The sequence below is a fragment of the Capra hircus genome, unplaced genomic scaffold (assembly GCF_001704415.2).
Source record: "Capra hircus breed San Clemente unplaced genomic scaffold, ASM170441v1, whole genome shotgun sequence".
NCBI lineage: Eukaryota > Metazoa > Chordata > Mammalia > Artiodactyla > Bovidae > Capra > Capra hircus.
The window spans coordinates 261,178-333,266 of record NW_017189563.1 but is presented as its reverse complement, the minus strand read 5'-3'; the positions used below and the strand labels follow the sequence as shown (position 1 = coordinate 333,266).

Genomic DNA, 72,089 nt, shown 5'->3' with positions numbered 1-72,089 from the left:
CTTTCTTCACAGTCCAACTCTCACATGCATATGATCATTGGAAAAACCATAGCCTTAACTAGGTGGACCTTTGTTGGCAAAGTAATGTCTCTGCTTTTGAATATGTTATCTAGGTTGGTCATAACTTTTCTTCCAAGGAGTAAGCGTCTTTTAATTTAATGGCTGCAATCACGATCTGCAGTGATTTTGGAGCCCCCCCCCCCCCAAAAAAAAAGTCTGACACTGTTTCCACTCTTTCCCCATCCATTTCCCATGAATTGATGGGACAATGCCGTGATCTTACTTTTCTGAATGTTGAGCTTTAAGCAAAATTTTTCACTCTCTGCTTTCACTTTCATCAAGAGGCTTTTTAGTTCATCTTCACTTTCTGCCATAAGGGTGGTATCATCTGAATATCTGAGGTTATTGATATGGTACTAGCACGAAAACAGAACTTTAGACCAATTAGAGGACAGATAGCCAAGAGATAAACCCAGACATCTATGGTCACATAATATATGACAAAGTAGGCAAGGCTATACAATGGTGAGAAAGCAGTCTCTTCAACAACTGGTGCTGGGAAATCTGGACATCTACATGTAAAATAGGAAATTAGAACACTTTGTAACACCATATACCAAAATGAACTCAATATGGAGGAAAGATCTAAGTATAAGGCCAACATTATAAATCTCTTAAGGGAAAACAGTGGAAAAACTCTCTTTGACAAATGACAGAGAGATTTAATTTTTCACACAGATTCTAAAAGGGAGGAAATGAAAGTAAATGTGTCACACTAGATGTTTGTGAGGTGAAAAGATATATGTACACTAAGTATGGTGTACTCTGTACTCTTAAATTTTTCTGTAAACTTGAAGCTGCTCTTAATATGAAGTGTGTTTTTTCAATGGTCAAGTGCGTTGAATCAACATTTGTTCTGAAAGAGATTATGTGCCACCGAGTATATAAAAATATGCACAATAGCATAATGCATTAGAGAAATGCAACTTTAAACCACAGGCATTTCTACATATCGTAAAGGTAGCTATTAATAGAAACAATTTTTAAAAAGGGGGAGAGAAAGAAAATGAAGTGTTAGATAAGGGTGAAAGAATTGCAGCCCTCATCTGTTGCTGATAGGAATGCAAAACTTTTCAGCTACCATTAATTATATATTTTTTAAGTTTGATGGTCCTTCAGTAAGTTAGGTTCATCAGACCTGGAATCTGATACGTTATGAATCCAGTAACTTCAGGCTAATAAAAGAAAACATATGACCGAAAGGTTGCAGTAGTATACGTGTTTTATCTAGGTAGCATTTTGTAGATTTCACACGACGAAATAAATGGAAGTGTTAGTCACTTAACTATGTCTGATTCTTTATCATCCCATGGAGTGCAGTTCATCAAGCTCTCTTCTACTCATGGACTTCTCCAGCAAGAATGCTGGAGTGGGTTGCCCACAGATCTTCTGAGATTCTCCCACAGATCTTTCTGAGAAGAGGGAAATTTCTCACGATGCAAGGTTAATACCCAGAAGTGGAAGAGGGTAAGGGAAGTTCTCAAGACAGGGAAATAGGAAAGAGTGATTATATATCTAAACTAATGTCACTGCTAACAATCAGATAGGGGATATAGGAGTAGAACTCTGGGGGAAAAATAAAAATAAAAACAGCGGCAACCAAGGTGTTATATAGGCCAACCATCTTTTCTGTAATCTATAGCTGGGAGATGTTACATGCAGCTTCCCAGGATATGAAGGCCTTACATATCATAAAAGGTTCTGAGCAGCTAAAAACCCGTTCACTTAGTAAAATTATTAAAACATGCTAGATGTACAAAAGTTTCAGTATGACATTTTTTGAGCAAACAATCCCAGCTTCTATGAAGAACAATCTTTGAAAAGCCCATTCATAGCCGGTCTGCCCATTTAAAGAGATATCAGAAAACTGGATGAAAAAAGAAGGGGATATTTTTTCCCTTCAATCTATTTAAACAATAGTGTAACATCATGGTCTCTTTGGTGCATATGCTTAGCATACCATCGAAGTTAGTGATTATTATTAAAAACATGCTGCAAGACGTATTAACAAGGTCACAGGTCCCTCCTTCAGAAGCCAATGTTCTCTCATATCACTGCACTTTTACAATGTCTAAATAGCCATAAAATACCTTAATCTACCCCTTTATTTGCGAAGTTTTCTTTTTTCCTAATAAAACAGTTCCATCCTAGCCCATGTCACAAAAAATTTTAACGTTTAGAAAATTTATATGCCTTCTCTTGTTACTCTGCCTGTTGCCAGTATATTATGCAGACCTAGACACAGAATCCAGCAAGATGGAGGAAAATTTTACTTCTCCTATGGAGAAGGAAAAACAACAACAACAACAACAACAACAACAACAACTTTGCTTACCTGTCTACTTTAACAACCAGAAAGGGAGAATGAAAAGGCTGAGACAACCTACTCATCCTAGGATACTACAGTTGAGGTCTGGGACAATAGGTAAAGCTGCCAAAGAAAATAATTGTTACCAAAAGCAGTCTTCTGAATTTCTGTCTGGTAGAAATAAAATCACATTTCTTGCTGGTATGGTTTGGTCAATAGAAAATAATGTTCCCTTGTTTCATCATCTTCAAATTTAGATTAACAAGAGAAAATATTTGAATAAATTTTATCTTTAGGTTTCTGTGACTTTGGTCATAGTTTTTCTCTATTCTCTGTCAGGGTAGCTACAGTTTTCCTATCTCTCTCTCTTTTATATTAGTGATCTTAAGAAGGAGAGTCCCAGGGTAAAACAGTAACATGGATTTTGTAAGCCTGTTTTTTGAGGCAGACTTACACACTAATGAGCTTATAGTTTTTGTTTTCTTGTCTTTCTTTCTCCACCAACCCCCATCCCCACCCCTGGCCAGTGTCTATTTGAAAAAATTTTGCTGAGTGAGTCATCAATAAAAAACATAGAGGGTGTCCCAAGGTAGAAGAATAATAGGACAGAAAAATCACTTTCTACCCACATATTCATCAAAAGATCATTTGAAGTAAGCTAAGTAACTTCCACATAACAACTTGTGAATGCTAGTGGAGGATATCAGATAACCAAAAACTCTGCCCAATCTTTTCGAAAGGAGGTAGGACAAAATATAAAAGACAAAGTCTGAGACAAAAGATTTATGGATGGAGATCCATCCAAGGAAGGGACTTGGGAAGGAGGAGAAATATCCATACAGTAGGAAATCCTCTCACATGTGCGTCTGTGGGGAGCTTGGATATCTCAGAGGGAAATATAACCAGGAGGAAAAACAAAGCAAAACAAAACAAAACATAGGATAAGCACCCAGCATCAGCTTCTAGTAGAGAAGTGTCTAAGACTTACAGAGGAAACACAAATAAACAAAGAAGGTGAATCCATGCTGGAAGTAATATGTGCAACAGATTACAACCCTACATCTAATACTGGAGACATTTGAGAGGCCTCTATATGCCTTGAGAACAAGCACTAGATGGACCAAGGGACTTTCTGACAGAGAAATGACACTACATTGCCCACAACAACTCCAGAGAAATCCTAGACAAATTTTTCCTATTATGATTTTTATTTAAAAAATTGCTCTTTTTTATTTTTTTAACTTTCAGTTTTATAGCCTACTATTACCGTCCCCCCCAAAAAAGAAACACTATTTAAAAAAGAAAAAATCAAATTCCATAATTTTTAATTATTGTGATTGATTATCCCTTGCATTTTTTATAGTGTAGTTTCAATAATCTAACCTCATTCTAGGATTTAATCTTTGATTTTTTAAAATTATTATTAAATTTGTACCTCTAAGAACCTGATCTTCAGTATCCATTTTCACTTATGGGTTTGATTGCCAGCTTGATTGCTCTCTCACCTTTTGAAGCTCCCCTTTCTCTTCCAGGTCACTACTATCGTCTTTCTTCCCCTTCTCTTCTCTTCATAAGTCTGTGAATCTCTTTGGGTGTTCCAGGCTGTGGAGAGCAGTTAGGGATAAGATTACTGGCTAGATTGCTTTCTCCACTTTTGACTCCTTCCTTTCTCCTCCTAGTCACCTCTATTTCCCTCCTCCCTCCTCTCTTCTCTATATAACTCTGTGAATCTCTCTGAGGGTTCCTGGCTGTGGAGAATTGTTTCACCAATAAACTAAGGGGTTTGATCTTCTATAAATTATGGATGGAGAAGTCTTGAGGCTACTGTAAGAGAGGGACCAAACGCCAGAGCCAGGAGGCTTAACTCCAAAACTTTAGAACATCTGAGAATTCCTAACTCCAGGGATTATTAACAGACAAGAGCTCACAAAAAAAGTCTTCACACTTATACTAAAATAAACTCCACTCAAGAGCTAACAAGATCCAGAGTAAGAGACATCACAATAATACATTCCAGCAAGACAAGAACACAAACCTGAACATTAAAAGAGGCTGCCCAAAGTCATGCAAAATTCATAGACATCCCCAAACCCACTACTGGACACTTCATTGAATTCCAGAGAGATGAGATCCAGATCCATACACCAGAGCACAGACACAAGTTTCCCAAACATGAAAACTTGACAAGCCATTAGGCCAACACCATCCACAGGGAGCTGACTCCATAGTGGAAAGAAAACTCCAAATTCCAGCCTACAGAAAGGGCACCCCAAACACAGCAATCTAAAGGAAAAGGCAGAGAAATATTCAGCATGTAAAGAAACATGGTAACAGACAACCAAATCAAACAAAAGAAGAAGAGATATGGCGGCTATGTGAAAAAGAATTGAGAAGATACATGAAATTCCTTGCAAGGACCCAGAAGAAATTAATAAGCAATCTATAATGAATAACACAATAACTAAGATCAAAGCATTCTGGAGGGAAGCAACAGTAGAATAACTGATTCAGAAGAGAGGGTAAGAGAAGTGGAAGATAGAATGGTGGAAATAAAAGGAGCAGAAAGGAAAAAAAAAATGATAATAATTTAAACTAAAAATACAATCTCAGAAACCACTGGGACAATGTTAAATGCCCCAACATTTGAATCACAGTTGTAACAAAAGAAGAAAATAAAATGAAAGGGCATAAGAAAATGCTTGAGGATATAATGGTTAATAATGTCCTAAAATGAGGGAGAAAATAGCCATCCAAGAAACCCAAAGAATCTCAAACAGGAAAAATTTAAGACAAAGCACCACAAGACACATATTCTTCAAACTAACAAAGGTCCAACACAAAGAGCAAATATTAAAAGCAGCAAGGGGAAAGCAATGAATAACACACAAAGGGATATCCATAAGAAAACAGCTGACCTTTCAATAGAAACTCTGCAAGTCAGAAAGGAATAGCAGAACATATGCAGGAGTAAGGTAAGAGAAAAATCAACAAGCAAGATTATCCGGCCCAGCAAGGATCTCATTCAGATATGAAGAAGAAATCAAAAACTTGACAGACAAGTGAAAGCTGAGGGAATACACAATCACCAAACCAAGTCTTCAACAAATGCTAAAGGATCTTCTCTAGACATGAAACACAGTAAAGTTTTGTAAAAATGAACCCAAACAACAAAGTAAATGGCAAAGGGATCATACTTATTAATAATTATCTTAAATGTAAATGGGTTAAATATTCAAATCAAAAGACATAGGGAAGACAAATGTGTACAAAAGCGAGACCCCTTTGCAACAGTCCCACCTTAAACCTAGAGACGCATACAAACTGAAAGTGAAGGGCTAGAAAAAAGAGATTTCATGTAAATGGGGGGACAAAAAGAAGTCATGATTAGCAATATATTTATTGATAAAATAGACTTAAGAGACAAAGAAAGATACTACATAACAGTCAAAGAATTAACCTAAGAAGAAAATATAACATTGATATATATGTACCCAATATAAAAGCCCCTCGAAATGTAAGGTGAATGTTAACAAAGATGAAAGGGGAAATTAACAGTAACACAATAATAGTGGATGACTGTAAAATGCCTTCATATCTGTCGATAGATCAAGCAAAGAGAACATTAGCAATGAAAAATAATCACTAAGTGATACACTGGAAAATTTAGACCTAATTGATGTCTATAGGTTATTTCACCCTAAAGCAAAGGAATTCATTTTTTTTTTCTCAAGTACACACAGCAGTCCTCAGGAATAGGCCATAAATCTAACTTGGTTAATTGAAGAAGAAGAAATCATTTTAAGATGTTTTCCAATCGCAATGTGGTAAGGTCAGATGTCAGCTACAGTGGGGGAAAGTACTATTAAAAATACAAACATATGGAGGCTAAGCAACACGCTTCTGAACAACCAAAGATCACAGAAGAAATCAAGAATAAAATAAAAATATGCATAAGAACAAGGGAAAATCAAAACATCAGCTCAAAACCTATGGGATGCATTAAAAGCAAAGCTAAAAGGAGATTCATAGCAATACAAGTCTATCTCAAGAAAAAGGAGAAGCATCAAATAAACAACCTAAGAACATTTAAAGTAACTAGAAAAAAGGAGAACCCCAAAGTTAGTAGACGGAAATAAATCATAAAAATCAGAGCAAAAATAAATGGAAAAGAGATGGTGACTATAGCAAAAATCAACAAAGCTAAAAGCTGGTTCTTTGAGAAGACAAATAAAATACACAAACCATTAGTCAGACTCATCTAGAAAAAAAAAGAGGGAGTCTAAACAAACCAATAAATTTAGAAATGAAATTCACAATGGAAAACACAGAAATAGAAAATATAGGAGGGCGGTCCTAAGATGGCAGAGGAATCGGACGGGAAGACCGCTTTCTCCCTCACAAATTCCTCAAAAGAACATTTCAACGCTGAGCAAACTCCACAAAACAACTTCTGAATGCTGGCAGAGGACATCAGACAACCAGAAAAGCAGACCATTGTCTCCGAAAACAGGTAGGAAAAAATATAAAAGGCAAAAAGAGAGACAAAACAGGTGGGGAGGGAGCTCTGTCCCAGGAAGGGAAGCCTGTCCTGGGAAGGGAATTTTAAACAGAGAGCTTTCCAAACACCAGGAAACACTCTTCCTGCCAAGTCTGTGATGACTCTTGGAAACACAGAGGGCAACATAACAGGAAGGAAAAATAAATAAAATAATTAAAACCAGCAGATTACAAACCCAACATTAACTCCCCCAGCAGAAAATCAGTGCAGACGCCTGCATCCACCACTAGCAAGTGGGGACAGGGCAGGGAAGTGGGGGAGGCGCGGGCTGCAGAGATTTGTAAGAATCTGGCAGGAACGCCCCATGGGTAACAAGAACGATCTAACTTGGGCTAGCAAACCAGACTGTGGGATAGCTACCACGTGAAAAGCTCAAACATAAGACACCACCAGGACTGCACTCAGAACAAAGGACAGAACGGACATAGCCGCTGCAGACCATCCCCCGCTGGAGACAGGCAGCCAGAGCCGTAAGGGCTGGAAATGGGCAATTGCAGCCCTGGAGAGACTCTACCTACCAAACTGCAAACAGGCTTCTTTGCTAAGTCTTCTGGGGGTGCTGGACAGTCACCATTTGCCTCACAAGGGGCACCAGCGATACACCCAGAAAACTGAGCATCAGAGACAGAAAAGGCGACTAGTCGCAGCGACCGTGCTCGCCAAACTCCTGAGCTACTTGGACCTGGGAAAGGCACAAAACGCAGTCCCAACTGAATCTGAGCCTCTGAGGGCTACCTGAGCACTGAACTTAAGCAGCTTAGACCGAGGAGGTGCATGCAGCCTAGGGCTGGCCTCAGCGGTTCCCGGCTGAGCATCTTAGAACTGGAGCGGTTTGTGTGCCGCGAGAAGGAACAGGTCCAGCGGGGCTGAGACACTGTGCACACGACAGTGTCATTTGTTTGCAGCATTCCCTGCCTCCCCACAGTGTGACTGAACTAGTGAGCCTAAAAAACCAGGAAACAGAAAAAGTTAAACAGAGGGAACCGCCTTGGAAGTGACCCCACACTGCCCACATCAGAGAAGGGCCAGATATATCTTTATTATTTTTACAATCATTCCTTTTTTTTCTTTTTATCCCTCTTTTTTTTATCTTTTTCTTATTATTTTCTTGCTTTTTTTTCCTAACTTTTTTTAAAAATTGTTAAGTCTTCTATTTCTCCTCTAACATTAATTTCTATAACCTGCTATAACTTTTCAAAGAAAAAAAAAAAAGACTATTTTTTTAAGGCAAACAACATATATAGTCTTTATGTGGTGTGGTTGGAGTTTTTTAATAATTCTTGTGGCTTTTTTTTTTATGTCTTTTTTCCTTCTGCTTCTTTTCTTTAATATTGTATTTTTGAAAATCTGACCTCTACTCTAGATTATTAATCGTTGCTTTTTGGGTTTTGTTGTCAATTTTGCACATTTAAAAACCCAAACTTCACTACCCAATTTTACCTGAGAGCAAGATTACAGGCTTGACCACTCTCTCCTCCTTTGGACTCTCCTTTTTCTCCACCAGGTGGCCTCTATCTCTTTCCTCCCCCATCTCTTCTCTATCCAACTCTGTGAATCTCTGTGTGTTCCAGATGGTGGAGAACACCTAAGGAACTGGTTACTGGCAGGATTTGTCTCTCTCCTTTTTATTCCTCTCTCTTATCCTCCTGGCCACCTCTGTCTACTTCCTCCCTCTCCCCTTCCCGGTATAACTCCATAAATACCTCTGAGCGGCCTAGACTATGGAGCACACGTAAGGAAGTGACTACTGGCTAACTTGCTCTCTCCTCTTTTCATCTCACCGCATGTCATTCCAGTCACCTCTAACTACCCCCTCCCTCTTCTCTTCTCCATGTAGCTCAGTGAACCTCTCTGAGTGTCCCTCAATGTGAAGAAACTTTTCATCTTTAACCTAGATGTTTTATCATCGGTGCTATATAGATGGAGAAGTCTAGAGTCTACTGTAAAAATAAAACTGAAAACCAGCAGCAGGAGGCTTAAGTCCAAAGCCTGAGAACATCAGAGAGCTCCTGAATTCAGGGAACATTAAGCAATAGGAGCTCATCAAACACCTCCATACCTACACTGAAACCAAGCTCCACTCAAGGGGCAACAAGTTCCAGAGCAAGAAATACCACGCAAATTCTCCAGCAACACAGGAACACACCCCTGAGCATCAATATACAGGAAGCTCAAAGCTACTCTAAAAGCTTTGACGTCTCATAACCCATTACTGGTCACTCCATTGCCCTCCAGAGAGAAGAAACCCAGCTCCACACATCCAGAACTCCAACACAAGCCTCCCTAACCAGGAAACCTTGACAAGCCACTGATACAACCCCACCCACAGTGAGGAAGTGCCATAATAAACAGAACTCCACAAATTACCAGAATATTAAAAGGCCACCCCAAACGCAGCAATATAACCAAGATGAAGAGATAGAGAAATACTCAGCAGGTTAAGGAACAGGAGAAATACCCACCAAACCAAACAAAAGAGGAAGAGATAGGGAATCTACCTGAGAAAGAATTCCGAATGTTGATAGTGAAAATGATCCAAAATCTTGAAAACAAAATGGAATCACAGATAAATAGCCTAGAAACAAGGATTGAGAAGATGCAAGAAAGGTTTAACAAGGACCTAAAAGAAATTTAAAAAGAGTCAATGTATAAATAATTATGCAGTAAATGAGATCAGAAACACTCTGGAGGCAACAAATAGTAGAATAACGGAGGCAGAAGATAGGATTAGTGAAATAGAAGATAGAATGGTAGAAATAAATGATCAGAAAGGAAAAAAAGAAAAACAAATTAAAAGAAATGAGGAAAAATATCGGAGACCTTGAGGACAATATGAAATGCTCCAACATTCAAATTATAGGATACCAGAAGAAGAAGAAAAACAGAAAGACCATGAGAAAATCCTTGAGGAGATAATAGTTGAAAACTTCCCTAAATGGGCAAGGAAATAATCACCAAAGTCCAAGAAACACAGAAAGTTCCAAAAAGGATAAATCCAAGGTGAAACACCTCAAGACACATATTAATCAAATTAACAAAGATCAAGCACAAAGAACAACTATTAAAAGCAGTAAGGGAAAAACAACAAATAACACACAAGGGGATTCCCATAAGGATAACAGCTGATCTTTCAATAGAAACTCCTCAGGCCAGGAGGGAATGGCAAGACATACTTAAAGTGATGAAAGACAATAACCTACAGCCCAGATTACTGTCCCTAGCAAGGATCTCATTCAAATACGAAGAAGAAATCAAAAGCTTTACAGATAAGCAAAAGCTGAGAGAATTCAGCACAACCAAAAAAGCTCTCCAACAAATTCTAAAGGATATTCTCTAGACAGGAAACACAAAAAGGTGTATAAACCCGAACCCAAAACAATAAAGTAAATGGTAACAGGATCATACTTAACAATAATTACCTTAAACGTAAATGGGTTGAAGGCCCCAACCAAAAGACAAAAATTGGCCGAATGGATACAAAAGCAAGACCCCTCTATATGCTGCTTGCAAGAGACCCACCTCAAAACAAGGGACGCATACAGACAGAAAGTGAAGGGCTGGAAAAAGATATTCCATGAAAATAGAGACCAAAAGAAAGCAGGAGTGGCAATACTCATATCTGATAAAATAGACTTTTTAAAGGCTATGAAAAGAGATAAAGAAGGCCACTATATAATGATTAAAGGATCAATCCGAGAAGAAGATATAACAATTATAAATATATATGCACCCAATATAGGAGCACCACAATATATAAGACAAATGCTAACAAGTATGAAAGGGGAAATTAACAATAACACAATAATAGCAGGAGACTTTAATATCCTACTCACACCTATGGACAGATCAACTAAACAGAAAATTAACAAAGAAACACAAACTTTAAATGTTACATTAGACCAGTTAAACCTAATTGATATCTATAGGATATTTCACCCCAAAACAATGAATTTCACCTTTTTCTCAAGTGCTCATGGAACATTCTCCAAGATAGATCACATCCTGGGCCATAAATCTAAACGTGATAAATTCAAAAAAATCGAAATCATTCCAACCATCTTTTCTGACCATAATGCATTAAGATTAGATCTCAATTACAGAAGAAAAACTATTAAAAATCCCAACATATGGAGGTTGAACAACATACTACTGAATAACCTACGAATCATGAAGAAATCAAAAAAGTAATCAAGATATGCATAGAAACTAATGAAAATAAAAACACAACAACCCAAAACGTGTGGAACACTATAAAAGCAGTGCTGAGGAAATTTCATAGCAATATAGGCATACCTCAAGAAACAAGAAAAAATTCAAATAAATAAATAACTCTATACCTAAAGCAACAGGAAAAGGAAGAATTGGAGAACCCCAGAGTTAGTTGAAGGAAAGAAATCTTAAAAATTAGGGCAGAAATAAGTACAAAAGAAACAGAAGAGACCATAGCAAAAATCAACAAAGCCAAAAGCTGGTTCTTTGAAAGGATAAATAAAATTGACAAACCATTAGCCAGACTCATCAAGAAGCAAAGAGAGAAAAATCAAATCAATAAAATTAGAAATGAAAATGGAAAGATCAAAACAGAAAACACAGAAATACAAAGGATCATAAGAGACTACTACAAAGGATCATAAGAGACTACTATCAGCAGTTGTATGCCAATAAAATGGACAACGTGGAAGAAATGGACAAATTCTTAGAAAAGTACAATATTCCAAAACTGAACCGGGAAGAAATAGAAAATCTTAACAGACCCATCACAAGCACGGAAATTGAAACTGTAATCAGAAATCTTCCAGCAAACAAAAGCCCAGGCCCAGGCGGCTTTACAGCTGAATTCTACCAAAATTTTCGAGAAGAGCTAACGCCTATCCTACTCAAACTCTTCCAGAAAATTTCAGAGGAAGGTAAACTTCCAAACTCATTCTATGAGGCCACCATCACCCTAATGCCAAAACCTGACAAAGATGTCACAAAAAAGGAAAACTACAGGCCAATATCACTGATGAACATAGATGCAAAAATCCTCAACAAAATTCTAGCAATCAGAATCGAACAACACATTAAAAAGATCATACACCATGACCAAGTGGGCTTTATCCCAGGGATGCAAGGATTCTTCAATATCCGCAAATCAATCAGTGCAATTCACCACATTAACAAATTCAAAAATAAAAGCCATATGATTATCTCAATAGATGCAGAGAAGGCCTTTGAGAAAATCAACATCCATCCATGATAAAAACTCTCCAGAAAGCAGGAATTGAAGGAACATACCTCAACATAATAAAAGCTATATATGACAAACCCACAGCAAACATTATACTCAATGGTGTAAAATTGAAAGCATTTCCCCTAAAGTCAGGAACAAGACAAGGGTGTCCACTTTCGCCGCTACTATTCAACATAGTTCTGGAAGTTTTGGCCACAGCAGTCAGAGTAGAAAAAGAAATAAAAGGAATCCAAATTGGAAAAGAAGTAAAACTCTCACTGTTTGCAGATGCCATGATCCTCTACATAGAAAAGCCTAAAGACTCCACCAGAAAATTACTAGAGCTTATCAGTGAATATAGTAAAGTTGCAGGATATAAAATCAACACGCAGAAATCCCTTGCATTCTTGTACACTAATAATGAGAAAGCAGAAAGAGAAATTAAGGAAATAATTCCATTCACCATTGCAACGAAAAGAATAAAATACTTAGGAGTATATCTACCTAAAGAAACTAAAGACCAATATATAGAAAACTGTAAAACAGTGATGAAAGAAATCAAAAAGGACACTAATAGATGGAGAAATATACCATTATGGATCAGGAGAATCAATATAGTGAAAATGAGTACACTACCCAAAGCAATTTACAAATTCAATGCAACCCCTATCAAGCTACCAGCCACATTTTTCACAGAACTAGAACAAATAATTTCAAGATTTGTATGGAAATACAAAAAACCTCGAATAGCCAAAGCAATCTTGTGAAAGAAGAATGGAACTGAAGGAATCAACTTGCCTGACTTCAGGCTCTACTACAAAGCCACGTCATCAAGACAGTATGGTAAGTATGGTACTGGCACAAAGACAGACAGATAGATCAATGGAACAAAATAGAAAGCCCAGAGATAAATCCACACACATATGGACACCTTATCTTTGACAAAGGAGGCAAGATTATACAATGGAGTAAAGACAACCTCTTTAACAATTGGTGCTGGGAAAACTGGTCAACTACTTGTAAAAGAATGAAACTAGATCACTTTCTAACACCACACACGAAAACAAACTCGAAATGGATTAAAGATCTAAATGTAAGACCAGAAACTTTTAAACTCCTAGAGGAGAACATAGGTAAAACCCTCTCCATCATAAATCACAGCAGGATCCTCTATGATCCACATCCCAGAATTCTGGAAATAAAAGCAAAAATAAACAAATGGGATCTAATTAAAAGCTTCTGCACAACAAAGGAAAATATAAGCAAGGTGAAAATACAGCCTTCTGAATGGGAGAAAATAATAGCAAATGAAGCAACTGACAAACTAATCTCATAAATATACAAGCAACTTATGCAGCTCAATTCCAGAAAAATAAATGATCCTATCAAAAAATGGGCCAAAGAACTAAATAGACATTTCTCCAAAGAAGACATACGTATGGCTAACAAACACATGAAAAGATGCTTAACATCACTCATTATTAGAGAAATGCAAATCAAAACCACAATGAGGTACCGCTTCACACCAGTCATAATGTCTGCGATCCAAAAGTCTGCAAGCAATAAATGCTGGAGAGGGTGTGGAGAAAAGGGAACCCTCCTACACTGTTGGTGGGAATGCAAACTAGTACAACCACTATGGAAAACAGTGTGGAGATTCCTTAAAGAATTGCAAAAAAAACTGCCACATGATCCAGCAATCCCACTACTGGGCATACACACTGAGGAAACCAGAATTGAAAGAGACACATGTACCCCAATGTTCATCGCAGCACTGTTTATAATAGCCAGGACATGAAAACAACCTAGATGTCCATCAGCAGATGAATGGATAAGAAAGCTTTGATACATATACACAATTATTACTCAGCCATCAAAAAGGATACATTTAAATCAGTTCTGTTGAGGTGGATGAAACTGGAGCCGATTATACCAAGTGAAGTAAGCCAGGAAAAAAACCACCAATACAGTATACTAACACATATATATGGAATTTAGAAAGATGGCAATGATAACCCTGTATGCAAAACAGCAAAAAAGACACAGATGTGTAGAGCAGACTTTTGGACTCAGAGGGAGAGGGAGAGGGTGGGATGATTTGGGAGAATGGCATTGAAACATGTATACTATCATGTAAGAATTGAATCACCAGTCTATGTCCGATGCAGGATTCAGCATGCTTGGGGCTGGTGCTTGGGGATGACCCAGAGGAATGTTGTGGGGAGGGAGGTGGGAGGGGGATTCATGTTTAGGTTTGCATGTACACCCGTGGTGGATTCATGTCAATTTGTGGCAAAACCAATACAGTATTGTTAAGTAAAATAAAGTTTAAAAAAAATTAAAAAAAAAATATATAGTTTGAAGCTGAAACTCCAGTACTTTGGCCACCTCATGTGAAGAGATGATTCATTGCAAAAGACCGATGCTGGGTGAGTTGGGGGGCAGGAGAATGGGACAACAAAGGATGAGATGACTAGATGGCATCACCAACTTGATGGATGTGAGTTTGACTGAACTCTGGGAGTTGGTGATTGCAGGGAGGCCAGGAGTGCTGCAATTCATGGGGTCGCAAAGAGCTGGAAATGACTGAGTGACTGAACCCTGAACTGGTGAGCAATTATATGCCAATGTAATCGACAATTTGGAGGAAATGGACAAATTCTTAGAAAAGTATAACCTTCCAACAATAAACCAGGAAGAAATATAAAATATTAAAAGATGAATCACAAGTACAAAAATCAAAGCTGTAATAAAAAATCTTTCAACAAACAAAAGCCCAGGACTAGATCCTTCACAGGTGAATTCTACCAAAAATTTAGAGAAGAACTAAAATCTTCCAGAAAAATTACAGAGGAAGGCACACTCCTAAACTCATTTTATGAGGCTATCATCACCCGAATACCAAAACCAGACAAAGTTACCAGACACACAAAATAAGCCAATATCACTGATGAACATGGGTGTAAAAATCCTCATGAAAGTTCTAGCAAACAGAATCCAACAACATATTATAAAGATCATACATCATACCAAGTTGCCTTTAACCCAAGGATGCAAGGATTCTTCAGAATTCACAAATCAAGCAATGTGATGTACAATGTTAAAAAACTGAAAGATAAAACTCACATAATTAACTCAGCAAATGTAAAGAAAGTTTTTGAAAATATTCAACACCTATTTATGATAATAATTAATTATCATAAATATTTAATTAGGCATAGAAAGCAGGCATAGAAATAACACAACTCAACACATTAAAAGCCATAAACGACAATACCATCACAAACATTATTGTCAATGGTGAAAAACTAAAGCATTTCCTATAAAATCAGGAACAAGATAAGGGTTCTTGTTACTCTCACCACTAGTATTCCACATAGTTTTGGGTGTCCTAGCCATAGCCATTAAATAAATAAATGACAGGAATCCTTCTCACTGTTTGAAGATGACATGATCCTTTATATAGAAAACCCTAAAGAAACCACCAGAAAATTACCAGAGTGAATAAATGAATATAGTAACTTTGCAGGATGTATAATTAATATTCAGAAATCCCTTGCATTCCTGTACACTAGCAACGAGAAAACAAAGAGAACTTAGGGAAGAAATCACATTCACCACTGCTATGAAAAGAATAAGATACTTAGGAATAAATTTACCTAAAAAAGCAAAAGATCTATATATAGAAAAGTACAAAACCTTGATGAAAGAAATCAAAGATGGCACAAATAGATGGTGAAATATACCTTGTTGTGGATTGGAAGACTCAATAAAGTGAAAATGAGCATATAACCCAAAGCAGTCTATAGATGCAATGCAATTTCTATCAAGCTAACAATGGTATTTTTTTTTTTTAAGAACTAGAGCAAATAGTTTCACAGTTTATATAGAAAAACAGAAAACGTTGAATGGCCAAAGCAATCTTGAGAAAGAAGAATGAAACTGGAGGAATCGAGCTGCCTCACTTTAAACTATACTACAAAGCTACACTTATCAAGACATCATGGTGCTGACACAAAAACAGAAATATAAATCAATGGAATAAAACAGAAAGCCCAGAGATCAATCTATGCACCTATGGACACTTTATCTTTGACCAAGGAGACAAAAATGGAGAAAATACAATGGAGAAAAGACAGTATATTCAACAACTGGTGCTTGAAACTGGTCACACATTTGTAAAAGAATGAAGTCAGAAAACTTGATAGTGCCATACACAAAGATAAAGTTAAAATGGATTAAATATCTAAATGTAAGACCAGAAACTATAAAACTCTTAAAGAAAAACATTGGCAGATCACTCTCTGGCATAAATCACCACAAATTCTCTATGATCCATCTTCAGAGTAAAGGAAATAAAAGCAAACATAAACAAATGCGATCTACTTAAATATTTTGCACAACAAAGGAAACTAAAAGCAAGATGAAAATGCAGTTTCAGAATGGGAGAAAATAATAGCAAATGAAGCAGCTGACAAAGAAATAGTCTCCAAAATATATAAGCAGCTCATGCAGCTCAATACCAGAACGATAAAAACCCAATTAAAAAAAAAGGGGGGGGGGGCAAAGAACTAAACAGGCATTTCTCCAAAGAGATACAGATGGCTAACAAACATATGAAAAGAAGCTCAACATTACACATTATGAGAGAAAGGCAAATCAAACCACAGTGAGTTTCCATCTCATATTGGTCAGAGTGGCTGTCACAAAAATGTCTAATTCATACAATAAAATATCACTCAGCTATTTAAAAATAATGCATTTGAATCAGTTCTAATGAGGTGGATGAAACTGGAGCCTATTATACTGAGTGAAATAAGTCAGAAATAAAAATACCAATACAGTATATTAACACATATATATGGACTTTAGAAAGATGGTAACAATGACACTATATGCGAGACAGCAAAAGAGACAGATGTAAAGAACAGACAGAACATTCATGACATCAAGATCCTGTTTTATTCCATAGCATCACTTAGTAATCAAAAGGCAATAAAAGCAACTGTCAAATATATGTAATAAACTAAGCTGCTAAACATTCTTTAAAAAAAATAACAGACTTTTGGATTCTGTGAGAAAAGGCAAGGGTGGGATGATCTGAGGAAATAGCATTGAAACATGTATATTTTGATATGTGAAATAGATCACCAGTCCAGGTCTGATGCATGAGACAGGGTACTCAGGGCTGGTGCACTGAGATGAACCTGAGGGATGGGATGCAGAGGGAGATGGGAGGGGGGTTCACGATGGGGAATACATGTATACCCATGGCTGATTCATGTTAATGAATGGCAAAAAAAAAAAAAGAAATAAACAACACTGCAATATTGTAAAGTAATTAGCCTCCAATAAAAATAAATAAATTAAGGGTAAAAAAAATAAGAGAGAGAGAGAGAGAAAAGTCTGCTAACAATAAATGTTAGAGAGATGTGGAAAAAAGGGAACACTCTTATACTGCTGTGGGGAAGCAACCTAGTACAGCCCATTATGAAGAACCGTGTGGAGATTCCTTTTAAAAATGGAAATATAACTGCCATACAACCCATCAATCACACTGCTGGACATAAACACCTAGGAAATCAGAATTGAAAGACATATGAGTACTGAAATATTAATTACCACACGGTTTACTATAGCTAGGGATGGAAGCAACCTAGATGTCCATCAGCAAACAAATGGATAAAGAAGTTGTGGTACATATATACAATGGATTATTACTCAGGTTTATCAAAGAACTCATTTAAATCAGTTCTAATAAGGTGGGTGAAAATGGAGCATATTATACAAAGTGAAGTAAGCCAGAAAGAGAAACAGCAATATAGTTTATTAATGTATATATACGGAATTTAGAAAGATGGAAATAATGGCCCTATATGAAAGACAGAAAAAGAGACACAGATGCAAAGAACGGACTTTCAGATTATGCAGGAGAAGGTGAGGGTGAATGATATGAAAGATTGGCATTGAAACATGTGTATTAGCTTATGCAAAATAGATGACTTGTGCAAGCTCAATGCATGAAGCACGGTACTGAAAACAGATTCTCAGGTGCAACCCAGAGAGATACGTTTGGGAGGGATGTGGTAAGGTGTTCAGGATGGAGAGAGACATGAACACCCTCATTCACGTCTATGTATGGCAAAAAAACAACAACAACAAAAAAAAACCCACAATATTGTAAAGTAATTAGTCTCTAATTAAAGTAAATTAATTAAAAATAACATAAAGAAAAGATACAGGTAAGGATCTCCTATTTCATTTTGTTTCCTACAAGTTTGCTTGGATCCAGTGAAGGTACTCACCCTGATTTTTACAGACTGTAGGGTGCAGGTTGTTGGAAAAGTGCCTGGAAACTAATTGTCATGTTAAACAACCTAGGAGGTAAAGTATTATCTGTGAGCTTGCTAGCTCTCAGGAAAGTTTCCTAATAAGGTGTCTCATTCTTGAGACCTTGTGCCTTTCTCTGTTCTGGGAAAATTCCATCTCAGTATTATTTGCCCTATGCCGCAGATTAGCAGGTCTGTAGAGACATCTCGGCTTTATGGGAGAGAGGAAATGGAAGTTTTCAAAAATATCATCCTTATCACTTGCAGCAACAGTGTTTATTTTATTTGGCTATCTTTGGGAATGGCTATTTTGGATCATGCAGGCTATATCATCTGTACCCACTCCAGGGATGGATCTTGGGTTCTTGGTAAAAATTTACTCGAAGTGGAAAGCTACATGGAGGTTGTTGTTCTTGCTTTTGTTCAGTGGCTCAATCTTGTCCTCTTTATAACCCCACAAACGGCAGCATACCAGGCTTTCATCTTCTTTACCATCATCTCCCAGAACTTGCTCAAACTCATGTCCATGGAATCAGTGATGACATCAATGATCTCATCATCTGTCATCCCTTTCTCTTCCTTCCTTTTCCAGCATCAGGATCTTTTCTAATGAGTCAGCTCTTCACAACATTTGACCAAAACATTGGAGCTTCAGCATAGAATATTTACACACACACACACACACAAGTTTCCTGATTTATGTCAAACTTGAGATTCACGCTTGGAGATCCTGCCCATTGATGCCCAGATAGGTCTTGGCGGGGGAGGAGGGGGGTGGAAACAATACCTTTTATATCTAAATTAACTTTTAGAAAATTCTCATTACACACAGGAAGATCAACTTGAAAGAACAAAGTGAAAAAAAAAAGTATTAAGGTCTCCATTTAAAAAAAATAAATAAATAAATGAATCTGCAAAACAAAAATTAGAGTGCCGGGAGCCGCATTAAGCATTACTGACAAAAAGGAGGTAAGGCCCTAAACCCTCTCCCTTTGTTCTGTAGGCACGGAACCAGAATGAAAGAGCTAGGCTTTGTGATTCTGACTTGTTTTTTTTGTTTTTTTTGTTTTTTTGTTTTTTTCCTTTCCTCAGCTGAGTTGACTGAAGAGAATATTAAGGTCCTTATTGTTTTTGAGAGGAACATGAGAAGGCATAAAGCCTTCTGGAGCTGTGCTCAAAGAATAATTCAAAAAGTTTATCACTGACATTTGTTCAAGGGCTTTTGCAAAAAAGTGTTCTAGGGTGAGCACACAGGCCACAGCTTAAGGCCATGGGAGGGATTGCTGTCTGAAGCCCATTTGTAAGAAAAGTGTTTATGGCAAAGAGTTTGATGAATTTAGAGCTTATGAATAATTAAAATAGTTAGAAGCTAAAGATTTAAGGATTGCTGTAATGTTAGCATATTCTACTATAGCTTTTAGAAAGAAGAGGCTTTAGAGATATTATTAGACAGAAGCCCTTTCTAAATAGTGAAATAGTGAGCTTAGGATACTAGAGGCAAACAGGACTTAGAAAGATAAGAAATAAACCGAGGAATGTGGTATGCAGCCCAGACATTACCATGAATTACAGTGTGTTCACAAGCACGTATGAGAAAAAGTAGATAAGAGAATCACTGAGGAAAGCACACCTTTTGAGGGGCAACAATGATTTTTGAAGAAAAATAAATATGGGTCAATGGGAACTAAAAATATCAAACCTCTGACCTAATGCTTTTGTAAAAGTATAAAAGAGAATCATAAGCTTGAAATAAACATGCAGTCCAGGAAAAATGAGAGGCTGCCTCAGTTTCTCGCCAACACTGCTCACCCCTTGATGTTGATTCCCTGGCAGCTGAAGATGGACTCTAACATTAGACCTAAAAAAAAAAAAAAAAAAAAAAAAGTGAATATTCATACTCTCTGTATGAGCTTTGTATGTCCCTTCTGTACTTCCCTTCTTCTTATATATTTTGATATTCAAGAAGGCTTTTTGGATTTCTAGTCCCCTACTGTAAATACCTAATCCCCAAAATCTAGCTCCACCTCAAGTCTCTTTAGTCTCTAAAACTCTTATTTCTCTAAAAAATCCCTCATCCACCCAACTGTGTTTTTCACTTTCCCTTCCTTGAAAGAAGTTCAGAAAGTTCTTCTTCCTGACCTCCATCTGTATTCCTCCCAATGTAAGGCATACAAGTTATGGCAAATACTGAGAGCCAGAAGATATCATTAAGCATTAAGCTGAGAAAACACACAATAAGTCTTATTATACTCTTACCTATTATTCCATTTACATCCCAGCTCTCTATAAAATGACCATGCCAGCTCCAGTTCTGCCAATGCAATGTCATTCGTGAATGTGTCTTAGATAATTCATGTCAATAGACTGCCACGGATCTTTTAAATTACAGAGCTCCAATATTCCCCTAGTAATAAGATCCTATCAAATGCAGAGACAAACTAGGAAGATTCAGTTCAGTTCAATTACTCAGTTGTGACTGACTGTCTGTGACCCAATGAACTGCAGGGGTCCCTGTCCATCACCAACTCCTGGCGTTTACTCAAACTCATGTCCAGTGAGTCAGTGATGCATCTAACCATCTCATCCTCTGTCGTCCCCTTGTCCTCCTGCCTTCAATCTTTCCCAACATCAGGGCCTTATCATCTGAGTTAAATTCATCTATTCCAGCCCATCTTAGTTCACTGATTCCTAGAATGTCAACATTCCGTTTTGCCATCTCCCCTTTGACCACTTACAATTTGCCTTGATTCATGGGCATAACATTCCAGTTTTGTATGTAATATTGCTTTTTTACAGCATTGGACCTTGCTTCTATCACCAGTCACATCCACAGCTGGGTGTTGCTCTTGCTTTGGCTCCAACCCTTCATTCTTTCTGGAGTTATTTCTCCACTGATCTCCAGTAGCATATTGGGCATCTACTGACCTGGTGAGTTCATCTTTCAGTGTCCTATCTTTTTGCCTTTTCATACTGTTCATGAGGTTCTCAAGGCAAGAATAATGAAGAGATTTGCTATTCCCTTCTTCAGTGGACCACATTCTGTCTGACCTCTCCACCATGACCCATCCACTTTAGGTGGCCCCCCACATCATGGCTTAGTTTCATTGAGTTAGACAATCTGTGATTTATGTGATCAGATTGGCAACTAGAAAAATTAGTGGCTATTTAAATAACCCCACACCCAGAGATTCTGACTGCCTTGTAAAGGGTGCCCTTACCACCAAAGAATGCACTACAATTATACTCTAAGCCGATGTTCTCCTGGAAAAAACTCAGTTTTCAAGAGAAATAGATAGCTATGCATCCTCTTGGAACCTTGTGCAAATGACAAGGAAAAGGCTCAGCTTGAGGTTGGCATTCAAAATCTAATAGAAGCAATAATAGAGACTTAATTCCTTAAGGCCAACTGGTCTAAAATCACGTGTCCACTCGGAGAGAATGCAAGCATCCCCATGCCATCTTGGAACACTTTATACAGGATTTCCAAAGCCACACTGCTTTAAACCCAGAAGCCCAAGAATATAGAAATCTTTCTTTTTTTCCATTCTTGTCAAAAATGCACTCCCTGCTATATGAGACAAATTGAAGACAGGATAATTTAGGTGTGCAGAAAACTTACAGAAATTGTTACATTTAATGACAATTTCTCTAGACACAAAAACTCTCATATGGTCTGCTTTTCCTCTTCTATAAGAAAATGGACAGGGCTAACTGACCTTCATTCAGTTATCAACTAAATTGTTACCTAACGATTTGAAAATAATTTATAAGGAAGGGGAAATTGTAGGAAGGCAGTGGGAGAAGAGGAAAAAGGAGAGGGATGGAGAAAACAATTTAAAACAGTAGACTTTGCCTTGCAATCTCTCTCTCTCTCTCTCTCTCTCTCTCTCTCTTTAAGGATAAAAATTGAAAATAATTCAGTCTCCTCATCAAGCTCTGGTTTTACCCTATTTGTCTCAATATTTATGGAAATACTGTTAATATCTAGACATTGAAAATACCACTTGCCCTGAAATTTTTTAAAGGGAACATTTAATGACAATTTCTCTAGACACAAGAACTCTCAGATTATCTGCTTTTCCTCTTCTATAAGAAAATCGACAGGGCTAACTGACCTTCAGTCACCTTCCTGGAATCAATGAACAAATATAACATAGAGAATAAAAAAGTGTTTGTTTTATTTTTTTCTCTAGTTTTACTCAGCGTCAATTGATTTATGTCACTGTATTCATGTTTCAGGTATACAACATGATGTTTTGATTTCCAAGCATTGTGAAGTTAGCAGTCATCTTCTCATATAGACGATAAAAATGGAAAATAGCTCTCCCTGTAATGGCAGTTCTCACAGTCTCCTGTTTCAATGATTTTTGCATGCCAATAAGAAAAAAAAAAAAAAAGAAGAAGAACATCTATGTATTCCTGATCCTGTTTGTGATGCCAGTTGTTTTGCTTTTCACACTATTCACTGAATCCAGGGTAGGCAAGAGCAATAGTCTGGAAGATGTGAGGAGCTATAGGAGTTTCAGACAGTGTTATTCTCTCCTGGCTGATGCAACAGCCATAACAGCAAATGCATTGTATTCTCTCCTCTCATGGTTGTCCCATTGGATGAACCTGTCATACAGCCTCACACAGCCTCGGCACTTTTTCAGGTTGAACTCATATAAACACACCACACAAAGTAGCCTGTTACCAAGAGAGTACTTTGTGATGAGTTTGTGCAATGCTATGTGATCTCAGATGCTCATAACAGTGGAAAATCTTTGTTTACAAAATGTGGAGTGAGAAGACATGAGAGTGTGGGGCAAGAGAGCTTGACTCACAACATTACATTAATTTCTACACAAGCTACTATACTTTCAGTAAGGGTTCATTTTCCTAAAAACTATATTGTTTTGGGGAATTCCATTCACATGGTAAATACTAGTTTAATTGAAAATGCACACACACACACACACACACACATAATGATCTAAATGTTGAAAGTTAGATTTTATCTGAGGAATTTACTGAGGATTATATCCTAGTGGACAGACTCTCTGATAGCCCTGAGGAATCATTTTGAAGACATAACAAATGAATCATTATCCAGTAGTTTTTGAGAATAAAATATTTCGTTTTTGAGAAAACAAAACAAAATAGTAAAACATGGTTCAACATCAAAGGTTTACTTCTAATCACACACACACACACACACACACACACACACACACACACTCTTAAAACATCTCTAATGATTTCAGTGCTTTTCTATGTAAGAAAGATATAATAATCTGGACTCATTGAAATTATTATCCCTTAGATATACATTTTAAACTATCTAGCATCAGTATCCAGAACACTGAATAATAGCGATTTTTCTTCACCCTTAGTTCCACCCAGGTCACAATTTCGACAACTGCAATTGCTAGTGCTTGATGGCAGGGGATATTAATGTTGCCTTTCAGCTGCCCAGTCATGCCTAACTCTTCAGTTCAATTCAGTTCAGTCACTCAGTTGTGTCCGACTCTTTGCGACCCCATTAATCCCAGCACGCCAGGCCTCCCTGTCCATCACAATCTTCCAGAGTTAACTCAGACTCACGTCCATCGAGTCTGTGATGCCATCCGGCTATCTCATCCTCTGTCGTCCCCTTCTCCTCCTGCCCCCGATCCCTCCCAGCATCAGAGTCTTTTCCAATGAGTCAACTCTTCGCATGAGGTGGCCAAAGTTCTGGAGTTTCAGCTTGAGCATCATTCCTTCCAAAGAAATCCCAGGGCTGATCTTCAGAACGGACTGGTTAGATCAACTTGCAATCCAAGGGACTCTCAAGAGTCTTCTTCAACATCACAGTTCCAAAGCATCAATTATTTGGCCCTCAGCCTTCTTCACAGTCTAACTCTCACATCCATACATGACTACTGGAAAAACCATAGCCTTGACTAGATGGACTTAGTCAGCACAGTAATATTTCTGCTTTTGAATATCCTTTCTAGATTGGTCATAACTTTTCTTCCAAGGAGTATGTATCTTTTAATTTCATGGCTACAATCACCATCTGCAGTGATTTTGGAGCCCCCCAAAATAAAATCTGAGACTGTTTCCAATGTTTCCCCACCTATTTCCCATGAAGTCATGGGACCAGATGCAATGATCTTCGTTCTCTGAATGTTGAGTTTTAAGCCAACTTTTTTACTCTCCACTTTCACTTTCATCAAGAGGCTTTTTAGTTTCTCTTCACTTTCTGCCATAAGGCCTAACTCTTAGATGAAATGAGCTTAACAGACCTACACAGGACAATCCATCCAAGAGCAGCATTCTTCTCAGCAACACATGCACATAATATAAGTTTTTCAAAATTAGGAGAAACATATTTGTGACTTGACTGTACTTCCTGGGGGTAGTGAAGTTATGCTGAGAGGGCCGCTTCAACATGACATCAGAAATAGACAAGCGTAACATTGCCAAAGCCACTTTTGTGGTTCTCCAGGGCTTTCCTCTCTCTCTCTCTTTTTCTTTCTTTATTTCTTTTTTTTTTTTTTTTTTTTTTGCTAAATTTGTAGAGTTTTTCTCTTTTTAGGGTAATTTTTAATTTTTCTTTTGCTCTGTTTGACTACTATTATTTTTCTTATCATCCTTTACCTGCTGCAGCTATTCCTGAATATATATAAATGTTTATTGCATATGTCTATCTATCTCTGGTCTTCTATTCTCTTTTTTTTTCCTGACTGTCTCTTCAACTTCTCCCTTTTCTCTTATCTCTCCTTTCTTCTCTCTTTTTTTTTTCTTTTTTTCAATTCACTTTTTTTTTTTTCCTTCTTTTCCACATGTAAGTTAAATTGATGAAGTCTCTTTGCTATATTCCCCAGCTGGCACTCTGCTCAGATTCAGTCTTCCAAATGAGAGTTAATTCTGCTTTCAGTTGGTAAATAACACTTTGTGTTTCCTTTCCTCATCAAGTAAATCTCCTTTACTCTCTTTTGCTTAGAATACTTTGGTTATATCTCTCTGTGTGTAAGTGTGTCTCATTATTTTTGTAGTAATCCGCCTGTATATTCACCACCTATCTGAATTCATCCATTGCTTCATTTTATGTTTTGCTTTTGTCTTGGTCTGTTTACTTTAACCCCCTTTAATTTCATAACAAATGACTTCTGGAATCTTGGTCCCCTAGTTGCACCTGAACCACTGAGGTGGGAACACTGAATCCAAGATCTCAAACTGCCAGAGAGCTCCAAACTCCATGGAATATTAATCAATGATAACTTCAACACCTGTACACAATGACTGGTATCACCCAACTGTTGAAACCATCCAATCCAGCACACTTTATCCAAACAACAAGCAAGATAAACACACAGAAACTATAATCAGCAGAAAAGAGTCCCACACACACTCCAAAATATACCACATCACACAGCCCTGAATATCAGAAGAAAAAAGAAAACTTGCCTCCCCCAACTAGAATACAGGCACAAGTCATGCCTAGTAAACACAATTCTAGCAAACAAAATTCAAAACCACATAAAAGGATCATACACCTTGATCAAGGTGAGTTTACCCCAGGGATGTAAGAACTTTTCAATATATGCAAATTGATGAATGTGGTACACCATGCTAACCAGTTGAAAGATAAAACCATATGACAAACTCAATAAATGCAGAGAATGCTTTCAAAAAAATTCAGCACCCATTTATGATTTTAAAAACTCTTTAAAAAATGGGAGAGAGTGAACCCTAAATATTCATTGGAAGGATGGTTGCTAAAGATGCTATCCCAATACTTTGACTACCTGATGGAAAGAACCAACTCATTGGAAAAGACCTTGATGCTGGAAAAGATTGGGCACAATAGGAGAAGGGGACAGCACAGTATGAGATAGTTAGATAGCATCAATAATTCAATGGACATGAATTTGAGCATACTCCAGCAGACAGAAGACAGCCAAGACTGTTGTGCTTCAGTTAATGGGGTTACAATGAGTGAGAAATGATAGTGACTAAAGAAGAATTAAAAAAAAAGTCATTTGAAAAACAGGAAAAGAGAGAAAAATACAAATGACAGTCATTTTTGTATTGTGCATATTCTACCGCAGCTGAAGAAAATTTTGAAAACATTACTTTACAGCATTCTATGAAGACATGAAAGAAAACATTGAAACATAAGAAAATAATTGTGAAAGAAAATCCATGAGAAATTATGAAGAATGAAAAAAATTAGTCCTACTAATTATACTTAAAAGCACAATCTAGGGGGGCAGAGTCCAAAGATAATGGAGGAATAAGATAGGGAGACCACTTTCTCCCCAACAAATTCATCCAATGTTAGTTTGAATACTGAAAAACTTCCAAAAAAAAAAAAAAAAAAAAAACAACTTCTGAATACTGGCACATCAAACACAGAAAGGCAGCTCAATCCCTTCAAAAAGAGGTATGATAAAATAAAAGAGACAAAAACAGTGACAAAAGGTTTATTGACAGAGATCATTTTGTGGAGGGATCATGAAGAAGGCAAACTTTCCACATAGTAGGAAATCATCTCACACAGGTGTGTCTGTAGGGAGATTTGGAATCTGAGAGGGAGACATAACCAAGGGTGGGGAGTGGGGGAGGGCAAACAGAATATGCACCTAACTATAAATACAAGAAGAGATGGAAAAGTGGCCCAAATGTTCCCATCTGCCACCAGTAAGTAGGGACTGGGAAGGGAGGTGTGTGCTACATCATCAATCCTCAGGGTAAAGGCCCAAGCCTGACTACCTGGAGGACAATCTGAGGGAGCTTATGTGAGATAGTAACCCAAACCTTGATATTTCCAGAAAAAGAATTAAAAAAACAAAACAAAAACAAAAACATTTCCTGACAAAGATGCTAACACTGAACGGTGACCCATGGTGCCCTCACAGAAAAAAATATTGAGAAAATACCAAAAGAGAACAAGTCAGCTGCCATATAGGGCCCTCTCTCCCCAGAGACAGAGGCAGGCATGCAACACCCAGAGCGAGAAGACAAGGGGCTGCTGCAATCTCAGATCCAGAGACGGCATTTTCCACCAAACTGAGAGCAAGCTCCAATTGCTAATCACATTTTCCTAGGATCCTGGAAGGTTGACATCTGCCAGGAGTGTCAGCCTGAGATCAGCACCCCAGAGGAAACATGTGGTATCCTTGAGACTGTGCTCTCTTGGGAAACCCAGGAAATGAAGGGGCCTGGACCAGGGAGGTGATTAAGATCTGTGGGCCACATGGGGCAGTGTATGAACCAAGCACCAAGTCACCTGAGCTGCTTAAATCAGAGAAAGGCACAAAATGGATAGCCCAACCAAACCTGTACCCTGGCAAACACCTGAGAACCTGAGCAGCTTAGTCTTGGTGAGCATACGCCACCTTGAGCTGAGGCAAATCCAGTGTGGTCCCTCTGCTGCAAGCACTCCCATACATGTGAGCAGTATTTGTTTACAGTGTCCCTCCCTCCCCACAGCACAACTGAACAGGTGAGCCTAAATAAGCAGCCATCTTTACCCTTTTGTGTCTGGATGGAAATTAGACACTAAAGAGACTAGCAACAAGAGGAAACCAAAATAAACAAAGTAGGGAGGAACACTCTGGAAGTGACAGGTGCAACAGATTAATACCCTGAATTTAATGCTGGAGACTGTATTTGAAAGGCACCAATAGACACTGAGGGAAAAATACAAGCCAGATCAAGAGACTATCTGAAACAATTGATCTGACCCCACACTGTCCACAGCAGCTCCACAGAAATTCCTAAATATATTTTTTACTATTATCGTTTCTTAATTTAAAAAAGTACTATATTATTCTTTTAGCTTTAATTTTATAGCTTAGTATTACCTTTTTAAAACCTCCTACTTAAAAAAATATTCATTTTTTGTCTTTTCAATTGAATATGTTTTGTAGATTTTATATTGTATTTTTGAGAGTTTAACATCTCTTCTAGTTTTATTAATCTTTGCTTTTTATATTTGCATCAATTTTGTACCTTTACGAATCTAATCTTTGCTGTCCATTTTTCACTTAGGGAGTTGTTTGCCAGGTTGATTGCTCTCTCCCTTTTCTTCTCAAGGTCATCTCTGTCTCCTTCCTGCCTTTTCTCTTCTCTATTTAAATCTATTAAACTCTCTGGGTACTCCTGGCTGTGGAATTATGGCTACTCCTGGCTGGATACTTTTTCCACTAATAATCTATGGGTTTTACATTCTATGCTGAATGGATGGAGAAGCCTTGAGGCCACTGTAAGAGAAGGACCAAAAACCAGAGGCAGAAGGCTTCACTCCAAAACTTCAGAACATCAGAGAACTCTTGACTTCAGGGAGTTTAATATAGAAGAGCTCACCCAAAAGTCTCAAAACCTACACTGAAACTAAGCTCCGCTCAAAAGCCAACAAGATCCAGTGCAAGACACACCAGGCTAATTATCCAGCTAAACAGGCACACAAACCTGAACATTACAAAGTGGACTCCCAAAGCAATTTCAAATGCATAGAAACCACAAAGTCACTACTAGACACTTCATTGCACTTCAGAGATATTGAGTGCAACCCACCAGAAAAAAGACACAAGGTAACCTTGTGAACCATTAAGCCAACCCCACCCACAAAGAGCAGACACCACAATTAAGCAGAATGACAAACTTCCAGTCTGCAGAGAGGGTACCCCAAACACAGAAATCTAAACAAGTTAAAAAGGCATATAAATAGTCAGTAGATGAAGGAATATAATAAAAAGCCATTAAACCGAACAAAAGAGGAACAGATAGGGAATATACCTGAGAGAATTCAGAATAATATTAAAGGTGATCCAAAATCTTGAAAACAAAATGGAGCTAAAGGTAAATAGATGATATACACAGATTGAGAAGATGCAAGAATATTTAACAAGGAGCTAGAAGAAAAAAGAGTAAATCAATAATGGAACATGAAATAACTGAGATTAAAAGCATTCTGAAGGGAATCAAAAGTAGACTAACTGAGGAAGAAAAGAGGATAGGTGGGGTGGAAGATAGAATGATGGAAATAAATGAAGCAGAGAGAAAAAAAGAAGAAAAAAAGAGAAGAATTAAAAGAAATGAGAACAACCTCAGAGGCGTGTAGGACAACATTAAATACCTCAACATTCGACTTATAGTTTCCATAGAAGAACATGAAAAGGAAGGACATGAGAAAATAGTTGAAGTAAAAATAAATAAATAAATAAATAAGTAAATAATTTTAAAAAAATAAAATAGTTGAAGTGATAATAGTCAAACTTCCTTAATATTGGTAAATAAATAGCCACAGAAGTCCAAAAAAATCAAGAGAGACCCAAACAGGAGAAACTCAAAGCAAAACATGTCAAGATGTATGTTCTTCAAAATAACAGAGATCTAACACAAAGAGGAAATACAGAAAGCAGCAAGGGAAAAGCAGTAAATAACACACAAGTGTAACAGCTCATCTTTCAATAGAAACCCTTCAGGCCAGAAGGAAATATCAGGATATACTTAAAGTGATGAAAAAGAAAAACCTACAGCCAAGATTACACTAACCAGCAAGGTTCTCATTAAAACATGGAATAGAAATGAAAGGCTTTACAGACAAGCAAAAGCTGAGAGAATACAGAACCACCAATCAGCTCTTCAACAAATGTGACAGGATCTTTAGTCAGAAAACAGAGAAAAGATTTTTTGAAATTGAATCCAAAACAATTAAGTGATAACAGATGCATGCTTATCAATAATTACCTTAAATGTAAATGGGTAAAATTCTCAAAACAAAAGGCAAATCCTGGATGAAAGGATACAAAAATAAGACCTTTATATATGCTGTTTACAAGAGACACACCTTAATCCTAGGGACACATACAGAATGAAAATGAAGGGCTGGAGAAACTTATTTCATGCAAATAGAAACCAAAATAAGCAGAAGTGGCAATACTTATGTAAGAAAAATTTGATTTTGGAATAAAGACAATGATAAGAGACAAAGAAGGACACTACATAATGATCAAAGGATCAACCCCAGAAGAACACACAATAATTATAAATACTTATATACCCAACATAGGAGCACCTCAATATATAAGGTAAATGCTAACAAGAATGACAGGAAAACTTAAGACTACACAATAATTGTGGGGGACTTAATACCCCACACACACCTTTGGATAGATTAACCAAACAGAAAATTAGCGAGTAAACATAGGCTTTAAATGAAATAATAGACCAGTTAGACGGAATTGATAACTCTAAGGTATGTCACCCCAAATCAACTGAATCAACCTTTTTCTCAAGGGCACATAGAACATTTTCCAGGATAGTTTAAATCCTGGGTCTTAAATTTAGTCTCATTAATTTGGAAAAAAAAAAAAAAAGGCATTTCAAGTTTCTCTGATCCTGATCACAGTGCAGTAAGACTAGGTGTCAGATATTGGGGGGGGGGGTGGAGAGGGGGTGAGGAATTAAAAATACAAACATATGCAGTCTACACAACATGCTTCTGAAAAACCAACAGATTATGGAAGAAATAATAAAAGGAAGTCAAATATATGTAGAAACAAATGAATGAAAAACCTCCAACCTAAGGGATTCAGTTAAAGTAGTTGCAATTTTGAGGTTCAAATCAATGCAGCCTACCTTAAAAACAAGGGAAACATGAAATAAACAACCTAACATTGCATCTAAAGCAAATAGAAGAAAAAGGAAAAGAAGAACCCCAAAGTTAGTAGAAGGAAGGAAATAATAAAAATCAGAGTAGAAATAAATGAAAAGAAAAAAAGATAACAAAAGTGAAAAAAACTAAAAGCTGGTTCTTCAAGAAGATAAATAAAATAGACAAAGCAGAGTCACTATGAAAAAAAGAGAGGAGAATTAAATCAATGATATTAGAAATAAAAATGGAGAAATAACGACAACACAGATACACAAAAGGGATTACAGTGAGCAACTATATGTCAATAAAATGAACAACTTAGAAGAAATGGACAAATTTTTAGAAAAATATAACCTTCTATAACTGAACTTGGAAGAAATAGAAAATCTTAGCCGACTTGTCACAACCAAGGGAGTTGAAGGATTAGTCAATAAATTTTAACCGTGTATGTAAGACATCAAAAAGACACAGATGCATAGTACAGTCTTTTGGACTCTGGGAGAGTGAGGGTGGGATGATTTGGGAGAATGGTATTGAAACGTATAATATCATATGTGAAACGAATCACCAGTGCAGTTTCAATGCATGATACAGGATACTCTGGGCTGGTGCACTGGGATGACACAGAGGGATGGTATGGGGAGGGACATGGGCGGGGGGCTCAGGATGGGGAACACGTGTACACCCGTGGCAGATTCATGTTGATGTATGGCAAAACCACTACAATATTGTAAAGTAATTAGACTCCAATTAAAATAAATAAATTTATATTAAAAAATAAGACCAGAAACTATAAAACTCCTAGAGGAGAACATAGGCAAAATACTCTCCGATATAAATCACAGCAGGATCCTCTATGATCCACCTCCCAGAATTCTGGAAATAAAAGCAAAAATAAACAAATGGGATCTAATTAAAATTAAAAGCTTCTGCACAACAAAGGAAACTCTAAGCAAGGTGAAAAGACAACCTTCTGAATGGGAGAAAATAATAGCAAATGAAGCAACTGACAAACAACTAATCTCAAAAAATATACAAGCAACTTATGCAGCTCAATTCCAGAAAAATAAACGACCCAATCAAAAAATGGGCCAAAGAACTAAATAGACATTTCTCCAAAGAAGGCATATGGATGGCTAACAAACACATGAAAAGATGCTCAACATCACTCATTATTAGAGAAATGCAAATCAAAACCACAATGAGGTACCACTTCACACCAGCCAGAATGGCTGTGATCCAAAAATCTGCAAGAAATAAATGCTGGAGAGGGTGTGGAGAAAAGGGAACCCTCCTACACTGTTGGTGGGAATGCAAACTAGTACAGCCACTATGGAAAACAGTGTGGAGATTCTGTAAAAAGTTGCAAATAGAACTACCGTATGACCCAGCAATCCCACTGCTGGGCATACACACCGAGGAAACCAGAATTGAAAGAGACACATGTACCCCCATGTTCATCGCAGCACTGTTTATAATAGCCAGGACATGGAACAACCAAGATGTCCATCAGCAGATGAATGGATAAGAAAGCTGTGGTACATATACACAATGGAGTATTACTCAGCCATTAAAAGGAATTCATTTGAATCAGTTCTGATGAGATGGATGAAACTGGAGCCAATTATACAGAGTGAAGTAAGCCAGAAAGAAAATCACCAATACAGTATACTAACACATATATATGGAATTTAGAAAGATGGCAATGACAACCCTGTATGCAAGACAGGAAAAAAGACACAGATGTGTATAACGGACTTTTGGACTCAGAGGAAGAGGGAGAGGGTAGGATGATTTGGGAGAATGGCATTCTAACATGTATACTATCATGCAAGAATTGAGTCGCCAGTCTATGTCTGACGCAGGATACAGCATGCTTGGGGCTGGTGCATGGGGATGACCCAGAGAGATGTTATGGGGAGGGAGGTGGGAGGGGGGTTCATGTTTGGGAATGCATGTAAGAATTAAAGATTTTAAAATTAAAAAAAATAAAAATAAAAAAAAATTCCAACAAACAAAACTAGAACCAGATGGCTTCACAAGGAGTTGTACCAAAAAATTAGTGAAAACCTAAAATCTATCATTCTCAAACACTTCGAGAAAAACTGCAGAAGGCAAAATCTCCAAATTTATTCCACGAGGCCACCATCACCCTAAAACTGAAACTAGACAAATATGGCACAGAGAAAAAGAAAACTACAGGCCAGTTTCACTGATGAACATACATGCAAAAATCCTTAACAAATTTTCAGCAAAAAGAATCCAACAACATGCCAAAAAGATTATACATCATGACCAAGTTGGCTTTGAATGAAAGGATTCTTCAATATTTGCAAATCAATCAATGTGTAACACACTAACTATTTGAAAGGTAAAACTCACGTGATCTCCTCAATAGATGCAGAGAAATCCTCTGACTAAAATCAACACAGATTTTTGATAAAAACTCCTCAGAAAGCAGGCAAAGAAGGAACGTACTTTAATAAAATTCATATACAACGAATCCACAGCGAATATTATCCTTAATGGTGAAAAACCAGAAGCATTTCCTCTGAAATCAAGAATGAGACAGGGATGCCCACTCACACCACTACAATTCAAAATAATTTAGGATGTCCTAACCAACGCAATCAGAGAATAAAAAAGAAATGCCACTGTTTGCAAATGACATGATGCTCTACATAGAAAACCATAAAAAGACCTCCAGAAAATTACTGGAGCAAATCAATGACTATAGTAAAAGTTGCAGGATATAAAATTAACACACAGAGATCCCTTGCAATCCTATACACTAATAATGAGAAAAAGAAATTAAGGAAGTAATTCCATTCACAATTGCAATGGAAAGAAACATACACAGGAATAAATTTACATAAAGAAACTAAAGAACTATATATAGAAAGCGATAAAACACTAATGAAAGAAATCAAAGTTTACACAAATAAATGAAGAAATAGGTCATGTTAGTGGATTAAAAGAGTCAATAGACTAAAAATGAGTGTACTACCCAAAGCAATCCTAGATTCAATGCAATCCCTATCAAGCTACCAATGGTATTTTTCACAGAACTAGAATAAAAAATTTCACCATTTGTATGGAAACACAAAAAAACATCAAATAGCCAAAACAATCCTGTGAAAGAAGAATGGAACTGGAGGAGCCAACCTGCCCAACTTCAGACTACACTACAAAACTACACTCAGCAAGACAGTGTGGTACTGGCACAAAGACAGAAATACAGATCAATGGAACAGAATAGAAAGCCAAGAGTTAAACCCATGCACTTATGGACACGTTATCTTTTATAAAGGAGGTAAAAATATACAGTGAAGAAAAGATAATCTTTTTACCAAGTGGCACTGGGAAAACTACAAACAAACTGTTCAGTTCAGTTCAGTTCAGTTGCTCAGTCATGTCCAACTCATTGCTACCCCATGAATCGCAGCACACCAGGCCTCCCTGTCCATCATCATCTCCCAGAGTTCACTCAGACTCACATTCATCGAGTCAGTGATGCCATCCAGCCGTCTTATCCTCTGTCATCCCCTTCTCCTCCTGCTCTCAATCCCTCACAGCATGAGAGTCTTTTCCAATGACTCAACTCTTTGTATCAGGTGGCCAAAGTACTGGAGTTTCAGCTTCAGCATAATTTCTTCCAAAGAACACCCAGGGCTGATGTCCCTTAGAATGGGCTGGTTGGATCTTCTTGCATTCCAAGGGACTCTCAGGAGTCTTCTATAATACCATAATTCAAAAGCATCAATTCTTCAGCACTCAGCCTTCACAGTCCAACTCTCACATCCATACATGACCATTGGAAAAACCATAGCCTTGACTAGACGGGCCTTTGCTGGCCAAGTAATGTTTCTGCTTTTGAATATGCTGTCTAGGTTGATCATAACTTTTCTTCCAAGGAGCAAGCATCTTTTAATTTCATGGAGGGAGTCACTGTCTGCCAACCAGTCTGTTCTAAAGGAGATCAGCCCTGGAATTTCTTTGGAAGGAATGATGCTAAATCTGAATCTCCAGTACTTTCACCACCTCATGCAAAGAGTTGACTCACTGGAAAAGACTTTGATGCTGGGAGCAACTGGGGGCATGAGGAGAAGTGGACAACAGAGGAAAAGATGGCTAGATGGCATCAATCACTCGATGGACATGAATCTGAGTGAACTCTGGGAGCTGGTGGTGGACAGGGGTCGTAAAGAGTCGGACACGACTGAGCGACTGAACTGAACTGAACTGAGTCACCGTCCGCAGTGATTTTGGAGCCCAATAAAATAAAGTCAGACACTGCTTCCACTGTTCCCCCATCTATTTCCCATGAAGTCATGGGACCAGATGCCAGGAACTTTGTTTTCTGAATTTTCAGCTTTAAACCAACTTTTTCACTCTCCACTTTCACTTTCATCAAGAGGCTTTTTAGTTCCTGTTCACTTTCTGCCATAAGGGCCGTGTCATCTGCATATCTGAGGGTATTAATATTTCTCCTGGAAATCTTGATTTCAGCTTGTGCCCAGCATTTCTCATGATGTACTCTGCATAGAAGTTAAATAAGCAGGGTGACAATATACAGCCTTAACGTACTCCTTTTCCTACTTGGAACCAGTCTGTTGTTCCATGTCCAGTTCTAACTGTTGCTTCCTGACCTGCATATAGGCTTCTCAAGGGGCAGGTCAGGTGGTCTGATATTCCCATCTCTTTCAGAATTTTCGACAGTTTCTTGTGATTAGCACAGTTAAAGGCTTTGACTTAGTCAATAGAGCAAAAATGGATGTTTTTCTGGAACTCTTGCTTTTTCCATGATCCAACAGATGTTTGCAATTTGACCTCTGGTTCCTCTGCTTTTTCTAAAACCAGCTTGAACATTTGGAATTTCACAATTCACATACTGCTGAAGCCTGGATTGGAGAATTTTGAACATTACTTTACTAGTGTGTGAGATGAGTGCAATTGTTCAGTAGTTTGAGAAATCTTTTACATTGTCCTTCTTTGGGATTGGAATAAAAACTGACTTTTTTCAGTCCTGTGGTCACTGCTGAGTTTTCCGAATTTGCTGGCATATTGATTTAAGAACTTTCACAGCATTATCTTTCAGTATTTGAAATAGCTCAACTGGAATTCTATCACCTCCACTAGCTTTGTTCGTAGTGATGCTTTCTAAGGCTCACTTGACTTCACATTCCTGGATGTGTGCCTCTAGGTGAGTGATCACATCATCGTGATTTTCTATGTCATGAAGACATTTTCTGTACAGTTCTTCTGTGTATTCTGCCACCACTTCTTAATATCTTCTGCTTCTGTTAGGTCCATAACAATTCTGTCCTTTATTGAGCCCATCTTTGCATGAAATGTTCCCTTGGTATCTCTAATTTTCCTGAAGGGATATCTAGTTCCTTATTCTGTTGTTTTCCTCTATTTCTTTGCATTGATTCCTGAGGAAGGTTGTTTTTTTTTTTGTTTTTTTTTTAATCTCTTTTTGCTATTCCTTAGAACTCTGCATTCAGATGCTTATATCTTTCCTTTTCTCCTTTGCTTTTCACATCTCTTCTTTTCACAGCTATTTGTAGGGCCTCCCCAGACAGCCATTTTGCTTTTTTTTTTTTTTCCATTTATTTTCCTTGGGGATGGTCTTGATCCCTGTCTCCTGTACAATGTCACAAACCTTCATCCGTTGTTCATCAGGTACTCTATCTATCAGGTCTAGTCCCTTAAAACTATTTCTCACTTCTACTCTATAATTATAAGAGATTTGATTTAGGTCATACCTAAATGGACTAATGGTTTTCCCTACTCTCTTTGATTTAAGTCTGTATTTGGCATTAAGGAGCTCATAATCTGAGCCACAGTCAGCTCCTGGCCTTGTTTTTACTGACTGTACAGAGCATCTTTGGCTGCAAAGAATATAATTAATCTGATTTTGGTGTTGTCCATCTGGTGATTCTTCTCTTGTGTTGTTTGAAGAGGCTGTTTTTTATAACCAGTGCATTCTCTTGTCAAAACTCTATTAGCCTTTGCACTACTTCATTCCATATTCCAAGACCAAATTTGCTTGTTATTCCAGGTGTTTCTTGACTTCCTACTTTCGCATTCAATTCCCCTATAACGAAAAGGACATCTTTTTCGGGTGTTAGTTCTGAACGGTCTTGTAGATCTTCATAGAACCGTTCAACTTCAGCTTCTTCAGCATTAACGCTTTGGCATAGACTTGGGTTACTGTGATATTGAATGGTTTACCTTGGAAATTAACAGAGATCATTCTGTAGTTTTTGAGACTGCATCCAAGTACTGCATTTGGGAATCTTTTTTTGACTATTATGGCTACTCCATTTCTTCTAAGTGATTCCTGCCCACTTATATAAAATGGTCTCTGACTTAAATTCACCCATTCCAGTCCATTTTAGTTATCTGTTCCTAGAATGTCTTTCACTCTTGCCATTTCCTCTTCGACCATTTCCAATTTGCCTTGATTCATGGATCTGACATTCCATGTCCCTATGCAATGTTGCTCTTTACAGCATTGGACCTTGCTTCTCTCACCAGTCACATCCACAACTGGGTATTGTTTTTGCTTTGACTCCATCCCTTCATTCTTTCTGGAGTTATTTCTGCATGATCTCCAGTAGCATGTTGGGTACCTACTGACTTGGGGAGCGCCTCCTTGAGTATCCTATCATTTTGCCATTTCATACTGTCATGAGGTTCTCAAGGCAAGAATGCTGAAGCGGTTTGCCATTCCCTTCTCCAGTGGACCATATTCTTTCAGACCTCTCCGCCAAGATCCATCCTTCTTGTGTGGCCCCACAAGGCATGGCTTAGTTTCATTTAGTTAGACAAGGCTGTGGTCCTAGTGTGATTAGATTGACTATAGTTTTCTGTGATTATGGTTTCAGTGTGAACCCTTATACACATATAATTTTTTAAACTTCAAAATATCCTATGCAGACAGCTTTTGTTGTGGTGGTGATTTTATTTATTTATTTTCTAATTTTTTGTTTATTTTATTTCATTTTTTAATTTTTATTTTTGCTTTATTATTGTTGTTAGTAGGAATTCCTTTACCAATGCCAATCTCTGTTTTGAGTACCTATGTGTATGCATGTTAAGTCACTTCAGTCTTGTCTAACTCTGCAACACTATGGACCATAGTCTGCCAGCCTCTTCTGTCTATGGGATTCTCCAGGCAAGAATACTGGAGTGGTTTGCATACCCTACCCCAGTTCTAAATACCTACTGCTTAGTTTCTTCAGGGGTCTCTGACTCTGTGCAACCCCAAGGACTGCAGCCTCCCAGGAATCTCTGTCCATGATATTCTGCATTTAAGAACACTGGAATAGGTTGTATGCCCTCCTCTCTGAATTCCTAGTATACATTTTATCATTGACTCCTATATATCATAAAATATTTAGTTTTCATGGATTAGTTTTAGGTAGGTCTTTTATTATTTATATTTATTCTTATTAATAATTTATCAATTATTACTGGTTAGTTCTGAATTCAGTTATAGTTATTATTATAATTATTACTAGTTAATTCTGAGCAATTATTACTGGTTATTTCTAAATACTTTATTATATGGTTGAACTCATTTGATTACTCATTATATACCTTAACTTATTTATTCTTCAGAGCATCCCAGTAAAATAGTTTGTTGCTCTTGTTATTTCATTATTTTTGTCTTATTATTCCCAGATGGTTTTTTACTAGAGCTGACCTCTATTGAAAGCATTGTATATGCTTTTTCTAACTGAGTCCTATACATCCCACTTAGTCACACAGATTTAAATGTGATAGGTTTTATTGTTATTGCTATTGTTGTTGTTGTTCAGTCACTAAATCATGTTTGACTATTTGTGACTCCATGGATTCCAGCAAGTCAGGCTGCACTGTTATTCACTGTCTCCCAGAATCTGCTCAAATTCAAGTCCATTGAGTCAGCATTACTATCTAACCATCTCAGACTCTTCCACTCTGTTTTTCTGCCCTAAAACTTTCCCAGCACCAGGGTGTTATCCAGTGAGTCACATCAGGTGACCAAGGTATTGGAGCTTCAGCTTCAACATAATTAATAATAGTAACTATTATTTTTTAATGTTTTTTAATTAAGTCACATAATATAAAACATACCATTTTAATGGCATATTATTCTTTATAATTTGATTTATATTACTTTTATTCAACTTTATTGTTCAAATCCTACAAACTTTATTCAACCTTTACAGTATACCAGTAAGGTAAGTTTTGTGTTATTTTGTTCATACAACTTAATGACTATTTTTGTTTACAAAATTGACAGTTCCATATTTAATAAACCTTTGTGCATTAACATATACATATTAATGTAGTTATTACTTTGCTTTAACTAATGCTGTCCATTAAGTACTTTAATATATTTACCCTTGAATTCCATAATCTTTCATTTTTATGGCATGTCAAAGAGGTAGGTTTTGTTGTTGTAGTTGCTTTTACCAATTAGTACTTAACTAATCTGCATCTCTTTTCTAAGCATTTTGTGTGCATTTACCTATTGAATCCTATCCACCTTGGCTAATTGAATCATATCATTGCTGTTGTTCAGTTGCTCAGTAAAGTCCTACTCTTTATGGCCCCATCAAATACCGTGACTAATGTCTTCCCAGCATTTCAGATAGGTAGGATTATTTTTTATTTTCTTGTTATATTATTATTGTTGTGTGTTATCATTATTTAGTAAAGACCTATTTTTCCTAATTTCCTTAGTTCTTTGTTACCATTACCCAAATTCTTACACACTTTAACACATTCAATGAGTGAGTGACATGTTTTTTATGTTTTATATTCTTTATAGCTAATAATTTTCATTATTATTTGTTAGCTTTTTTTCCCTAATACCATCCACTTTTCTCAGTTCGGTTCTGTTCAGTCGCTCAGCCATTTCTGACTGTTTGCCACCCCACGGAACGTAGCACAAGACACTTCACTGTCCATCACCAACACCCAGGAATTGCTCAAGTTCATGTCCATCGAGTCATTGATACCATACAACCATCTCATTCTATGTCATACACTTCTCCTCCTACCTTTAATCTTTCCAAGTACTGGGGGCTTTTCCAATGAGTCAGTTATTCACATCAGGTGGCCAAAGTTTTGGAGCATGAGCTTGAGCATCAGTCCTTCCAATTGATATTCAGGACTGATTTCCATTAGGATTGACTGACTTGGTCTCCTAGAAGTCTCCAGAGTCCAAGAAAACTCTCAAAAGTCTTCTTCAACACCACAGTTCATAAGCAGTTTTTCAAAATTCAGCTTTCCTTAAGGTACAACTCTCAGATTCATATATGACTTCTGCAAAAACCATAGCTTTGATCAGATGGACCTTTGTTGGCAAAGTAATGCCCCTTTATTTTAATATGCTCTCTAGGCTTTCCATAGCTTTGTTTCCAAGAAGGAATTGTCTTTTAATGTCATGGCTGCAATCACCATTTGTGATGATTTTGGAGCCCAAGAAAATAGTGTGTCACAGTTCCCCATCTATCTGCAACGAGGTGATGGAACTAGATGCCATGATCTTTTTGAATTCTGAGATTTAAGCCAGCTTTTTTTTTTTTTTTTTTTTACTTTCCTCCTCAACTTTCATTTAAAGGCTCGTTAGTTTCATTAGAGGCTCTGCAGAATCTTTAGAAGAAAGTGAAGTTCTTCCTCACTTTCTGTCATGAAGGTGGTGTCATCTTCATATCTGAGGTTATTATTTCTCCCTGCAAACTCTTGATTCCAGTTTTTGCTTCAACCAGCTTACCACTTTATATTATATACTCTGCATATAATTTAAATAAGCAAGGTGGTAATATACATACTTGACACACTCCCTTATCAATTTGGAACCAGTTCAATGTACAGCTATAACTGTTGCTTTTTGATCTGTATACAGATTTCTCAGGAGGCACATAAGATGGTCTGGCATTCCCATCACTTTAATAATTTCTCACAGTTTGTTTCAAACCACACCATCAAAGGCATTTGCCTAGTCAATGAAGAAGAAGTAGGTGGTTTTCTGGAATTATCTTGCTTATTCTACTATCCAGTGGATGCTGGCAATTTGATCTATGGTTTGTCTGACTTCTCTAAATATAGCTTAAACCTCTCAAAGTTCTTGGTTCATGTACTATGGGAACCTAGCTTGGATAATTTTAAGCATTAATTTACAAGCATTTGAGATGAGTGCAATTGAGCTGTAGTTTGATCATTTTTTGGCATTACATTTCTTTTAGATTGAAATGAAAACCAAGTTTTTCCAGTCCTGTGGCCACTCTTGAGTTTTCCATAATTGCTGGTATCGTGAATGTAACAGTTTCATAACAACATCATTTGGGATTTTAAATATCACAACTGTAATTCCATCACTTCCACTAGCTTTGTTCATTATGATGCTTCCTAAGAACTGCTTTAGTTGGCATTGAAGGATGTCTGGTTTTAGGTGAGTGATCACACCATCATGGTTACCTAGGTCATGAAAGTCTTTTTTGTATAGTTCTTTGATGTATTGCTACCACCTTTTATTAATATCTTTTGCTTCTGTTAGGTCCATATCCTTTCTGTTCTTTTTTGTGCCCATTTTTTGTATGAAATCTTATCTTTGTATCTCTGATTTTCTTGAAGAGATCTCTAGTCTTTCCCATTCCATTTTTGACCTTTATTTATTTGCATTGATCGCTTAGGAAAGCTTTTTTACCTCTCCTTGCAAATTTTGGAACTCTGCATTCAGATGGATATAGTTTTCCTTTTCTCCTTTGCTTTTAACATTTCTTATTTTCTCAGCTATTTGTAAGACCTTCTCAGACAACCACTTTGCCTTTCTTCTTCTTAGGGATGGTTTTGATCACTGCGTCCTGTACCATGCTATAACCTCCATCCATAGTTCGTCAGGTACTGTATCAGATCTAGTCCTTTGAATCTATTTGTCACTTCTTCTGTATATAGTAAGGGGTTTTATTTAAGTCACACCTGAATGGTTTGTGTATAAGTTAAATAAGCAGGGTGACAATATGGCAGAAAGTGAAGAAGAACTAAAGAACCTCGTGATAAAAGTGAAAGAGGAGAGTGAAAATGTTGGCTTAAAGCTCATCATTCAGAAAATTGAGATCATGGAGTCCAGTCCCATCACTTCATGACAAATAGATGGGGAAATAGTGGAAACTGTGACAAACTTTATTTTCTGGGCTCCAAAATCACTGTAGATAATGATTGCAGCCATGAAATTAGAAGATGCTTGCTCCTTGGAAGGAAGGTTATGACCAAGATAGTATATTCAAAAGCAGAGACATTACTTTGTCAACAAAGGTCTGTTTAGTCAAGACTATGGTTTTATCCCGTGATCATGTATGGATGTGAGAGCTGGACTATAAAGAAAACTGAGCACAGACGAAATGATGCTTTTGAACTGTGGTGTTGGAGAAGACTCTTGAGAGTCCCTTGGACTGCAAGGAGATTCAACTTGCACATCCTAAAAGAGATCAGTCCTGGGTGTTCATTGATAAGAGCGATGTTGAAGCTGAAATTCCAATACTTTGGCCACCTGATGTGAAGACCTGACTCATTTGAAAATGCCCTGATGCTGGAAAAGATTGAGGGCAGGAGGAGAAGGGGATGACAGAGGATGAGATGGTTTGATGGTATCACTGACTGAATGGACATGGGTTTGAGTGAACTTTGGGAGTTGTTGATGGACAGGGAGGCCTGGCATTCACAGTTCATGTGGTTGCAGAGTCAGACACAACTAAGAGACTGAATTGAACTGAACTGAATGGTTTAGTGATTTTCCCTACTTTCTTCAATTTAAGTCTGATTTTGAAATTAGGAGTTAATGATCTGAGCCACAATCAGCTTCTTGTCTTTTTTTGATGACTGTATAGAGCCTCTCCATCTTTGACTGTAGACAAGATGGTCATCTGAATTAAATATACCCGTTCCTGTGCATTACAGTTCACTGATTCCTAAAATGTCAGTGTTCACCCTTGCCATCCCCTGTTTGACCACTTCCAACTTACCTTTTTCTTTGGAATCCAGAGTCACAAAATACTCCTCAGAGGACACTCGTAACAGTGAAGTACACTTTATTATACTAATGGGTCCAAGGGAAATCATTGCCAACAAAGAGCCCAACGATTTCTGAGGACTTGGTTTTATACTCTCTTTTAAATCATTGGTTAAATGTTAGTAATTAGTTGTGGCAGAATTAACAAATACTACATACAAGTGACTGTGCTATTGTTAATCTGAGACAACCTGGCCTTTGCTTCCAATCTTTGCCTTTTGTGAGGAGACAGTTTCCTTGTTTTCCCTTAGTTATTGTTAACTGAGTCCAGGCCCAGTTCACATCCTGCCTTAAAATGGCTGACAGCCTTCAAGATGAAATCGCTCTTGTCCTCCTCCCAGAAACTCCAACATCCCCATCCCACCTTGATGCTGGTCCTATCTTTAACTATTGATGTGCATCAGTCAAGGGTATGTATTGTACATCACGACTATGTAGCTGTAGCAAGGCTGTCAGTCTAGAGGTTACACACTGAGTTATACATTGGAGAATAGAAGACCTAAAAATTGATAATACAATGATTAAAAAATAATCACAAAAAGTTCTTCCACCAATCACCTTTGATTCAAGAATATGCCAATGACCAAAAACGGGGATTGATGTCACCCCATGTCCTTAAATCAATTTGGTTAGAGTTCAGATTACATCAAGAAAGAATTAACAGGTTATGACTTACCAAAGAAAGAAATATTTCTTGTTGTTGTCTCAAGAATTGGTAGGGGGTCTAAAGTCCCCTCTGTGTAAGGGAAACACCCACCAAGGAAGTCCATCAATCATCAACAAATGTATGGCCCCACAAATCCTACAGTTTAGTTCATATATGAGTGGGCCCAGACAGATGCACATTATCCTTGAACTATTTGTAGTCCTAGTATGGTGGTCATGATGATTAGGAATAGCAGAATCATCATTAGTGGCTCCATACAGGATCTGTAGTTGTGAATGGAAGATGAGTATGGTCTTCAGTAATTCCTCCTGGTTAGTGCGGGCTTTTGTCCCTTTCCCTCCACTGCTGTCTTGAGCTGAGTGTGGTGAATCCAGGGAGTGATACCTGCAACTTTAACTGCAGTGCGAGAGGTTAATACAATTGTGTATGGCCCTTTCCAGGTAGCGAACAATGTCTGCTGCTTCCAATTCTTTATGTGCTAAATCTCCTGGCAAGTATAGGTGTACAGTAGTGTCTAGAGAAAATGGAATTCTCTCCTGAACATAGGGATTGTTGCCATGGATCAGCTTTGCCAACTGTTTCAGTTGCCACAACACCTCCATCCTTCCTCTTTATGATAATATTCCCTTTACTTCTAGTAGAGGAGGCCTTCCAAACATTATTTCATGTGCGAAATACCCATGAGATCATTGATGGGGGCAGAGTCATTCTGATCTTCATTAACACTAATGGCAGCTAATGACAGCATGTCCATCCATGGGGGGAGGGGGTGGGGGGGAAGTTCCAATTTCTTACACTCATTTTGCCGAAGTCACCTTGATAACCCAGTTCGTTTTCTCAACAATTCCTGAGCTTTGTGGCCTATATGTTGTATGTAGTTTCCATTTATATTACTGTTTTGCAAACCAGTTGAAGTAACTCAACCATAAATGCAGGCCCATTATCTGATCCTATATTCAGAGGGAACTCAAACCTAGAAATAATGTCTCTCAGTGTACATTGGGCCACGTCCTTGTTTTCTCAGTCTTGATGGGATAAGCTTCCACCTTTCCTGGAAAAATACGTACCATTGGCAGCAAATATTTGTGTTCTTAACATGGCTTAACATCTGTGAAGTCCACCTCTAGATGTTCAATAGAACTGTCCTCTTTAATTGTATTCCTGGACGTGCTGTCTCCCTGAAACCAGGTTATTTTTAGAATAGATTATACATTGGCAACTTACATCTACACACAAGACTGTTAGACCTTATTGCAAGTCTTATTTTACCTAAATGGTGGATTGATAGAAATCCATAACCAGTTGAAATGCCAGCCTAGAGGGGACGAAAAGACTCCCATCTGAGATTTTCCACCATCAATCCTCCCAATATGTTCCTCACTTAGTTTGTGCCCAGGTGATTTCTTCCTTGTCAAAGACTGGGGTCACTTGAGCAGTTAGTAGGCTAGACACCACAGGTGTCACCATAAGTTTGGTTGCTGTATTGTCCTGGGTGGCTGCTTTCTTTGCCCCTTAGTTGATCAGACAGGACTGTGCATTCTATATCTTTACCCTTGATCTGAGATTATAAAGAACAGATATCTCTAGAGCACAAATAAGGAAGTAGAAGTTAACAATAAAAGGCATGCAAGGGTTAGGATCTGGGCTTTTTCCTGTAAATGGCATTAGCCCCCTGATCCTCACTTTATTTTTGAGTCATCACTTTATTTTTCCTTCTGCAGCACTACTCCCTCAGGTCAGTTCATTGTTTGTCTGTTTCTGACACTTTCCAACACTGAGAACAAGTCTCTGTCATCAGGAGTAGGTCATCCACACATTTTGGGATCTGACACTTAGTAGCATCCGATGGGAAGAAGAGGAGATCTGTTGCCAGGGTTTCCCCAAATATTGTAAGGAAATTTTGAATCCTTATGGTAGCTGAGTCCAAGTCAGCTGGGTCTTCTGACTCATCCTGAGATCTCAAGTACTGAGCTGCCCAATAATCTTATTCCCTGTCCTTCTTCACTGGGAGGAAAGGGGTGTTCCATGGTGATTGGCATTCCACCAGTATACCTGTGCCCTTCAGCCTATCAATGCGGAGCTTGATTCCTTCCCTGGCAGCCACTGGTATAGGATATCATTTATTTCCTTACAGGCTAGGCTCCCACCTTTAGCTCCATTACCACCTGAGGGTGGTTTTCCACAAGTCTTCAGCCTATACTTCAGGAAACAGTTATACTAGGGATTCCAGAGTCTGCAGCCCTCCAGATGACTGTATGAGCTTCCACTCATCTTCCCTTGGTATCACCACAGGTATGAGGAAAATCTGTTCCCTCTTGAAATTTTAGCAGTGAAGCCACTTACATGCTTCTGTGAGGACCCGCTGTCTTTCTTCTGTACTGAAGATGGTGAGAAGCTGGGCTATGTCATCCCACACCGGTGCATGGGTCCTGAAAATAATCTCTGGTAGATGAATTGCATCCTGTGGCTTTTTAGAATAGGGAGGGGTATGGCTTTGCCAGTTCAATAGATCTGTGGTAAAGAATGGCTGATATAAAACAGCAGTGTAGCCAGGATGGATATACCCATCTGGCCGCACCTGTGATACCGCTTGGACTTCCCTAACAGGTATTGGCAAAACCTAGCTCTCTCGCAGTTCCTTTGTAGACCTCAGCTGCCTCTGAACACTTAACTCTCTCTTTCTCTCCTCTTCTAAACTGGAGAGGGTTGGGTATAATGTCAGTGCAGTAGCTCCTGTCACAGTTTGTGGTACAATAGGAAGGAGAGAAATCTCCTCCACTGGGGGAGGCAGAGGAGGAATGTTGCTTCTTCTTGTTCTGGGGATGCCCTTCATGTTTTCCAGTATGAAGGGAATAGTGGGAGTTCCTCATCCTCCAGATCATAGTATTTTTCCTTTATTTTTTCTTCCTTGGATTTTGCCTTCACCAGCAAAATTTTGCTCTCTCCTATTCCAAGATAACATACTTGGGCTGAAGGAGATGGATTTTGTGCAGTTAGTAGCCATGAGTACAGGAACTGGTCTGGGTGTCCTGGCTGTTCAGTTACCACAGAATACAAACTTTGTCCAATCCAAGGGTTCCTTCTGAGAGTCATCCTACCCCAAAAGATGGCCAGTCTAGCTCATAAAATGTTTTAAGCTTGCCTGGGGTTAACCTTTTTTTTTTTTTTTTTAAATTTTTTAATCATCCATTCCGGAAAGGTTGGTTTGGATTTTTTGCTACCCTTCCTACTTCTTTACTTTCCTTCTATCACTTACAGCAAGCCCAACTTCTATTCTGTCACTCATCACTAGGATCTTGTACCCCAGCCATGGCTGAAGTCTCCACTCAAAGAAGTACAACTGCCACTGTACCTCAACCATGACCAGAGTGAAAAGGGTCTTACCTACCAAGTCTTTCCATGGTAATACCTTTCATGTTTTTCTGTCAGCAGTCATACAAATCCAATATATTAAGGCTTTCATGTACTCCTCCTTGCATAAGTCTGATGCTGGAAAGATCCCAGTCTGTCTTATCAAGGATCAATGCAGACAAATGTGTACCCATAGCCTCAGTTTCCAGTCTGGTCCTAAACAACATTCAGGAAGTCCCTGAATGCCTAAGGAGAATGGGAAGGTGTTGCACAAATGGGACAGTCCCCTGGAAACTAGTAAGTACATTGATAATTGGCACAGATTCAGTTAATACTGTTTTACTTATTTCAGTAAACAATTCCCCACTGAGCCTGCAAGGACACAGTCACCACATGTTTATCCAGCCCCAGTGAGTTGATCAGGTCCCTTCTTCCACTATCACAGTGGGACCGACTTGTTTGTTACCCTCTGTAATCCACAGTTTTGTGAAGTCCTCCTAGAAAGATGAGTCAATAAAACAAGAGCTGACCTGAGAGAGGAGGCACCTTACCCTCCCAGAGGCTCTCATTCCAGCGAGAGCCTCAGGTGGAGGCTCAATATGCCTGTCTCTCTGAGGGTTTCCCAGCCAACATACCAGACATTTTGTAGAATCCAGAGTTGTAAAACAATCCTTGGAGGACACTCAGTACAGTGGAGTTCAGTTTATTACAGTAGCAGGTCCAAGCGGAATCGGTTCCTGACAAGGACCCTGATGATTTTGAAGGACTCAGTTTTATACCTTCCACTACCTGAACTGAATGGTTACACATTCAGTTCAGTTCAGTTCAGTTCAGTCACTAAGTTGTGTCCGACTCTTTGCGACCCCATGAATCACAGCACACCAGGCCTCCCTGTCCATCACCAACTCCCAGAGTTCAATCAAACTGGTTACACATTACTAATTTTTAAATATGGAGGTGTGGAAGAATTACCAACTACAACATGCAGGTTCAGGCGCTATCATTAGTCTAATTAACACAATCTGAGCTTTACTTTCCAATTGTGAGGATGGAGTTTCCTGATTTTTCTTTGATGATATTTAACAGTTCAGGCCCAGTTCTCATCCTGCCTTGAGATGACTGACAGTCTTCAAGGTGAAATCCCACTTTCCCTCCTCCCAGCCTCCCCAGCATCTTGATTGGTGGACCTAACATTCCAGATTCCTATGAAATATTTTTCTTTACACCATTGGAGTTGTTTTGCTTTGGCTCAACCTCTTCATTCATCCTGGAGCTATTTCTCCATTCTTCTGCAGTAGCATATTGGTCACCTACCAACTTGGGGAGTTTATCTTTCAGTGTTCCTTCAGTGTTCTTTCACTGTTCAGACAAGTTTTCTGTCATCTTGTCTCCAATCCTCTTTTCTAAGTACTTTCTATGCATTTACTCATTCAGCCCCTATATACCACAACTAGTTAAAATATTGCCATAGTATCCCAATGATATGTTTCATTTTTATTATTTATTATTATACATGTTGTTGGTGGTGTTATTAGTTAGTGTTTTACTGATGCCTACCTGTTTTCCAAGAAGTTCAAACACTTATTACTTGAATCCTACACCTTCACTTAGTCTTCAAAGCATTCCTGAAGTGTTTTTTTTCCTACTTATCATCATCATCCTCATAATTATTATTATTACTACTTAGATTTTACTCATGTTGACTTCTCTTAGTACTTAGATACACTTTTTCATTAAATCCTATAAGTTTTAGTCACCTTAGTGTTTATATATCCTAGTTAAATATCCATCATTGCTGTATTTGTACTATAATTACTTTTCTGTATTTGTACTATTATTACTGTTGGAATTGCTATTATTATTGATTTTTTCTCTATTAATACTGACCTCAATTCATGGTACATTGTGCTCCTTGAACTCTGCCCACATGAAATTATTCAGTCTTCACAGCATATCGATTATGTCCTTGTTGCTTTCAAGTATTACTATTAGCTAGCACTTCAATAAAACAAACCTCCATTTTTAGTACATTATATAAATTTACTCTTTGAATCCTAAATACTTTGATATTTAATCTTCACAGAGTCCCACTGTAGGAGATTTTATTTATTATCATGATTAATATTTGTAATTATTGTTAATTACTTCTTTCCTAATGTTATCTTTTACTGTAAGAACTTTGTATATTTATCCCTTGAACCTTATACACCTTTACCTATTTAGTCTCATAATATTCCAGTGAGGTGATTTTATTATTGTAATATCATTATGATTGTTACCATCATTATCATTATTGCTATTTAGCACTTTAATTATGTTAACCTCTGAGTATATTAAATAGTCATTAAATCTGTATGCATCATAATTCCTTCAGCCTTCACAGCATCTCAATGAAGCAGAACAGGTGTTTTTTGTTTTCAATTTTCTCTTTATTTTTTAAATTATTTTAACTACTTATTTATTTACCAGTGCCTATATCTATCCTAAGTACTTTAAATACTTTAAATCTTTGAATTATACACCTTTAAGTAATTTTGTCCTTTCTGCATCCAATTGAAGTAGGTTGCCACTTTTATTTGTTATCATTATTTTAATTATATGCTGCTGCTGCTAAGTCCCTTCAGTTGTGTCCGACTCTTTGTGACCCCATAGATGGCAGCCCCACCAGGCTCCACCATCCCTGGGATTCTCCAGGCAAGAACACTGGAGGGGGTTGCCATTTCCTTCTCTGTTAATTAGTTGTGTCAACTACAAATTGGCATCTACCAAGAGCATTGCCAACAACTGAACAACAAATGCATTTGCCATCTGCCTCTATGGAGACTGAACCCCATGCTGCTATAGCTGTTGGCTTTCAACAACCCCTGAGGGAGTTCAGGGTGAGGCACTCTCTGCTCCAGGGAATCTGGTGGGACAGGTCTTTAGATAGTTGGATGTTTTAGGATCACATGGTATGATATCAGTCCTTGCATCTCCTCATATATAGTGGAGAAGTCAATGGCAAACCACTCCAGTACTATTGCCTAGAAAATCCTGTTGTTGGAGGAGCCTGGTAGGCTGCAGTCCCTCATATATAGTGTAAGCACTAAATCCCCTCATGGTGACATCAGATTCTCATGACTAACAAAAAACCTTTTGTAAAATGAGCAGTTCATAGTTTTGAACTCCCACTTCACCAAAACCATATTGACTTTCCCCCACTGCCACTTTGGAGTGGTCTCTTGGAGCTATCTGAGATGCTGCCTCCTGGGCTGCAGTCCTCACTTTGCCCCAAAAAAAACTTAATTCACAACTCTCAAGTTGTACATCATTTTTCAGTCAACAGTTGTTCATTACCAATGCTTATCTCTGTTCCAAGCACTATGTATACTTTCACTCACAGAATATGTACCTTCATTTATTAAGTTTTCACAGTATCCTAGTAGGTAGCTTTTGTCATTGTTATTTTGTTATTATTATCATCCATACTAGTTAGTATTAGTATGTTAATGCTAGTTAACATACTAATTAATGTTTGTATTAGTTAATGTTGACTTCTAATTTTAATGCTTTATATATTTTTGCTCATTGATACATTATACACCTTAAACTTATATACCCTTCCCAGCATCCCAATAAGGATTCATTTTTCTGCTTTGTTGTTTTTTATTTTAATTTCTTATTATTATTACTGCTGATTAAAGGTAAACAAATTGAGGGCTAAAACAAATTCATCAATGTCCGCCCTGATAAATGGCAGAGAAAGGAGTCATATCCAATTATATCTGGAATTCATACTATTAGCTCATACCAGTGAAGATGTTTTAAAGTTGGCACATTTTAAAATATGGCAAATATTCATTAGAAAATACAAGAACACTCATCAAAATTTGCAAAAAAATAAAAATAAAAAAAGAAAAGAAAGAGCCTGCTAAACATATACAAAACCATTCATTTCTTTCCTAGACATATATTCAGGGGAAATGTATGTAAATGTTCTACCACAGACAGGTATACAAATGTACAAAGGATATTACTACTCATAATAATTAAAACCAGAAAGTGTCCAATTGTTACCGAATCCAAGCTCACTCTGGTCACCTCACGACAGGCCAATGAATCCAAGAGACAAGGTGTTAACACAAAGAGAAGACTTTAATCACAGAGAAGGCTGACTGAGAAGAGGCAGGCTAATGCCTCAAAATAATTATCTTATTGGTGTCTGGATGCCAGGTTCTATTTAGATTAGAGAAAAAGAAGCATGAGGATCTAAAGTCAAAAAGCTGTAATAGAGAGAGAGGTGGGGGGAAATAAAATAAAAGGGTCTTCAGTCTTGAAAAACCTCTTCAAAGAAATGTCCAGCCTTCAGAAGGGGTGTGTTAATCTCTTCTATTCACAGGTGAGCAGACACAAACTATCTGTTTTGGAGCAGAACAAAGGCACTTTAGTTTATAGTCGAGCAAAGGGGTAGGGTCCTCCAGGCAAGCAATTTTGAATAATTATTAAAAAAGCAAGTAAAGAAACAGTTTCCAACATGGAATCAAAATTGACTTCCTCACTGCAACACAGTCACACATCTATAATATACAGGATGAAGTGTACATAGTAATTTTCAAAACAAATTCAATGTCACTGATGCTATTTGAAGAAAAAGAAACCAAACATAGTATTTTGTGTTTTCTTTTATTTGAAGTTCAAGAAAAGGAAAGCATACATATTTTGACAAAAGCTAGAGTACAGTTTATTTATGAACACAAGGAAAGAGAGGCTTTAAATATTAAACACCAATACATATACATGGAAAAATATAAAATACTTTAAAGTACAACTTTAGGTATGTGTTTGAAAGGTTATCATAGCATATAATTACCATTTGGAGCACATAAATCTGATTAAACAATATTTTTCCTGGAACAAATCAGTCTGTGAAGTTACCTCCTTTTTTCCCCTGGACTTTCTTTCAAAAAGTCCACATTTCACTACATATTGTTTTGGAGTTTTGAGATTTATTATTTGAAGTACTGTTTTTCAAGAGTTTGGTACATATATATATTGGAAAGTTGATTTTGATATGCAGTATATGGCATATGATATCATATCATATTGTAAAATTTGACCATGGACTTATTTTCATTCCAAAAAAGTGAGGCTTTCTTTGCAAGCTGCCAATTTTTCTACTTTAGCCTGTTTGCACATTTTTAAATACCTTTGATTTACATTTTCACTGACACCTCATCAGATTAATCAGACAGGATCTTGCTTATCCCATCCCCCATGCCACATAGTCTGAATAGGTTATATTCCTGACATGCTATCACTTTATTTGTTGTTTTCTCCCTCCAAGAATGCAAAAGTTAAGTGCAAATGGAAACAAGTGTATTGCCAGTGATTAAAAAAAACTTTTCAGAAGAGACGTGAAACCTTGGCTCTCACAGAAGCTAATTAAATACTGGATGGATGTTATAATCCCCTCAAAACACAAGTAAAACCTTACAATTTTGTATGACTAAAGGAACTGAGTTGCAAGTGGCAGCAAAACTGGCTTTTTCACAGTGGGAACAAAAGGCTATAAACTGTGAAAGAAGATAGAATATGCATATATATTCACTAATTACCTGCAATTTACAAAGAGGTGGAAAGTAGCTAGAAAGACCAAAGAACAGAGCTTGTACCAGAAAGTGCTTTAGAAGGTAGGGAGCTTTCCATCCAAGTACGAGGTTTTTTCCTCTGTACCATGAATTTGTGAGTGTTTCTGAAAGTACTATAGTTTGGAGTTACAGCATTTAAAATAAAAAGTTATATTGTCTATAGTGGCTATTTCCAGATTATTAATATATGCTACCATCTAACTAATGGCCAATCTCTGGAACAATTAAAATTAGAAATATAAAAATTGTGTCATTACTAGGAAAAACAGATGATCTAACTCAAGCAGTTTTGGTGCTGTTAAGATAATTTCTTACAAAAAATACTCTTACAGAAAGAACTGATTAACAGAGGAGCAATTATTTTGGAAAGTCCAAATTCTTTACTTGTTAAATGTACTTATTTGCCTTAGATTAAAATTAAGTCGGAGGTGAAATTGTAGTAAAATTGAGATAAAGCGTGCCTTTGTTAGCGAGAGTAAGGAAGTCAGTATTGAACATAAGCGCAAGAAAGCCCAGGCTCTAAGCTTTGGTAAAAGGGAAAGTCCGCGGAAATCCGTGTATCCAATGTTACCCTATCGTGGCCCAGGTTTGTCCAGCTGCTGTGATGCTCCTTTTGCAGAAGTGAATTGGTTAGAATCAGGGACTGTGAGCGGCATAATTGGCTTTCCATTTGTGAGTGTGTGGTCTTGGCACAATCGTCCCTGTATGTGAAGGGGTGCAATGTCTCTACATCCATCTGGTTGCATAGTATTGGAGAGTCTGCATCAAGCGATTTCTGTGGCCTCTTGGCTTTCCGACGAGGTCGATATTTATAGCCCGGGTATTTGTCTCGGTGTATAGCTAGTAGTCTCTGTGCCTCCTCAAAGAATGGGCGCTTTTCAGCATCTGTAAGCCTTTTCCACTCGTATCCCAGCTGCTTGCTGATCTCTGAGTTTTGCAATTTGGGATTCTCTAGAGCCACCTTTCGTCTTCGTTCACGAGACCACACAATGAAGGCGTTCATGGGTCGCTTGACGTGGTCCTGGCTGCTCTCCGTAACATTTTCGCCCCTTTCACACTGATCATTTGCACTATGATTGTCTGTGCACAAGGAAGAGGTTTTCCCAAAGGCGAAAGTATTTTGTTGCTGTACCACCGCTGGACTGTAAACATCGTCTTTCAATACTCTGAACATAGCAGAAGCATACGATTGCACCGTTCTATTCATAAGCTGTTCTTACCAGAGACTGACTTAGTGCAAAATTTGCAGTGAAATATTTATTTCTCCGCCCCCAATACCTCCCCTCAATACCTCCTGGCAGCCAGCCCAAACCCTCCAACGTACTCTTTCTCAAGCAAAGGTGCTTAACAGGATATTAACGCTCTGCTTTCTTCTTTGTTTACATCTAATCAGAATTTGTGAAGGCGCTAATACCTGCTTAAAAATACAAAAGGTGTCATTGTGAAGTTATTTTCATATACTTATTTCAAAGGATGAAGGTTCAGCAGACATACTAACAAATTGTTTATGGTTATGAATGTAAGAGAATGTTATATTAAAAAAAAAAAAAAAGATGAAAAACAGCCCGATCCTGTTATATAGTTGAATACACAGGATACCAAATCCATGCTAATCACTATGCCCGCTTCTCCACTTAGGCTTGAAGTACAGCTGAAAATTTTATGTACATATTCCAGTAGTTAATAACTGGACTGGATATAAGCTGACGACTTTCAGAATGCTAATATATACTAATACATGTTTAATGGTCAATCTCAGATACAACTAAAATTTTACATAAAAACTGTTCCATTAAAAGAAAAAAACACTTAATCTTGGCACCCAAGCAGTTTCCTGGTATTGAAATAACAATTCAAAGGGACTGGGTTTTTGTTTGTTTGTTTTGAGGGTGGGGGAGTAGGGAAAGTGTGAGGCTGGGCGGGGGACTGGGTGTGGAGGTGAAAGGGGGGTTGGTGTGTGGTATGTTAGATGGGTAGGCTGTGCAGAAGTAATATCCATCACTCTCTTCTGCACTTTTACCTAACAGATGATTAAAACTAAACAAAACTAAAACAATGATGCTGTATAAATTTCTAAATTGTAACCATCAATTGTTTTATATTCTAGTTCAAACTCAGGAAAATTGAAAAGTAAGGCTTTACAAAATGAAATAACTGGAGCCCTCTTCCAAATAAATCTGTGAGGCAAACTTGAAAGTTGACACAGAGTATTTTCATGTAATAAAATATGAGGAGACTTCCCCTATAAAAGTTTTAAAACCATATCTGGAAAATGGGAGTAACAACTGTATATTGTATGAAATATATTTTGCATAACATGAAAAATAAAAATGTCTCACCAAGATTTCATAAAAGTGATGCTAAAACCCCTAATAAAATATAATTTGAATAATGCTTGTGCTACATAAATATGATCTGCATTAAAAATATGATTTAAGCAATGTCTTGTGATACAATGACAGTAGAAACTTCAAAGGCTAACTTTATTCAGTCAAATGTGTCAGTCTTGTAAGTTGTATCTTACTCATTAAAATTAAGTATTAAAGATCCAAACAAAATGTGAAAACATTATTACTTGATGCAATTAAAAACATGCATCTTACTGTGGAAGTAAATGTTTAAATGGCACTCATACACAAAAGCAGATTTTATAAACCTAGAAATTGTTTAATATATGAGAAAAAATACATATCTTCTCAAAGTTGAAATTAAAAGACAAAAAGTGATACATTCAGCAATGTAGAGGAACCTTGAAAACATCATTCTGTGCAAAAAAGGATGGCAGACAAGAGGCCACATACTGGAAGATTATGTTCAAGTGAAGTCCCCAGAGAAGGCAAATGCAGAGAACAGAACCAAGTTAGTGATGGCTGCCCAGAAATGAATAAAAGGGAGGGAGCATGGGAAATAACTGCTAAGCTGTTCAGGTTTTCTTTCTAGATCAGTGAAATATTCTGGAGCTACATGCAATTGTTGATTGCACAACATTTGAATGTACCTAAGCTACTGAATTCTATCCTTAAAATGATTGAAATGGATGTTATGTGTACTTAGTCATTTCAAAGAGGAAAAAAGAAAAAGAGGACTTCACAGATATTTATGTCATCGTATGAAGGGATTGGGAAGATAAGAACCTTTAAATGAAAAAAGGGATTTCACTGCTTTTAGACTTCCAGCTCCAAGAATACAGGCTGGCATATATATTACTTCCTTGAAATATCTCTACAATATACTTCAATCAAGAGTCAGAGTCAAAAACAGCTCCAAGCTTATGAAACAAAACAAAATAAAACAAAACAAAAACTGGTATTCCTCTTATAAAAAGCCAAAACCTTCCATGATTCTCTAAAGTAAAGATTTTTCATGCAAGAATGGAGGAAAGAGGATGAAGAAAGGGCCAGTATAGTCCATCTAAATAATATATCAGCAGGTTACCTAATGTTTCTTTGAGTGCATTTTTAATATTTCAGCTTATTTTTATCTCAGAAGCCTGATATACTTAGTCACTATATTCACATACAATATTTAGCAATTCTTATAATATTGCACCTTTATACTAGAGATGAAGTGCATGTTACCCGGAACTTTTGGGTGACTAGGATACCACACCCATTCCCCACATTCATTCTTGGCTCTGTTGGGTTAATAACTATCATGTTTCTTATTCATGACTGACTATGTCTCAATTTTTCCTCAATCATCCCCACAAGCAAAGTAGTAGGAAGTGATATAGTTCTTAAAAAGTTAAACCCAAAGAGGATTCACTAACAACAATGTTTGCCAAACTATCAAATTCATTTTCTGTTTCGGTGGGATTAACATTCTAGAAAAGGAAAATGCAGCAGAGATATTAGATTAAAATAATTTTTCATATTATAGTTCTTATTTCTTCTCAAATTGAAGTAAAAATGAATAAGAACTGAACACTATATTCTAGCCTATTACAATGGAATCAACTCTATGTAAGGTATCAGTTTAGTTTAGTCACTCAGTCATGTCTGACGTTTTGTGACCACATGGACTGCAGCACACCAGGCTTCCCTGTCCATTACTAACTCCTGGAGCTTATTCAAACCCATGTCCATTGAGTGGGTGATGCAATCCAACCATTCATCCTCTGTCTCATCCTTCTCCTTCTGCCTTCAATTTTTTCCAGGATCAGGATCTTTTCCAATGAGTCAGTTATTCTCATCAGGTGGCAGTTTCAGGTACTGGGTTCTCAGTCTCAACATCAGTTCTTCCAATGAATATTCAGGTCTGATTTCCTTTAGGATGGTGGATTGGCTCTCCTTGAAGTCCAAGGGACTCTCAACCATCCATTCTTCAGTGTTCAGCTTTGTTTAAGGTATAAGTACACACTTTATCATTAAATATGCAGATGAGGGCACAGTATAGTAGAAAGAGAAGAGGAACTAAAAAGTCTGTTGATGAATGGGAAAGAGGAGAGTGAAAAAGCTAGCTTGAAATTCAACATTAAAAAGCGAGGATCATAGCATCTGGTACCATCACTTCATGGCAAATAGATGGAGAAACAATGGAAATAATGACAGATTTTACTTATTTGGCTCTAAAATTACTGCAGATAATGACTGCAGCCATAAAAGTAAAAGATGGTTGCATTTTGGAAGAAAAGCTATGACAAACATAGACAGTATATTAAAAAGCAGAGACATTACTTTGCCAACAAAGGTCTATCTAGTCAAAGATAAGTTTTTTTTCCGTAGTCATATCTGGATGTGAGAATTAGACCATAAAGTAAGCTGAGTGACAAAGAATTGATGCTTACGAAGTGTGGAGCAGACTCTTGAGAGTCCCTTGGACTGCAATGGGATCAAACTAGCCAATCATAAAGGAAATTAGTCCTTAATGAATATTGATTGGAAGGACTGTTGCTAAAGCGGAAGCTCCAATATTTTTGCCACCTGATGCAAAGAACTGACTCATTGGAAAAGACCCTGATGCTGGGAAAGATTGAAGGCAGGAGAGGAAAACAGAGAATGAAATGATGGCATGGCATCACCAACTAGATGGACATTTCTGTTACTTTGCCAACAAAGGTCTGTCTAGTCAAGGCTATGGTTTTTCCAGTGGTCATGTATGGATGTGAGAGTTGGACTGTGAAGAAGGCTGAATGCCGAAGAATTGATGCTTTTGAACTGTGGTGTTGGAGAAGACTCTTAAGAGTTCCTTGGACTGCAAGGAGAGCCAACCAGTCCATGCTGAAGGAGATCAACCCTGGGATTTCTTTGGAACGAATGATGCTAAAGCTGAAACTCCAGTACTTTGGCCACCTCATGAGAAGAGTTGACTCATTGGAAAAGACTCTGATGATGGGAGGGATTGGGGGCAGGAGGAGAAGGGAACAACAAGAGATGAGATGGCTGGATGGCATCACTGACTGGATGGACATGAGTCTGAGTGAACTCCAGGAGTTAGTGATGGACAGGGATGCCTGGCGTACTCTGGTTCATGGGGTCATAAAGTGTTGGACACGACTGAGCGACTGCACTGAACTGAGCTAAACTAAACAATTGATGGACCATAGTTCAACAGTGTTTACATGAAACCCTCACAAAATTTTACAATAATAATTTGCATATTTTTTCTCTTCACCATTTCCGCTCACCTCCCCCAACAAAATAGTCAGAACATTTTCAAATGAAGGAATAGATACAATTATAATTGCACAGATTTTGCTGCATTAATGTCCTCTAACATTATCAGGAAATTTCCCAACAAAATATGAAAGTATGTGGTTAAAATATAAGGACACTGAATCTTGCCCTATTTGTATTTTGCTAATCTATATCAATTTATGTGTCTATTTATTTCCTAGTTTGTCTGTGAGCTGTTTTTGTTTGTTTGTTTAACTCTAATGATACATAGAGCTCCCTGATAGCTAGCTTAGTTGTTAAAGAATTCACCTGTAATCAGGAGGTCCCAGTTAATTTCCTTGTTTGGGAAGATACACTAGAAAAGGAATAGGCCACAGACTCCAGTATTCTTGCACTTCCCTTGTGGCTCAACTGGTAAAGAATCCCCCTTTAATGCTGAAGACTTGGGTTTGATCCCTGTGTTGGGAATATGCCCTAGAGAAGGGAATGGCTACCCACTCCAGTATTCTAGCCTGGAGAACTGCATGGGACTATATAGTCCATGGGGTCACAAAGAGTCAGACATGACTGAGCATCTTTCACTTTCACTTTTAATGATAAACAGAACTTTTTTTTTTTTTAATTTATTTAATCTTGCTGGATTTTTAAACATGGCCTGGACTTAATGAATTAAAATAATATACCTTTTTGATGTTTAGATATGTATCAAAACTGAATTATCTCATTGTTCCAAGACTTAAATAAGGCATATAGAATCTGATCCCCATAATCATGATTGATTTCATTGTTATCACCTTCTAGGAGCATCTTAATTAGTATGAGGTGGAAGAAACAGAAACTACCTGAAAAAAAAAAAAAGAAAGAAAGAAACTTACAAATAAATATATGCTGTAAAATATAAATACCTATCTGGTTTACAACTGAAAAAATAAATTCTTCTTGTTTTTTTCTCTATCATCATTATAATGTTTCCTTTTAATTTTACCATTTTGACATTTCCAATATAGGAAATTTCTTTAAAATTACTATAGCTTGATGTATTTTCCTAGCTTGTTTGTAACTATTGGTATTAAAATAAAGAGGAAAAAGCCAGTTTCAAACCAGTCTTCCTTTCTACCTTGATACATTAAAAATGCTCTGATTCCTGCCATTTAATTTCCAATGCGCAAAGCGCAAGCTACCATTTTTAATTTGTCTAGTCAGCTCAAATGTTGATTGATTTAGCTTGTTCTTTAAAAAGAAGGTCACTTTTGATCTCTTCTCTGTTTCACAATCTCCCCTGTTTCTATGAAAGTCAATTATAATAGTCTCAGTTTTGAAATGAACCTGATCTTGAAGGGAGAACAGGGAGCAGTCCTGAAGAAAGATCTCAATTCACTGGTCAGGAATTAAACTTGCATCAACTAGAATGAAAACCAAGTGTCCTAGCCACTAGAATATCAGCGGCTAGAGGCTAAAATTAAGGTCTTGGCTCTTGCCCCTGGAGACAGAAACTGTAAGAATAGGTACAAAGTTTCCTTTTCAGTTCAATTCAGTTCAGTTGCTCAGTCACGTCTGACTCTCTGCGACCCCATGAATCTCAGCATGCCAGGCCTCCCTGTCCATCACCAACTCCTGGAGTTCACTGAAACTCACGTCCAGCGAGTCAGTGATGCCATCCAACCATCTTATCCTCTGTTGTCCCCTCTTTATCCTGCCTCCAATCCCCTGTTCCCACAAGATGCATGCACAACTTTTTTCTCAGATGGATCCCAACATAAAGGCCCATCCATGTTTATTATGGCATGGAGCCTTCTCCCTTATGACTCCCAAAAACTTTCCTGTGCAGGTCCAGATAGGAAAGTCTTCCTTGACCTCTGGAGTGGGTTCTTTATCTTTATGCTTTAGACAGACTTTTACCACTAGTTTTGTCCTTGCAGTGACTGGATGAGAAAAAAAGCCTCAATTTTACTCCATTTAAAAACTGCCAGGTGTCTGGACCAGAGGCCCACTGTCTCCTATCTCAAACTAAGCAGCTGTTTGGCCAAAAACTACTTGATGAAAGTTGTTAATTTATTGATGATGTTCCATGGATTTGGTCTACTATACCTTGTATACATTATTTGTTCTCACTTTATTGACATCAGAAACTCTTTCCATTCAGTTCCTTATTTTTTATATACTTCTAGTACCCTAATAATTAGTCAGTTCTTATGAATATTTCTCAGTTTTCTGATGAGGATGTTTCTTTTTCCTGTAGTGATTTATATATGAAAGATATCATCCTTTAGCTGAGAAACATTTAACTAATACTTTTTTTCATATGCTCTGTATATTTATATTTATCCTTAACATCTTTAAATCTTCAGAACAGTACTTTGGTAATAATGGATATAACATGAATCCTGGTTTTGGTCTGGTTTCAAAGAAAATGGTTACAGTGTCTTACAAGCTGAAAAATATTGCTTACCTGTGAACTAATTTTTATGTTGTAATTACAACAAAGGAGTAAAGGACCAATATACACATGTTAATGCAGAGTTCTAACAAATATCATGGGGAGATAAAAGACTTCCTAAGTGACCAATGCAAATAAATCAGTTCAGCTCAGTTCAGCCACTCAGTAGTGTCCTGCTGTTTGTGACCCCATGAATCACAGCATGCCAGGCCTCCCTGTCCATCACCAATTCCCAGAGTTCACTCAAACTCACATCCATCGAGTCAGTGATGCCATCCAGCCATCTTATCCTCTGTTTCCTCTTCATCCTGCCTCCAATACGTCCCAGTATCAGAGTCTTTTCCAATGAGTCAACTCTTCACATGAAGTGGCCAAAGTATTGGAGTTTCAGCTTTAGCATCATTCGTTCCAAAGAAATCCCAGGGCTGATCTCATTTAGAAAGGACTGGTAGGAGGTCCTTGTAGTCCAAGGGACTCTCAAGAGCCTTCTCCAACACCACAGTTCAAAAGCATCAATTATTTGCCCCTCATCTTTCTTCACAGTCCAACTCTCACATCCATACATGACCACTGGAAAAATCATAGCCTTGACTAGACGGACCGTTGTTGGCAAATTAATGTCTCTGCTTTTCAATATGCTCTCTAGTGTGGTAATAACTTTTCCAATGAGAGAACATATAGGGAAATATTTTATCAAAGTCAGAAACAGCACAGACACACGCATCTAGAGAGAGGATATGATCTTCCTCTCTAATGAGGAAAAGCACAGAACTTCAGAAGTTAGAAATACCCAACCAGAGTGTGTGAGTCCTGAGTAAGAAGTGCAATAAGAATGTAATATAAATCATCTACATAGGACAATGTTTCCGAGTCTTTGTTTACCTTTGGCCAGTTATTTACTTTTATTCTTTATTCCTCCATAGACCATCCCCTGTTTTCCCACAAGATGCATGCACAACTTTTTTCTCAGATGGATCCCAACATAAAGGCCCATCCATGTTTATTATGGCATGGAGCCTTCTCCCTTATGACTCCCAAAAACTTTCCTGTACAGGTCCAGATAGGAAAGTCTTCCTTGACCTCTGGAGTGGGTTCTTTATCTTCATGCTTTAGACAGACTTTTACCACTAGCCTTGTCCTTGGAGTGTCTGGATGATTAAAAAGCCTCAATTTTACTCCATTTGAAAACTGCCAGGTGTCTGGACCAGAGGCCCACTGTCTTCTATCTCAAACTAAGCAGCTGTTTGGCCAAAAACTACTTGATGAAAGTTGTTAATTTATTGATGATGCTCCATGGACTTGCTCTACTGTACCTTGTATATATTATTTGTTCTCACTTTATTGACATCAGAAACTCTTTCCATTCAGTTCCTTATTTTTAAAATACTTTTAGCACCCTAATAATTAGTCAGTTCTTATGAATATTTCTCAGTTTTCTGATGAGGACTTTTCTTTCTCCTGTAATGATTTATACATGAAAGATATTCTTTAGCTGAGAAACATTTAACTAATACTTTTTTTTTCATATGCTCTGTATATTTATATTTATCCTTAACATCTTTAAAACTTCAGAACAGTACTTTGGTAATAATGGATATAACATGAATCCCGGTTTTGGTCTGGTTTCAAAGACAATGGTTACAGTGTCTTACAAGCTGAAAAATATTGCTTCCCTGTGAACTAATTTTTAGACTGTAATTACAACAAAGGAGTAAAGGACCAATATACACTTGTTAATGCAGAGCTCTAAAAAATATCATGGAGAGATAAAAGCCTTCCTAAGCAACCAATCCAAATAAATCAGTTCAGTTCAGTTCATTTCAGTCGCTCAGTTGTGCCCTTCTCTTTGTGACCCCATGAATCACAGCACACCACACCTTCCTGTCCGTCACCAACTCCTAGAGTTCACTCAAACTCATGTCCATTGAGTCAGTGATGCCATCAAGCCATCTCATCCCATCTTCCCCTTCTCCTCCTGCCTCCAAACCCTACCAGTATCAGGGTCTTTTCTAGTGAGTCAACTCTTTGCATGAGGTGGCCAAAGTATTGGAGTTTCAGCTTTAGCATCATTCATCCCAATGAAACACCCAGGACTGTTCTACTTTAGGATGTACTGGCTGGGTCTCCTCGCAGCCCAAGGGACTCTCAAGAGTCTTCTCCAGGGGATCAGGATGAGGAACACATGTACGCCCATGGTGGATTCATGTTGATGTATGGCAAAGCCAGTAAAATATCACAAATTAATTAATCTTCAATTAAGATAAATTTATATTTTAAAAAAGCATCAGTTCTTCAGCTCTCAGCTTTCTTCATAGTCCAACTCTTACATCTACACATGGGCACTAGAAAAGCAATAGCCTTGACTAGATGGACCTTTTTTGGCAAAGTAATATCTCTGCTTTTCAATATATTATGCAGTTTGGTCATGATATTCCTTCCAAGGTGTAAGCATCTTTTCATTTCATGGCTGCAATCACCGTGGCTGCAGTGATTTTGGAACCCCCCAAAATAAAGTCTGACATTGTTTCCACTATTTCATAGAGGAAAACAATAAAATGGGAAAGACTAGAGATCTCTTCTAGAAAATTAGAGATACCGAGGGAACATTTCATACAAAAATGGGCTCAATAAAGGACAGAAATGGTATGGACCTAACAGAAGCAGAAGATATTAAGAAGAAGGTTGCAGGAATAAACTGAAGAACTATACAAAAAACAAACAAACAAACAAACAAACAAAAAACACACAAAACCTTCCTGGATAATCATACTGATGTGATCACTCACCTAGAGCCAGACATTCTGGAAAGTGAAGTCAAGAGGGCCTTAGGAAGAATTACTACAAACAAAACTAGTGAAGGTGATGGAATTTGAGTCGAGCTATTTTAAATCTTCAAAGATGATGCTGTGGAAGTGCTGCACTCAATATTTCAGCAAACTTGGAAAACACAGCAGTGACCACAGCATTTGAAAGGTCAGCTTTCATTCCAAAAGACAATACCAAAGAATGCTCAAATGACCACACAATTGCCCTCATCTCACACACTAGTTAAGTAATGCTCAAAATTATCCAAGCCAGGCTTCAACAATAAATGAACCATGAACGTTCAGATGTTCAACCTGGATTTAGAAAAGGCAAGAAGAACCAGAGATCAAATTGTCAACATCTGCTGGATCCTCAAAAAAGCAACAGAGTTCCAGAAAAACATCTATTTCTGCTTTATGAACTATGGCAAAGCCTTTGATTGTGTGGATAACAATAAACTGTGGACAGTTATGAAAGAGTTGGGAATTCCATACTACCTGACCTGCCTCTTGAGAAATCTGTATACAGGTCAGGAAGCAACAGTTAGAAATGGACATAGAACAGCAGACTAGATCCAAATAGGAAAAGGAGTACATCAAGTCTGTATATTGTCACCCAGCTTATTTAACTTATATGCAGAGTATATCATGAGAAAATCTGGGCTGGAAGAAGCACAAGTTGGGCTCAAGATTGCTGGGAGAAATACCAATGACCTCGGATATGCGGATGACACCACATTTATGGCAGGAAGTGAAGAAGAACTAAAGAGCCTCTTGATGAAAGTGAAAGAGGAGAATGATAATGCTGGCTTAAAGCTCAACTTTCAGAAAACTGAGTTTATGGAATATGGTCCCATCACTTCTGGCAAATAGATGGAGAAACAGTGGAAACAGTGGCTGACTTTATTTATTTATTTTTTTGGGGGGCGGGGTGTTGCAGAATCACTGCAGATGTGGTCTGCAGCAATGAAATTAAAATTCATTTATTCCTTGGAAGGGAAGTTATTCCTAACCTATACAGCATATTAAAAGGTAAAGACACAATAAATTTAAATTAAAAAATAAAAATAAAAGGTGGAGACATTAATTTGCTGACAAATGTCCATCTAGTCAAAGCTTTTATTTTTCCAGTAGTCATGTAAGGATGTGAGAGTTGGAATATAAAGAAAGGTGAGCACCGAATAATTGATGATTTTGAACTGTGGTGTTGGAGAAGACTTTTGAGAGTCCCTTGGACTCCAAGGAGATCCAAGCGGTCCATCCTAAAGGAGATCAGTCATAAAGAAGTTCATTGGAAGGACTGATGTTGAAACTGTACTTGGCCACCTGAGGTAAAGAGCTGACTCATTTGAAAAGACCCTGATGCTGGGAAAATTTGAGGGCAGGAGGAAAAGTGATGACAGAGAATGAGATGTTTGGACGGCATCACCGACTCAACGGACATAAGTTTAGGTAAACTCTGGGAGTTGATGATGGACGGGGATGCCTGGTGTGCTGTGTTTCATGGGGTCACAAAGAGTCAGACAGGCCTGAGTGACTAAATGCCAGCATGTCTAGTATAAACAAAATTTTTATAACGTCTAATGATTTTATTTTTATCAATTGTAAATTTAACATACAATTCTAGCGTTTTTCCTGGCAGTTCAGTGGCTAGAACTACATTTTCAGTGCTATGGCCTCAGGTTTAATGCCTTTTTGGGGAATAAAGATAACACAATCCCCAGGACACAGCCAAATAAATAAATAAATAAATAAATGCACACACAACCTAAAAGCTGAATTTTTCTTTTTTTTTTTGTTTTCTTTTTCGGAGGAGCCTCTCAAATAACCCTGAGAAAACATCTCTGAAGAGATGATGGTGGAGGTTTGATATAAAGGAGATTTGCAACAAATGGCACATAGTTGAACAACAGATTGCTGCTAATAAAAAGAGAATGAAACTTCTCAAGTTAAGAAATTGAAACATTGTATGTGTATGAGAAAATGTAGAAATTTGGGTTCACTGGAATCATTCTTCTCATATGAACCTCAGCTATTTGGAGCCAGTGTCCTGTGCTTTTTAACTTGCTGAGTTCCTGAGGGCTCAGCTTAAGGAGTGGCTACAGTCTACTCTCTGCTAGATGGCAGGAATTATTTCCTTCCTGAATTTCCTCGAGGCTCATCAGCTTATTGCAATCACTGGTGACTGACAAACTTTTTCATTGATATGACAGACAACATTTTACTTCCCAATATCTTGTTTGAAATTTGGCTAGCATAGACAAAGGAAACTGGTGTTTAGGGACCATAGGGTCAGACACACCTGAGAAGGCACATACTAAAATAATCAGTGAGTCTGGTGCTTAGCAAAATAAATCACAGTTTGTAGCTAGATTTCAGAATAGAGGAATAATGAATTGAATTGTCTTTTATTATTATTATTCACCTTTGTTTATCATGTTTCTTTGTATTATTTTAGGCAAACCCGTCCACTATTAACAAGGATACATGACATACATGTGTGAGTGACTATAAATATATATGGTTTTTCTTATTTAACTTATATGCAGAGTACATCATGAGAAACGCTGGGCTAAAAGAAGCACAAGCTGGAGTCAAGATTTCCGAGAGAAATATCAATAACCTCAGATATGCAGATGACACCACTCTTATGGCAGAAAGTGAAGAGGAGCCAAAAAGCTTCTTGATGAAAGTGAAAGAAGAGAGTGAAAACGTTGGTTTATGCTCAACATTCAGAAAACTAAGATCATCGCATCTGGTCCCATAACTTCATGGGAAATAGGTGAGGAAACAGTGGAAACAGTGTCAGACTTTATTTTTTGGACTGCAAAATCGTAGTAGATGGTGATTGCAGCCATGAAATTAAAAGACGTTTACTCCTTGGAAGGAAAGTTATGGTCAACCTAGATAGCATATTCATAAGCAGAGACATTACTTTGCCAACTAAAGTCCGTCTAGTCAAGGCTGTGGTTTTTCCTGTGGTCATACATGGATATGAAAGTTGGACCCTGAAGAAAGCTGAGCACCTAAGAATTGATGGTTTTGAACTGTGGTGTTGGAGAAGACTCTTGAGAGTCCCTTGGACTTCAAGGAGATACAACCAGTCTATTCTAAAGGAGATCAGTCCTTGGTATCCATTGGAAGGAATGATGCTAAAACTGAAACTCCAATACTTGGGCCACCTCATACGAAGAGTTGACTCATTGGAAAGGTCTCTGATGCTGGGAGGGATTGGGGGCAGGAAGAGAGTAGAACGACCGAGGATGAGACATCTGGCTGGCATCACCAACTCGATGGACATAGATTTGAGTGAACACCGGGAGTTGGTGATGGACAGGGAGGCCTCGTGTGCTGTGATTCATGTGGTTACAAAGAGTCGGATACGACTGAGCAACTAAACTGAACTAAACTGATGGCTTTTAAACACAAATATTTCAAATTAGGTAATATATGTCTTTCCACTGGCATCCAGTGCAGACCTCATTCTCTCTACTTCTTCCACTCTCATCTTTCTGTCTGTTCATACTATAGTGCTAGTTCTAATTATCACCTGAAAAAAAAAAAAAAAGATTAGGTATTATGTTCATTTCAGTTCTGTTGAGAGGCTGCTGAAAATGTTAATCTTTGAATCAGTCTCTGTTGATAAGATAAAATTCTCTGAGTGTCCAGCCTTACTAGTCTCCTCAAGCCCAGAAAATGTTTTCTTTTGTTGTTCCTTCCCATCACTAGATTTCTATGCTAGTTATTTTACGTAGAGCTAAACATATGAGCAACTACTTGAAGAATTAGATATCATTAATTCTGTTTAAAGCCTGGTTATATTTTGAGCAATATAAAAGACAACAATCTTGTAAACAGGCCATCATTATATCATTAGAGCTAATAACTGTACTGAAGTCAGAGTGCAGCAGAAAGTTCGAGAATCATAAATTATTTAAAAAAAGAAGAAGAAGAAAGAAAGAACTAATTAGAACAGATATTAGCATAACTATTGTAATCTGATTCTAAAAAGACATCAACTCCCAAGAAGACCAGCTACAGAAGCCAAAATAAGGGGGGATAAAGTATAGGAGGGCCTAGAAGAGCTATCCCACATTGAAGGTCAGGAACAGCAGCAGTAAGGAGATACCCCTCATCCAAGGTAAGGAGCAGCGTTTGTGCCTTGCTGGAGCAGCCATGAAGAGATATCCCATGCCCAAGGTAAGCGATACCCCATGCCTAAGGTAAGAGAAACCCAAGTAAGATGGTAGGTATGGCAAGAGGGCATCAGAGGGCAGACACACTGAATCCATACTCACAGGAAAGTAATCAATTTAATCACAGTAGGACCACAGCCTTGTCTAACTCAATGAAACCAAGCCACACCTGTGGGGCAACCCAAGATGGGCGGGTCATGGTGGAGAGGTCTGACAGAATGTGGTCCACTGGTGAAGGGAATGGCAAGCCACTTCAGTATTCTTGCTTTGAGAACCACATGAACAGTATGAAAAGGCAAAATGATAGGATACCAAAATAGGAAATCCCCAGGTCATTAGGTGCTCAATATGCTACTGGAGATGCTCAGAGGGATTGGGGGCAGGAGAAGGGGATGACCAAGGATGAGATGGCTGGATGACATCATGGACTCAATGGAGGTGAGTCTGAGTGAACTCCAGGAGATGGTATGGACAGGGAGGCCTGCCATGCTGCGATTCTTGGGCTCACAAAGAGTCGGACACGACTGAGCAACTGAACTGAATTGAACTGAAAGTAGAAAGGAAAAGATTGAAGTTTCATCTTTGTTTAAAAATAGGCACTTTATCCACTTTCTCTAGCTCACAGCATATAAAGTATTTTTAGGAAACAAAGAATTAAAAGCCCATATTTAAGAAGAAATCATAACACTGCAAATTACATTTATTGGTAAACTCAGCCCCATGAAATTAATCCCTGTTGATCTGAATGAAGTTTTAACTTTTCCCATACAATTTTATAATTTCTTACCCAGTTCAGGAGCATGATGTAAAAGTCAATAGGAGTTTTTATTTGCCAAACAATTCATTTTGTGACTCTTTCTGAAGATGCTTATTTTATAGAAGAATCAATAAAACAATTATTTTCTATAAATAATGACTTAAATGACATGATTAAAGATCTGATTGCAATGCAATTGATAAGAAACATAGATATTTTGGTGACATACTACATTTCTAGATGGTACAGTGCTAAAAAACCCACATGCCAAAGGAGGAGATACAAGAAAAAAAGAATTGGAAATATCTCCGGATTGGAGAGATCTGAAGGAGTACCAATGGCCACCTACTTCTGTATTCTTATCTGGAAAATCCCATGAGCAGAAGAAACCCAATAGGCAGTTCCTGGGGTTGAAAGAGTTGAATAAGACTGAGAAACTAATGCACATGCATTTTAAGATAATCACTGAAATTACAGCTGATAACCTGTAAGTAAGTCAAGAAGCAACAGTTAGAACCAGAAGTGGAAAAAACGGAATGGCTCAAAATTGGGAAAGGAGTACATCAAGGCTGAATATTATTGCCTTTCATTTTTATCTTATATGCAGAGTACATCATGAGAAATTCAGGGCTAAATGAGACACAAGTTCAAGATTTCTTTCTGAATGAAGATTACCAAAAGAAATATCAACAACCTCATATAGACAGACAATACAACTCTCATGGCAGAAAGCAAAGAACTTCAGAAAGCTTCTTTATGAAGGTGAAAGAGGATAGTGAAAAGGCTGGGCTTTTCCAGTAGTCATGTATGAATGTGAGAGTTGAATCATTAAGTAAACTGAGTTCCAAATAATTGATGCTTTCAAACTGTGGTTCTGGAGAACACTCTTGGAGAGTCCCACCTAGTGATATCAGTAGTAGCCCAGATAGAAACAAAATTCCTTTCTTCTAAAATAAAATTTCTAAGAGTCATCCAGTTAGAGAAAACTCGACCAAGGTAAATGAGAAGTACTAACAGCACATAAACCAAGAAGATTTAGAAAAGTTAGAGGAACAAAACATCAATTTGCTAGCATCCATTGGATCATAGAAAAAGCAAGAAAATTTCCAAAAGAAATCTACTTCTGCTTCATTGACAGTGCTAAGTCCTTGGACTGTGTGGATCACAGCTAACTGTGGAAAACTCTTAAAGAGATGACACTACCAAACCATCTTACCTGCCTCCTGTGAGGGAAAACTGGAATACTGCAGTCCACTGGATCCGAAGAGTTGGACATAACTGAGAGACTGAATAACAACAAGAGATGGAAGTAATTGACCACAAATCCACAAGTTGATTAATTTCTAAGAGTTGCATACGATTGTGACCATGATAGGAAAACATTTGATTCATGTACAAGAGTCCAAGGAAGCCAAGAAAATGTTGTGAACAGTCAAAAGTGTCAGGTCAAGCATGTTGGATCAGTTATCTACTTCTTCTGTCTTATTCTCATCTGGTATTGGTGTTTCATTATTATCAGGATGTTAGCAGCTCTTTCTATAGACCAGATTGGTGCAGGAGCCCTTTTTAGGTGGGAAATATGAATTCCTTTCAGCTGTAAAGTGCATGAACTAGTCAAAAGAACCTAACAAGTGTCCTTCCATTTACATTGGAGGCGGTTCTTTAAATTTTTATTTTTATTTTTTCCTAATGTACAAAACCTCTTGGTTGTAAGTGATGGGATATCCTATCTTCATTTAAGAATAGATAACTGTGACAAGCTTCAGAAAAGAGAGATAAATGATGTTTGCCAAAGGAGTTGAATTGAGGTTGAGGAGAACTAATGGAAGGGTCTTAGTTCATTGTGACTGAGTGAAGTCGTTCAGTCGTGTTCGACTCTTTGTGACCCCATGGACTGTAGCCTATCAGACTCCTCCACTCATGGGATTTTCCAGGCAAGAGTGCTGGAGTGGTTTTCCATTTCCTTCTCCAGGGGATCTTCCCGACCCAGGAATCGAACTAGGGTCTCCCACACTGCAGGCGGATGCTTTAGCGAGCAGGGAAACTAGTTCATTGTAAGGAATAAAGAAACAAATATTCATAATTTTAGCCAACTGAGTTTTAATTATTCCGTTTGTCCTTTCAACTAACCCAGAAGACTTGGTGTGATAGGCCCTGTTGAAATGTTGCAAAATCGGCCAAATTTTTACAAATTTCCGTAACAATTTGTCCAGTCAAATGGGTCCTTCTGTCACTACATAATTCAGAGGGGCTTCCTAAAAAGGGGGTTTCTCACTCTTTCTAAAAGCAGCTCCCCTATCAATTGTGTCATAGTCCTTCTGTATGGGAATGTTTGAATCCAGTGTGAGGACATACAAACAATAGCAAATGATAGTCTTGTGAGGGAGACATCTGTATAAAGTCAATTTGCCATATTTTAAAAGGGTCTGCAAGTAATGGAAGACTTTCATGAGAGCTTTGTAATGGGTTTCCTGCGTTATATTTTAGATACATGTGGCATCCTGAATAGATCTGCTGAACTATGTTAAGGAAAAGTTGACAAAAATATTGTTTACCCCATAACACCACGTTATCTGGTTCCCAAAGAGTTAACTCATGAGTGTATTGTAAAACAGTGTATTGAGCTTCAAACAAAAGGATAGGCTTCCCATTTAGGCCTATCCATACATAGCTCTCTGTTAGAGCTGAATCTTCGTTCTGTATACAGGTGTTTTTGTCTTCGTCTGGTGAGGTTCTCTGAAACCTTAATAACATGTTAGTGAGGTTATTGTGAAGCTGAAAGGGAAAAGAAGAGGCTACTTGATGGTTGATAATTTGAGAGGTTGCTGCTTTCATGGTGGGATCATCTAGAGTCTCCTTTTGCCTCTGCAGTGTCAGTCCTTGAATGGCCTCATAACTTAACAATGGTAAGTGTGCGTGGCAGCAGGATTGAGTCCTAATAACTTGTTTCCTATTTATGATGGGTTGTGCTAAGGATGTTAGAAACCTTCTTGTTTCCAAAGAATACCAAAATCATGTGTCACTCAAAAACCATAGTGGCTGTCTGTGTACATATTGGCATATTTTCCTTTTACCAACTAACAGACTTTACCCAGTGCTATTAACTCAGCTTGCTTGGCAGAGGAGATATTAGGGAAGGGACCATTTTCAAAGATAGACACTGGTGAAACAACAATATAGACAGCCTGAATATGAATAAGAATATGAATATGAATATGAATAATGAATATGAATAAGAATATGAACCATCACTGAATAATATAAAATCAGGATTATTCATTGGACTCTCTTTAAGGCCAGGCCTAGGGAAAAAAAGATTGTCAGTTTAGGCAGTACAATCATCTTTTCCATCATCTAATTTTTCTGGGAGTAAGGAGGCTGGCTTAAGTTTGTTGTATCTGGGGAGAATTATGTACTGGGAGAGCAGGACAATCTTGTGAGAAGTTATTTGACTTACTGAATAATGTGTG

At 37.7% G+C, this 72,089-nt stretch overlaps 1 protein-coding gene across 1 annotated transcript; it reads right to left on the bottom strand.

Moving 5' to 3' along the window:
• Positions 1-53,294: 53,294 nt before the first annotated feature.
• On the bottom strand, positions 53,295-54,017 carry SRY (sex determining region Y). Its single transcript, XM_018044472.1, has one exon. The coding sequence runs from the start codon at positions 54,015-54,017 to the stop codon at positions 53,295-53,297; it is 723 nt and encodes a 240-aa protein (XP_017899961.1).
• Positions 54,018-72,089: the final 18,072 nt, after the last annotated feature.

Bases quoted from the DNA above. Each gene is read 5' to 3' on its own strand.
- SRY (XM_018044472.1), bottom strand. From the start codon at position 54,017: ATGAATAGAACGGTGCAATCGTATGCTTCTGCTATGTTCAGAGTATTG.